Source organism: Lactuca virosa, chromosome 5, assembly GCF_052849685.1.
Source record: "Lactuca virosa cultivar CGN04683 chromosome 5, Lactuca_virosa_CGN04683_v6, whole genome shotgun sequence".
In the NCBI taxonomy this organism is placed as follows: Eukaryota; Viridiplantae; Streptophyta; class Magnoliopsida; order Asterales; family Asteraceae; genus Lactuca; species Lactuca virosa.
In genome coordinates, this window is record NC_136430.1 from 226,739,908 (window position 1) to 226,811,996 (window position 72,089).

General features: G+C 36.4%; 1 protein-coding gene across 2 annotated transcripts; it reads left to right on the top strand.

The window, feature by feature from the left end:
* The first annotated feature begins 11,243 nt into the window (after positions 1–11,243).
* WOX1 (WUSCHEL related homeobox 1) lies at positions 11,244–16,773 on the top strand. Of its 2 annotated transcripts, none has more exons than XM_079053213.1 (4): positions 11,244–11,522; positions 11,587–11,934; positions 12,312–12,376; positions 16,174–16,773. In XM_079053213.1, exons 1-4 carry the CDS (start codon positions 11,336–11,338, stop codon positions 16,636–16,638), a joined length of 1,065 nt encoding a protein of 354 aa, XP_078909339.1. In that variant the 5' UTR covers positions 11,244–11,335; the 3' UTR covers positions 16,639–16,773. The 2 variants fall into 2 exon arrangements, with proteins under 2 accessions (XP_078909339.1, XP_078909340.1); XM_079053214.1 differs by having other exon boundaries at positions 11,245–11,522; positions 16,177–16,773.
* Positions 16,774–72,089: the final 55,316 nt, after the last annotated feature.

A 72,089-nucleotide genomic window follows, 5' to 3' on the forward strand; every position in this document is an offset into this window, starting at 1 on the left:
GGTCCCAACTAATCTGTCCATAACTGGATTACCAAACTCCCACCGGTCACTACACCCAACACAATCTCCTAGCCGCTCCCAGGGACTTCCGAAGAAACTTCGGCTATCTATTACTACTCTATCTACTCTGCCACTCTGGCACTACAGGTCCTGGGATCCTCGATCCCCTGCCCTGACCCTACGGTCCCTACCAGGTCCCACCTGTGCTGCTAAAATCCCACGGGCCTCGCCCACGAGTCTCACCCGACTATACTACTGAGCAAACCTGCTCCTAGGTTTCACCCATGCTGCTACTATCATACGGGCCTCGCCTACGGGTCTCACCCAACTATACTACTGAGCAACCCTGCTCCTAGGTTTCACCCAACTATATCCTGGAGCAGCCTCTCCCAAGGTCTCACCTCTTTAGGGCTACGCAGGTCCACTCCATACTAATCTCAACAAACTACCCTTTCCTGATCCCCACCTTGATCACTAAGAGATAAGGGCCTCGCCCAAACTCCGCTAACTAGGAGATACGGGCCTCCGCCCATTCTCCGCTAACTAAGCTTCTAGGGAAGGCTACGGCTTACCCGCAGTCTTACATCACTTCCGCCACTAACTCGCTGCTGGGAAAAATGTTGCGGCTCTCCCGCCGCTCTACCATGCTCTACAAGCTGTCTCTGCCACTGACTACTAACACGAAAGCATCCCATGCTAACTGTTCTCACAATCTTAGTTCCGACTCACTCGAGTCCTACAGGCGATCCTCCAACCTGAATTCCCAACCAGTTACTAACCATCCCAATTACATGAACTAACTGTTGGGAATTTTCTCAAACTCCCAACCCTGAACTCCTCAATCCATCAATCGCTGTGCTACTTTCTTTCCTTCTTAGAGGTCACGTACTCATTCTGGATCTGTGTGCTCTTACCCTTGTACACTCGGAGGGTTCTCCCCCACTTTGATCCTGCTTATACCTCACTGCTCAATGCTTGAGAAGAATTCCCAATCTTTTCTACCATTTCGCAATCAATCTGCTGAAAAACCCAAGCTTGCCACAGCTAGGGATCTAACCAATCCATCACTCAATAACACCTTCCTGAAGTTAGCGGGACACTACTTAGTTCCACATAAGCATGCTATAGTTACTGCATCCTTAGTAACCTGCTCCAATAGGGCACAACCCCTAACTACCATTTTAATATCCAAGGCATGCAGATGGCATATAACTAAATCACAAGCAAGCCACAAAATTCGGAAATACTTATACCAATAGCGATGCAGAACCATAACAATATAACTATGAATAAAAGTTAACAGAGAAACGAAAGACACACACCTGCAACGTCCGGCGCTGCTCGCGCCTCCATGGTAGTCATCTGAAAAGCCCTGCCTCCTACCGCAGGCGCCTTTGCTCGGCCCTGACGGCCGTCCGTGATCCTCAAAGTTGCAGGGGCAGGTGCTATCACCCGTCCTGCCAAAAACAAACTGGGACACTGGGCGTTCTGGTGGCCCCGCTGACTGCAGTTAAAACATATCAAGTCTGATCCCTGCGTGGCGGTAGCAGTACAATCTCTCCTAAAATGACCAGTCCGGGCGCACTTGAAGCAGCCCGAATCTCCACCACTACCACTCCCACACGCACCCTTGTGCGTCCTGCCACACCTCCCGCATCGGCTGCGACTCTTGTAATCCCTCGATCTCGAATCTGACCCCTTGGGCCTTTTGCCCGAACCTGTGGCTACCTGAACCTCATCCGACTTCCTCTTCCGAATCTGTTCCAAATCAATCTCCCTCTCTCTAGCTCGTGTGATCATATCCTCCAACGTTTTGCAGCTGGACCTGCTCACAAACTGCCTGATGTCATCCCTCAACATCTCGTGATATCGGGCCTTCTTCGTCTCCTCATTCGCGACATATTGCGGAACAAGAAGGGCCCTCTCCCTGAACTTGGCGGTGATCTCCGCCACAGTGTCAGTAGTCTGTGTCAAATCCTAGAACTCTCGTGCCAACTGCTGCACCTCAAAAGTTGGTGAGAACTCAGCCCTGAACCTGGGCGAGAAATCACCCCATGTCATCGCGTCCAACGCGGCATCATCCCCCAAGGCATGACCAATCTCCTCCCACCAATCCCTCACTCTGTCCTTCAGAAGGCAGGAGGTGAGTCTGACCTTGTCCCCCTCGGGACACCGGCTCGTACGGAATGCATTGGCGACATCGGCCAACCACCTGCTGCTAGCAATGGGGTCCCTAGCCCCATGATAATCTGGTGCTCCGCAAGCTCTAAACTCTCGGAATGTCAAGGTACGCGCTCCCATCAAGGCCATCATCTCGGTACGGAAGGCTCCCATCCTCTCATCCAAGATCTCCAGTATACCCTCCTTGACCGTGCCAAAGATCACAGGAGTCTGATCTAGTATGTTGCGCGTAACCTCCGCTTATACAAACTCTCTCATACGCTCCTCGAGCTGCTCGGTCCCTGAACCTGAGTCTGATCCCTCTCCGGCGCCTGACCCGCCCACTGGTCTCTCACGCAACGTCACCATGCAGAAAACATATCACAGAACTATCAGAATACTCATCACTGCCGAGGGATCATACACACACTACAAGTTCCCTGGTTTTGTCTTGGCCCCTCTTGAATCGAGTACGGATCCTCTGCTTCCAGTAGTACGGGCCCATACTACCTTCCACATCTATCCGTACTTTCTTCAAGAGTTACATCGACTCCTCCAAGTCCCTTTCACTACTACTACTGCTCCCAGCACTAACTCATCCTAGGCTTGCCCTAGGAAATCTCTGACTCAACCAAAAGCAGTCCTCAGCTGCTGAAAGTCTCCTCGTAATGCCAATTAGCCATCACCTGAATACCATCACATGTAACGAGGCTCAGATAATCCTTCGAGTAAAAGACTCGTCCCTACAACGGTTAGACTCAAACAAGAGTTGCGCAATAGGGCCAAATCCAGCACTCTGAGATTATTCAACTCTGATCACACATGACGTGACGTATTCACCTAATGGCTAACTCCCATCACTCAGAGTCCCACAAAGCACAAAGCAAGCAGCATTCAGACACAGGAAACTACTCAAGCAAATCTATTCTCATGACGAGAACTATACTAGCATACAATGCTAAGCTCATACTACCAGGCATAACCTATACATGTTATCCTACTACTGTCTAACCAGCACTATCATGAAGCTCAAAAGCACATATAACAGGCACATAAGGCATCCTCCCTAGATCCTTAGTCCTAATCTAGCATGCTGATCACATAGTTATAACATATCATAAACTTGTATGGGTAATTTGGGAGAACTTACTTGAGCTCGGTTGATTGCATGCACCACACCCTTTTTCTCTTTTCAAAGATCCTTTTGCTTTTTCTAAAAACCCTTTTCTTTTGAAACTTTTATACCACTTCCTCAGTTTGAGTTCAGACACATCCGAGAGTGTGCCCGAATCCCTCAAACCAAGGCTCTGATACCAACTTGTAACGTCCTAAAAATCGGGTCCAAAAATTTCTTTTAAAAACATTACTAATTCATAGCGTTAAGTCATTCAAACGTACTAAAAGGGTTTATATGACAAATCATAGTTTCATTTCCAAAACACTTGTTTAATTATCAGAGTAAACATCCCAGGCTAACTTGTCATCGTATGTGCACTGCAATCCTCCCGAGCTCCTCTTCTAAAAACTGAATACCTGAGACCAAAACTAAAAACCGTAAGCACGAAGCTTAGTGAGTTCCCCAACCTACCGCATACCATACAAATATACTGATCCATACATGCCATACATAATACTGAGCACATAACCACATACTGGGCTCCCGGCCGCTGCATTGGGCCTCGCCCGCTATCGGACCCCGTCCGTCACCAGGCCCCGCCTGGCTTCGAGCCCCGCTCGGCGTACAGATCTGTTTTCCTTCGGCCCCGCCTGACTCCGGGCCCCGCCCGCTAACATATACTAGCATACAATCATATCACAACACATAACTAACATACTCTACTGGATTACTGTGCTAAGGCCTTGCCTATCTTGGGCCTCGCCCCTGTCCTGCTACTGATGAATCATGGAACCCCGTCCACGCTCCTACTGATAGTGAGATACGGGCCCAGCCCACACTCACGCTTATCCTAACTTGGGCCTCGCCCCTGCTCTGCTGCTAATGAGGTATGGAGCACCGTCCACACTCTGCTATTGGTGAGATACGGGACCTCGCCCACACTCACCTCCCTACCAGGCACATACATGTATCACACAGACAACAAGTATAACTATCATACAAACCATTCATTGGGCACCCGCCCGCTAACATGGGACCTTAGTCCCGATAGTCATACTAGCATATTGTGCCTAGGGCTAACCCCCGGGTCTTCCTACTCATAACTACATGGGCCGACATTGTGGCCATAGACCCATTCACACAAAAGGAAACTCACCTCCTACTGCTGAATCTGAACCATGAAAGCACAACCCCGAATTACTGCTCCAAACTCCAACACCTAAAGCCATCAATGAACCATTGACATAAATATCCAAATTACCATAATACCCTTGAAGTCAATCGGTCAAAGTCAAAGTCCTGGCCAAAGTCAACCTTCCTGATTGACTCTACTCACCGAGTCAACCCATAGACTCGCCGAGTTCTTAAACTCAGAAACTCTCATAATACGACTCAACTCGCCGAGTCACCCCAAGACTCGTCGAGTTCAACGATCTCTGAGTCCCATCCTGTCCAACTCACTGAGTCACCACTCAACTCACTAATCTGTGCCTTAACCAGAAGAGGTTGGGGGTCTGCGACCTGACTCGTCGAGTCCAAGAACAGACTCGCCGAGTCCACGACAATCTTCAATAGACTCGTCGAGTTGTTCTTCCAACTCGTCGAGTCCCTGCCCATCATCATACAACTCGCCGAGTCCACCCATGTGACTCACCGAGTCTCTTCAGTCCTTAATCCATACAGTGGCTTTTCGAGCCATGTAGGGGCTCCAACACATAGATCCACTCTTCTAAAGTCTAACCCCCACGTAAAGTTGCAAACTTTACGTGAAACCAAGGAGCTAAAGGCCCAAAACACTCTAGGGCTAGGGTTTAAGACAAAGGGGCTTCACCAACAATTCATTGACTGCTGCTTTAAGACACTCTGGACCATCCCAACCCTAGATCTGAAGTAACAACCTCGGATCTAAGCCCCAAACCCGAAATAGATCTCAATCTCACCAAAATAGCCCCAAAATCTCATTCAAGAATAGATCTAGATGCAAAAAGGGTGAAGGTAACAGCTTATTACCTCCAAGATGACCTCCCACTGAAGAATAATCCAAATCTCTGTAAATCTCCTTGGCCCAAGCTTCTTGATCTTCAAGATCTCTTCACAAAAACCACTTATCTAAGCTCCAAATTGCTCTCAAGGACTCTCACTCACGATTTAGGGTTTCTGGATCTCAAAAGGGTGGTAAAGAGGCTGAGGGAGGGATATGATGTTCTTTATATAGGGTGCAAACCCTAAGATTAGGGTTTTTCTCCCCCAGACCAGACTCGCCGAGTCCACTTGCCGACTCGCCGAGTCGGTCACTTACTCTATGACCCGGATCCCGCTCCGACTCGTCGAGTTCTTCCCTGGACTCGACGAGCCGACTCCTTGACTTAAAGTTTTTCCTTTCTTTTCTTGGTCTTTCTGATTTTGGGTGTTACATACCTACATCTATATTTATACTATTGAACCTATATTAGTCCTCAAAAACTCATGACTATAACTCCTTAGTTTTTCATAATGTGAATTAAGGTCCCTTTACTCCCATTTTCTTAAGGTTTCTTTTTTATTTTTACAATGGGTATTGAAACAAAAACGGTTAAGTTTGTAAATTATTAATGGTTTTTACCTTAAATCCAAATTTATGTTCATTAATGGTTGAATTTTACAAACTTCTTTTTTCATTTTTACCTTTTTGAAGATAAATCTGGACACCATTACATGTGGCATGCAATTTTGGCGTTGACTGAGTATTTTTAGTTGACCTAACAACTAATGTGGTATGCCACATTGGCGTTGACAGAGTATTTTAGTTGAACTAGAACAATGTTTTTTTTGAACTCTAATATATAATGTATACTATCTGAAGACATAAAATAACTTTTATTATTATTATTATTATTATTATTATTATTATTATTATTATTATTATCATTATTATTGTATATTTTTATGAATATAAACATATATTTGAAATATTTCTAAATCTATAAATAAATTTTTAGTAGTACTTATATATTTAAAAACATGTTTCTACATTTAAAAGTATTATTATCATCGTCGTCATCATGGTCGTCATTATTATTACTATTATACATTTTCATTGAATATAAACATATATTTTAAAATATAGTGGTAACTTTATAAATATATATTTTAGGAGTATTTATATATTTAAAAACATGTTTATATATTTATAAGTATATGTATATATTTAAAATGTTATTTATATATATATATATATATATATATATATATATATATATATATATATATATATAAACATGTTTCTACATTTAAGAGTATTATTATCATCGTCGTCATCATGATCGTCATTATTATTATTATTATACATTTTCATTGAATATAAACATATATTTTAAAATATAGTGGTAAATTTATAAATATATATTTTAGGAGTATTTATATATTTAAAAGACAAAACTGCACAAATGGTCCCTGTGGTTAGCTGAAAATTGTCACTTTGGTCCAAAAAAGTTTGGAGTAGCACCAGAGGTCCAAACTTTTCATTTTGTTGCGAGTTTGGTCCGATTTTGTTTGAACTTTTTTAAAAAGACGATTTTACCCTTTATTATTTTAATTTCCTTTTATTACAACAATTAAAAATAAAAGAAAAAATATTCTCTCTCTCTCTCTCTCTCTGACCACCATTGAACCAATCCAACCCCTTTCCTCCCAAAAATTGATGAACCTGAACCTTTAATTAAACCTAAATAACTCTCATCCTGAAAATCAAACCCTAAACATGCAAATCAAGCCTTACTAAACCATACACCTGCACATCGAAACCCACAGGCTGCAGGAGAAAAAGAGGATTTAGATCGACACCTATGGTGGTCATCCGAAAAAGAAAACATAACCTGTTCGTGATTCATTCCCTAGAAATCTCAAATCGGTCCTATTTCTAACCTTTCACACATGAAATCATGCCCCCTTTTTGTTGCTCCTGGAATGCATAGTTGGGACCCAATTAGAACAACAATATGATTACCATCAAACAATTCGATCGAAACTCTCCCGATCTCCTCTACTCAGCGAATTCTCTACTCGTCGGAATACAACACACAATTTAAGGGCTCATTGCAAAGATCAGAGAGATGGAGAGGAGAGTATTAACATAGATTAAAGAGGGGAGGATAAAGAGTCTTCGATGGTGAAAGATTGGGGGATCACCGAAAAAGAGATTGTGCGCGTTCCTCTTTAGATACTAAGAACCATCTTCTTCCTCAAAAAATAAGACATGAAAACCTTGAAATCGGAACTTGAAAACCAAGGAAATACATGTTTAAAAGGTATGAGTGTTCATCATCTGTATATTTATCATCTAGGTTTACAAGTTTCTCTGAAATCAGAACTTGAAACATTGAAATCGGACCTTGAAAACAAGCTATATCACCACCACCATCGTTCATCAATTGAAATGGAACTGTTGGTGTCACCATCGTTCATCAGTTAAACTCACCTGCGTGTATACATCCCCTACTACTTAAATAGATTTCTGTAATTCACTCTGTATGAGGGAAAATGCTTTGAGGTTCGAAAAGGGTTGTTCATAATAGGGGATTACGACATCATAGAGGGGAGTAGGGCAGGAGAGGGTCGTTTACCTCGATTTGGACCTGCAAGACGAGAGAGATACAAGAGGAACTGATAGAAGGAGAAGGAAGAGTTGGAGCGTCGATTTGGACTTTCATCAATTTTTGGGAGGAAAGGGGTGGGATTGGTTCCATGGTGGTCGGAGAGAGAGAGAGAGAGAGAGAGAGAGAGAGAGAGAGAGAGAGAGAGAGTATTTTTTTTCTTTTATTTTTAATTGTTTTTAATTGTTGTAATAAAAGAAAATTAAAATATTAAATAATAAATGGCAAAATCGACTTTTTAAAAAAGTTCAAACAAAATCGGACCAAACTCGCAACAAAACGAAAAGTTTGGACCTCTGGCGCTAGTCCAAACTTTTTTGGACCAAAGTGACAATTTTCAGCTAACCACGGGAACCATTCGTGCAGTTTTGTATATTTAAAAACATGTTTATATATTTAAAAGTATATGTATATGTTTAAAACGTTATTTTATACATCAATATATATATATATATATATATATATATATATATATATATATATATATATATATAATAGGTATAAATAAGTTTTTAAATATATGTATATATGTTTTTATGATTTTTAGAAATATAAAGGTGTACTTTTTTTTTATGTTTTCTATACTTTAAAAGATATAAATGCTTATTCTTATGTATATAAACGTCTTTATTCCTTTAAATACATATTTATATCTTGCAAAATGAATTTATATCATTAACAATATATTTATAAAGCCTTATTTATATCTTTAAAATCATACTCAAATCTATAAAAAGGTGTCTTTATATGCGAAAAATATGTATTTATACTTTTTTATTAATGCAAGAAATTTAACATTAAGTAATCATACTTCGAAAAATCTAAAAATTGTATTCCTCTATTTATAAACATATTTATACTTATTACATACAAATACATATATTTTTTAATGGACATGTATGTTTTTAAATGTAAAAAAATGGTTTTAAAGATATATATACACTATTAAATTCATAAATACGTTTATATATATATATATATATATATATATATATATATATATATATATATATATATATATGGAAAAGTTCAATAGAGAACCATAATTATTGGTTTTCCAAGCAACCAAATTTTTTTTTAAGTTATAGAGCTTATTCTTTATCGAAAAAAAAACTAAAAATATCTAAATTCATAACTTAACATTGTGAATGTTAAATATATTTTTCGGATTCACCGTGTGAATTTAGATTCACATTGTGAATCTTTAAAGATTCACATTATGAATCTTCAAAGATTCACATTGTGAATTTGACGAAAAAAAATTAAATTTCTTTTATTGAATTTGATATCATTGGAAAAATGATAAAAAGTTATGAATTTCTGTATTTTTAGTTTTTTTTTTTATAAAAAATAAGTTCTAAAAATTGAAAAAAAAATTGGTTAATTGGTTAATTATGGTTCTATATATATATATATATATATATATATATATATATATATATATATATATATATATATATATATATATATATATATATATATATATATATATATATATATATATATATATATATATATATAAGTAACTTAAAATAGTTACTTGTGCCTTTAAATTTATATTTGTACCTTTAAAACACATATTTTACCTTTCAAGATATATTTATACTTTTAAAAAAATATTTCAAAATGTATGTATACATTTATAAAATAATAATAATAATAATAATAATAATAATAATAATAATAATTTTATTTAATGTCTTCCGAAATTATACATTATATATTATAGTTCAACTAAAAAGACAAAAAATTGTTTGTAACTTAGTAGCAAGATGTGTGTTTTATGTATGGGAGGCGGGGTTCAATTGGTTAACCTATTTCTTCCCCTAATGATGTATTTTTAAATAGAAACTAGCATGCAATGTCATCAAAAAATACACTTTCAACTCCAACGTGGCGCACCACATGTACTGGTGACCGATTTCCTACAAAAAGGTAAAAATGAAAAAATGTTTGTAAAGTATAGACAGTGATTTCACACCATATATTATATTCATATGAAACAACGTAATTAATTAACACTGGATTATTGTGTTTTGGATAAAAAAAAAATTATACCAATGATAGGTACAATGGTATATCATTTTCTTATTTAGATATGTTAAGATTACACCATTTGGGGTTTAATTATGCTATTATCTCGTACAACTAGTTACTCTTCCAAAAAGGATCAACATACTTCCTCAATACAAAAATCTCATATTCCTCATCATGATCAACTCATAAGTCATCGGAAAAGATTGAGCCTAGATCATCATCAGAATAATCACTTTCATTACCTCCATCTTTTACTCTTTCTTACTCAATAAAGTCACATAGTGGTTCAGTAAAGTGATCAATGTATACATCAATCTTTCCCTTATTAGCAGAACCACTCTCAAGAAACCTAACACAATCACCATCATCTATCAATACTTTTGACCCATCTACTATTGATCATTGCCCAAGGCCGTAACACATATCAACACACCTCTCATGAGTCAGTTTTTAAGAAATAAATTGAACTCGTTAAAACATGTTTTTTTTTTTTTTTTGAAATCAACATCTTTCATAGAAGAATTAAGAGGGTTGAAGTAAATTAGCAGTGTTTGATCCTTGGTAGTGTATATCGCTTCTGAAATCTACAATATTGAAGTTGTTGAAACTCATTCATCTCAAATCTGCATTGGACGTACTACTTATTGTCGTCTTCCTTATAAGATGATTGACTATGAGTTAGATGGTTTGACATTGAATTAGAGAAATGAGCCCTAATCCTCATGTAACCAATTATAATGTTTCTCTAAGTGTTAATAAATGGGTGAGGATTACAATTCTATAGCCACATAAGATGACCTAGTATCAATGTGATTTTTTTTTTTTTTTTCAAAATTACCTACTGTAACTTTTATTGCGGATTACAATAGTGTATTTTGAAAACTGAAAACTTCAGTGGTATACTACGCAAAGTGAAAACTTTAATGATGTGTTTTTAACAATATTAAAATTTTATTACCTTCGGAAATCATTTTGTAATTTTTAACTAGTAAACTGATCAAATGAGATATCACAATGTTACGTTAGCATGGGTCAAAGTTTAACCTATGCTAAAAAATGTTTGTACTTATTATGACATAAAATTTTATCTTTGAGTGTATAAAAGTATTTGAATTTATGATTTTGAAGGTAAGGCAATTCATCATTATGTTAATAATTTTATTCGCTTTTGACCAGTTTATAATTTTTCTAAAAAAATATATGCAATTAGAGCATTTGTTTGAGTGAATGCTATGCCAAATTGGACACTTTTTACATAAGTGAGTGAGAGCCACACTCTATATCTATCACTCTCATTAGGATCCCTTTTGCCCCCCAAATAATTACCATCCCAAATACCCCTTTCCTCATCTTCCTTACATTTTTGGATATTTGACCACAGAAAGATAGGATGTGGATGATGGGTTACAATGAAGCCGAAGACTTAAATATCAACATGATTGAATCCTACACCAACAATGGTAGTCGGAAGTTAAGACCACTGGTTCCAAGACCCAGTTGCGCCGCCGCCTCCTCCTCCCACCGCTTCCACTCCACTCATCATGATCATCATCTCCTTCCTATAAATCATCATCTAGGTATGTTCTACACTAAAAGTTGTCTTTTTTCTTGTAATGGATTTACCAACTGTGGTTTTTACAGTGGCAGCTGAACAACACAAGAGAGAGTTTAATTCACAACAGATGGTGGTTATAAGCTCACGGTGGAACCCTACGCCGGAGCAGCTGCAAACCCTGGAGGAGTTATATCGTCGAGGGACAAGAACACCGTCTGCCGACGAGATCCAACACATCACCGCCCAGCTCCGCCGGTATGGAAAGATCGAAGGAAAGAATGTTTTCTACTGGTTTCAGAATCACAAGGCCCGAGAACGCCAGAAACGACGCCGTCAGCTTGATAACCCTACAACTGATCTTCATCAACCTCCATATTATACCACTGATATTAACAACATCAATATTGATCGATCTATAGAACGCAAAGATCCAGGTATAACTTTAACCACCGACTTGTATACATTATCTTTTTAAAAATTTCGCAGAAGCTTAGGGTTATATCTACTTCTTCATATTGTTATCATTCTAAATAAAAAAGTCAAAGAAACCATGAACTCGAAGCACATGAAATATAAAAACTAAGAAAGCACCTCATTTTAGCTGCTTCTTCCTTTTAGTATAAAGAAAATAAAGAACTGAAAAACATATATAACATGACATCATTTTCTCCATTAAATCAAGAATTGAGAAGTTGGGTCATATATTTATGGATCTTGGTGCAGAAAGAATGAAGAAATAGGAATTGTGTGTTTCTTTTTGTTTTTGTATTGGATGATCGGGACTGATCTTGGTACCTGTGTTTGGTTGCAGAGCTTAATAGGACAAGCTATGAAGTTGAAGAGACCAGAAACTGGGCAATACCTACATTTTCAGAGGTCTGCTGCTTATTTCCTTTCTCTTTATTCAATTTATTAATCTATTACTATATATATATATATATATATATATATATATATATATATATATATATATATATATATATATATATATATATATATATATATATATATATATATATATATGATATATTTAATCTACATTTCTATACAAACAAGATTGATTTTATTTTTTTCATTAGAAAGGGTTATAAGTGATTTAATGTTTATACTTGTTTAGCACCAAACGTGCACGAAATCTAACTTACAACACTTCTTTCTACTATCATCACAAAAGATATATATCAAAAAGGATAATCTAATACGTTCTTTTCTTGTATTTTTAAAATAAAAACACTAGATTTTAGTAGATAATTATAGTTTACATATACGATTAGTAGTCCCTAAATATTATGGAGTTAAATATGAAGATATGTGTGTATGAATGGAAAAATAATACACTTCGATTACCATTGTTGTATCATATTTATCAACCCAACCATAAATCATTACCTTTTGAATAAACATTGTACATAAAATATCTTTTTCAAAAAAAAAAACATTGTACATAAAATATAACTTTTTTTTTGGTCATAAAATTTCATTTTAGCCAGTACACATGTTATAATCTTCATGATGAGTACATGTTTTTTTGGGAATTGCTCAACAACTCTATCTTGTTAGACAATAATTTTCAAATATATAATTTTATAAATTGCTTTATCCTTAATTTTATATTACAATTGACAAAAGCTCGATCATCCTAACGTTTTCTAGGCACAACTCCTCTTATTTAGTTGGTGAGCTTTATTGGGCAACCGAAGTACCATCAGGTTCAAGGCCTATATATATCGTAAAAATAATTAATTTACTTCATAAGAAAATTAGGGTTTATACTAACAATACTAATGTGAATATGATGGATGACAAGGTTTTTTTTGGTAACCTTAGAACCCAACCTTTAGGTATATAACTAAATATATCGCAAGCTCATAATTTTACTTTCTTGTTCACTATAAAGATTAATTGCATATATGTGCATGGGAGAAGATCAAATGAGAACACCTAAAAGGTTGAGAACGCGAGAACAATTCTGAACCAATCAATATATAAGGGTATACTAGTAATTGTATATTTTAATTAAATTAAAATAAAATAAAATTCAATCAAATTCCCTTAAATTTAGGATCAGTAAAGAAATAAATATTCAATTTTTTATTTTTCTTATTAATGGAATATAAAAAACATTTTTATCAAAATTTATTTTAAAACTGAAAAAAAATTCTTAAAAAAATCAATTTTTTTCTCCTATTTCACGTTTTTTTTGTGTTCAAAAAAATGAATAGAAATCGAACACCAAATTAGTACATTTGTATTCATAAATGATTTTTTTTTTCAAAAAACTGATACTACTCCAATCACAAATAAATACACATCAATTTACAAGTAATCCAATTTCTTTTTTTAATCAATTGAAAATAAAAAGAGTGTAAAAATTATCATTTCTCCATAAAAAGAATACCTCTAATCATAAATAAATATACTCATTAACACATGCTTACACTGTTATTCACAAATGAATACACTGCTATTAACAAATAAGTACCTTGTTATTCAGAATTGAATAAATGAATACCTCTAATCATAAATAAATACATTCATTCACTGTTATTCACAAATTAATACACTGCTATTCACACATGAATGCACTGCTATTCATTCACTGTTATTCACACATGAATGCACTGCTATTCACAAATAAATACAATTTTTCATTCTTCCATTTCCTCTCACACTCCCTTCTTTTTCTCCTGTCTTCGAGGTGCAACAACAACACCCCCACTAGAGGTGTTTGCTGGTGGTTTCCGGCGAGCCAAGGGAAACAGCCCCTTCCGTTTTCTCCCACTGTTTTATGACACACCAAGCAACCCAAACACCCCCTGCCACTCCACTACTGCGATGAACCACCAAATCGGTGGAGGTGCTCCATATTCTTCTTTCTTCGCTCCTGAAACAATTTCATACTTCATCATTTCATGTTCTTGATAGAAAACCCCAAAATCATTTCATGTTCTTGATAGAAAACTCCAAAATCAGAATTAAATACAATTAACAATCAATTAAATGAAGCAAATTTAGTAAATGAAGAGACTGAACAAAATATAAAATACATATGAATTTCTATAATTGTAATTATATTCATAAATGAATACACTTTTGATGATGTAAATCAATAGAACGAAAATTAGATGAGAAGGTTGAAGGGAGTGTAAGGTTACCTTTGAGCTTAATGGAAATGGATTTTTTCCCAAAAAAAAAACAAGAAAAATCAAAGCTTCCAAAAAATAGCCAATTGATCTACTCAATCCACAATCATGCTCCAGATATCCCCCACCCATCACTATCCCAGGTTTGTATTTCAATTTCGTCCCTATCAATTCAACGAGTAAATCGATTTCAAACTATCGTTCACTTTGAATGAACATAGAGTTAACTTCAACTACAATACAAATTAGCCCTATATTCTCTTCAATTTCTATTTTCCTAGTACGTAAACAAGAACATTCAAAAAATTGGAACATGAAATTAGAAAAAGAAAGAGAAAACCTAGGATTACCAGTTTCGTTGATTTCGACATGACAGTCATCGGAGATTGTCTCGAGAAGGCGGAGAAACGAGACCTCATGAGGAAGGAGTCCAAGCCAGGTGGCGTCGGCACGGATATCATCGATTAAAATCGGTGTTGAAGTGAGAGGTGATAGAAGTAGTCGTTGCCTTAGGTTTTGACTACCTTTAAGCTTCATATACGATACCTTCCTCATCTTTTCTTTTCATCAACAACACCTTTACCCTAACCCTAGCGCCGATCTTCGCTGGACTTTCTTCTTCTGAAGCGGAAGCCGATGTCGGATCGTCGATGATTGTCGTGGAACTGGAATCCAATGTCACTGATTTGATACGTGGATTCAAACCTGAAGTTGGGGTAAGACGGCAGTGGAGCGATCGACGGGAAGAGAGGAAAGAAAAGGGACCCGAATTCATTGAGAGAGGCGTTTATTTTGAAACCCTAGAGAGAGATCGAGGGAGATAAAGATACGAGATTATGAAAGGAAAGAGGAGAGAGGGTGAGAAATTGTAGGAAAAAGGTAAATTTGCAATTCCTATTATGCCCTTCTGGCAATTTAAAAGTTACACTTTAATGCCTGTAGTTTTAGAATTTATCATAAATCGCCCGTTTAATAATAACCTTAGGTCTAAATATTTAAATGGTCCAGATCTGTTCTCGCGTTCTCAACCTTTTAGGTGTTCTCATTTGATCCTACTCCATATGCGCATAACCACTTGATTAATGAAACACTAAATAACTTGATAATTATTGTTAATGAAAGTGGAGTTAGGGTTTATAAATAGTAATAATGTGAATATGATTGATGAAGTGAAGTAAAATAGAAAACAAGTGAAAAAAGGTCTTCATGTTTCTTTTTCCTTGGGAAATGAAAACCTGCATTCCTTCCTTCCTTTCTGTCGGGTCCCCTCCCCTTGCTTCCCCTCTTTCTCTTTGTTTTTTCTTCAAAATCTTATTGACCTCACAAACAGTATAACCTTATATATATATATATATATATATATATATATATATATATATATATATATATATATATCCTAACAATTTTTTTCAATGAATGCATTATAATCACATGTGTAATTTGAAAAACCCATAATTTATTTTTAGTAAAAAAAAGTTAATTTATTTATTTATATTTATATACATATATGTATATTTTTTGCTGAATCAGCAGAAAGTGTTAAGAGAAAGAACGTCAAAACCAGAATCTAGGGTGACGAGCATAGCAGATCAGGGACTGATACCTGTTGAACAACAAGATGAAGAAGGAAATGATCAGCTGCTGTTGCTACACCGTAGGAGGAAGAGCTTTCCTGAAAAGAATGCCACGTGGAAGCACATGATGCAGTGTTTGTCATCATCTACTCCTCCCACCAACCATAACTCCACCACCATCGCCACCACCTGCATACCTGCTACACCTGTTTCTAAAACGTCGTCGTACCTTGTCGTTTCGCCACATAGTCACAGACATCACCACCTCCAGCATGACGTTGAATCTTTCCAGACCTTAGAGCTGTTTCCGGTTAACAGCAACGGCCATGGCAGGGAACAACCGGATAAATGTTTGCTTCCGACGAATGACGTCAACCTCAGTCCTCGCCAGTTCATCGAGTTCCTTCCGTTGAAAAATTAGTCAAATACTTCTAATGCTAACTATGTCTTATTATTTTACTATTTGGCCCTTGTAGTTTTTAAGTTTTTTGCTTTCGTTGTCAGTAAACTTGTATTATTTCTAATTGGGTCTTAATACTTGTGACTTTTCTTTCTAGCAAGATCCGCTCACTTCAAAAGAAGCACATTGAAATATGATTTGATTAGGATAGTAATGCCGTAATGCGTCTTTCGGTCCTAGCACATGCATCATCAAGTTTTGCTCACTGAATGCGGTGATACTCGTTGCATGTTTAAAAATATATATCGGTTATATGAACGGGTTAAATTTTTTATTAAACTAGAAAGATATCATTATAACAAACAAATATTTTTGTCAAATAAAATAGCAATAAAATAGTTGTACACCTAACCAATCCGGTTAATTTTTAACTTGGTACTTATATTGAGCAACCAAAAGAAAGATTATGAGACTATCTTAACAAATAAAACAGCTTTCTAGCTCGGTTTACCCCAGTTGGAAGGAAAATCGGAAATTTTCAAAAGTTCCAAAGGAGACAAAAAGCTATGACTATTGATCGCATCCAAGCACTTTCTTTTAACCGTATTTAGAGTCACAGGCTTTGAAACCGTAACAAAAAAAAGGAATAACGATATTCCACCATGAGCAATTTGACAGCAAAGGAAGAAGTCATGGGCAATATTGTCTCATTGTAAGAGTTGCAAATTGGACATAAAGAATGAATCAACATCAATTCAAATTTAAACTAAGGGAAAATGACTTAAAAATGTAGGGTATTTTTTTTTGTTTTGTACATATTTAATCACTAATTTATTTATTTATTTATTATTACTATTATTATTTTCGTCTACATTTGCTCATTAATTTTGTTATTTTGTGCACAAAATATCATTACAACCTACTATTGAAGGTTTCCTACAACTTTATCATCTCCAACGACTCTTAGGTCATCTTTTTCGGCTGGGCTTTGTAGAGCTCCATTCATTTCAACATATTCCTCTGTACATCGATTCTTCACACAAACAACACCCATTCACCATAACATTATAAAACCATTATTCAAATATAATATGTCTTAATTTGTATTTTTCTTCACTTCATCGGATTTTATTATTTCATTCATTGTTCATCAGATTCAACAACAATCAACCACATATATCATCGAGACTCAGTTCATCTTCACCATCCTTCAAATCGACCCAATTAGCTGTCAATCATCACTTGAAATCACAAACCATACCATCGATCGAAACAACTTTATCATTTAATCCATCTCCATCTTCTTTCGAATCCAACAAAAACAACAAAACTCAATTGAATCGAAAATCCACTCCAATCAAAATCTCGTTTTAATTATACATCATAGCAAAACGAGAGAAGAACCAACATCCTCCCATTCCAACAGTGAGTGTGTATGAAGAACACGAATATTGAGAAAGCCCTAAAATCGTTGATATAAATGTGATTCAACCAAAAGATATTTCACACGACCAGCACAACAATCTGGAACTAATCAGTAAACTCAATCGTCGATCCAAGTTAGATATTATACAGATTCAAAGGTGAGGAACATATTCAGTGATATGTGTGTGAAATAGAGTCTGATGAACAACCAAATAACTTGAAGCGGATGAATATTAAATTGGGAAAAGATAATATTCAAATAAATCAATAAATGAGAATGAATTTTGAAAAAATATGAGTTCCAAAGGGGGATGGTTTACGATTCTGAAGAGGTGGCCGGAGAACTCGCTGGAAAAATCATATTGGTCGGAGACTCGCCAGAGAAGATGACCAGTGTTCTATCAGAGCTGCAAAAAACGTCGAAAACTAGCTAAACGCAACTTACACCAACCGGTCATAAGGGTAAGATATGGATAAAAAAACAAGTTTAATGGCCAAATATAGAAAAAAAATCAATGACTAAATATGCACAAAACGAAAAATATCTTACCTTATTAAGTCATTTTCTCTTAAATTAACTATTGTAAGCATTTAGTTTAGATACAATCACCTGGTCAAAATCTTGATCTTGATGAGAACTATGCATTAGTCCATCTAGTTGGAGTAACTCCCTCCATAAGTGCAATTATTGATTAATCTCCTAGTCAAAGACATCGTAAAACCTTATACAACATCACGATATTGTTGGAAGTATATTCATGGTCATAATTTGGTGATTTTCCATAATTAGCAAAGTGCTTTTGGGTTATATGGAAGATATGATTTCGGCATAATATGACAAAAGAGAATTTAAAGGGTTTAGTTTATTAACTTGTCGTCATAAGGTGAGTTAGAAACTTAAAGAATCAGGGGTTTAAAGTGTGAATATCTTTTATTTAAGAAAAAGGATAATTACTAGAGAATTATCCCACCATTTGAGGGATAAGAGTTATCTAGTCAACACTTAGATAACCCTAACCAACCCTAGCATAGTTCGGTTATTCTTTCCCTCTAAAACTTCTCTAGTTTTTGGCTCTCTTAAGAAACCTACGACCCCCCTCCATCTCCTAGGGTTGGTTTGTTTTTTGCAGAAGAAAAGAAGAGAGCTTGTCACTTTGTTGCTTGGATCATACTCTTAGGTGCGCAGGGGCGGAGCCAAGATATAAAAATAAGGGGGGCTGACAACCTCGCATCATAATAGCATATTAAAATACAATGTTATATCAAAATAAAGTAATAGAGTCTAAAATTTAAAAAGAAAAATTGGTAGAAAAATCCGTCTAGATGTAGTAGTCGATCGTTACAAGAATCAACCTTATAAATTATCAACATATCATAAGCATTGACTCATATTCATCTATTAAGATGAATTTTAAAAAGTTTTCAATTGGCATTGACTAATATTTATCGATTAACCTTCATATTGATTTCAAAATTGAAATTGTATAGATGTGGCAATGTAGCCGAAAATAATATTTTAATTGAAATTAAGCTCATCACCAAATAAAAGTAGCTACGGAGTTTATCTTAGTGAATCGTCGATTAACAAAAGTTATTTATTACTAAAAATGGGGTATAATCATTAGATAACGACGAATTGAAATAAATAGGGTATTAAGTTGATTAAACTAAAAAATTGGGGATGAAGGAAAAAATGAGGATAGAGATCCTGTGATTTATGTTAAATCATAGCCTTAATTTTGGTGGTAACTTTTTCTATATATAATAATTTTTTTTGGAAGTGTTGAGCATTCTTATTTATACTAAATGATTCCATAAGTAATTTTTCAGCATTCTTACTTATATTATATATGCGAGGTTTAAAACAGATTGAGGGGGGCAGAGCATCCAACAGCCCCCTATTAACTCCGCCATTGTAGGTGCGATAAGAGTAAATTTGGTTTAGGTTCCAGATCGTCCAAACTAGACCAACATGAAGATTTAATCAAAATCTACAAACATATGTATTTCGTATCTTCTTTGTTGCATTTTGTTATTAAAAGTCACTAGAACGAGATTATATGGTGGGTCATGATGATCTAATTTTGTATGTTATTGTTTCTGTTGCTTTGTGCTCTAATGATCATCATAACCCAACATTGGTATCTGAGCCAATTTTCTAGAGTTGTAGGACATGATAAGTTATTGGTCATTAAAGAGTTATTATGGGGTATGTATTCATACAAATAAAACTCTACATTATGTCTCTATTTTCGAAAAATCATAACTAATTCTATAAAATCGTTTAAAGGCAAGGTCAGCGTAATTAAAAATATACGAGAGTCTACTTTCTTAGACTTTTGAACCTTATAAATCGAATCGAATTTTAAAAGGGACTAACCATGTAATTTGTCCAGTGCAGTCAAACTAAACAACTTGTTGTTGTTTCTTGTAAAATCATAAGATAATCGAAAATATATGAGGTAAGTGGCATTTGAATTATATAAGAAAATAATATATTCCATCTTTGAAAATCGAAGGTTAATCTGAAATTAAATTGGTTGAAAACAGCTACAAATAGAAAACAATTTTTTTTTTTGTAAAACTAAGAATGCTTATAACAAATCAGTTATAAATAAAATAGTTTTGATTTGAGTTTTATGTAGTTTGTGTACATATAAATTATTTATATGGTGTATATATGATATGTTGTAACGCCCCGTTCCTGGCACGTATTTAATTTATTAAAATATTCATTTTGTAAGAGCTACTCGACGATTTGGTAGCCCTAACTTGTCGAGTATGTGCCAGCTTGGCCGCAGGATTTAAATGGTCTACTCGACGAGTCCGAGCCTGGACTCAGCGAGTAGGTCCATCAGGAGGAAACCCTAATTTTTAGGGTTTGCACCCTATTTAAGCATCATATCTGGCCTCCACCCCAGCCTCCATCACCTCCAAACCCTATTATCAAAACCCTAATCCGCCATAAGTGATCTTGAGCTAGTTCTTGCCATTTTTGAGTGTTTTTGTGCATTGTGAAGCTTGTGGGAGAAAAAGAAGATAGAAGGATCAAAGGGGAAGAAGTAGATCCAGGAGCTACACTTCATTTACTGTATTTTCTATAATCAAGCTTCCAACTTGATCATTCTTCTCTTAGATCTAGTTATCTCCATATTATGAAAGTTTTAGGTCAAGAACCTTGGTCCATGGGGTTGGGACGTCCCAAGTGACTTATATCTCAGATCTAGAATCTAGAAAGGGTTCCATGGCATAAAGGTGCAAACTTTATGACCATGGAAGCCCCATGCAAGCATATGAGCAAATTTATGGTCTTTTTAGCCCTAAAAGACCATGCATGGAAGGAAAGTTTGGAGCTTTATGTGTCCAACAGATGCTAAAACCTTAGATCTGGGTTTGTATGCATGGATTTGAGATTATATGGCCTTTTGGACAAGATTCATGTTTTATAGGAATTAGGGTTTTGTCTAAACCCTTTTAGAAGAGCTATGAATGGGTAAAATTGGAAACTTTACCCTTAGGAGGGCCTTTCCAGTGGACAAACGAGCTAAGAACCTTGGATCTAGGAGTTAGGGGCTTAATCTGTTAAGATGGCTAAACAAACAGAAGGACTCATCGAGTCCGTAAGGGAACTCAACGAGTCGTATCGTGTTGTCTTGATTTTTATGACAACAAGAACTCGACGAGTCTGTTAGGGGTCTCGATGAGTTGACTCAGTTGACCACGGGTTTGAACATTCATGGACTCGCCGAGTTGGGAGATAACTCGACGAGTTGGGTTGACTGGGAGTTGACCTTGACTTTGACTTTGACTTTGACCGGGGGTAAAATGGTCATTCTACCCTAAGAGAGGATTAGCATATTCTAATTAAGTGTTATTATGGAATTGATAGCCGGAGAGTCGTCGGAGCAGTAGACAGGGATTCCTCGCTCTAGTTTTCAGCAGTCAGTCTTGCGAGGTGAGTTTCCTTCAGTAGGAATGGGTCTACGGCACCAAGGCCGACCCGTATAAGTGATATGTAGTAGCTTAGAGTGGGCGGGGCCTGATGCTTTTATGTTAATAGCAGAGTGTGGGCGGGGCCCAAATCTCATAGTAGTTAGAGTGGCTGGGGCCCGATGCTTATAATATTAATTGAGTATAGATATGTGATTGATTGGTAGATGTACTCGTTGTATGTGTGATACTTGTATGCATGTTAGTAGCGGAGTGTAGGCGGGGCCCGAATCTCCTAGACAGCGGAGTGTGGGCGGTGCCCGAATCTCCTAGATAGCGGAGTGTGGGCGGGTCCCAAATCTCCTAGACAGCGGAGTGTGGGCGGTGCCCGAATCTCCTAGATAGCGGAGTGTGGGCGGGTCCCAAATCTCCTAGACAGCGGAGTGTGGGCAGGGCCCAAATCTCCTAGACAGCGGAGTGTGGGCGGGGCCCGAATCTCTATGAGAGTGGGCGGGGCCTGCATCTCCTAGTTGCTTGATATGTGTATGGTATGTGATAGTTTGGGGAACTCACTAAGCTTCGTGCTTGCTGTTTTCAGTTTTGGTTTCAGGTACTTCCACTAGCAAGGGGAAGGTCTCGGGATGATCGCATGGCACACACCATAGTTTCAACATGGGATGTTTAGACTCTGATATTTTCATATGATTTGATACAGTATTTTGACACGATGCTTTGAGATACATGATTATGGTTTTCTCTATGATGATGGATGACGTATGGTTTTATTATAAAAGATTTTAAAACGAAATTTTTGGCCTATATTTTTGGGATGTTTCAAGTTGGTATCAGAGCCTTGGTTTGAGGGATTCAGGCACGCTCTGGGGTGTGTCTGAACTCAAACTAAGGAATTGGTATGAAAATTTTCAAAGGAAAATCATTTTTATAAAAAGAACTTGAGAAAAAAGAAAAGAATTTTTGAAAAGAGAAAAGAACTTTGAAAAAGATAAAAGGGTGTGGTGAATGCAATCAGCCGAGCTAAAGTATGTACTCCCAAATTATCCATACAAGTTTTTGTTATGTTATGATTATTAGCTTTATGAGAATTGCATGCTAAGGATCTAGGAAAGATGCCTTATGTGCCTGTTATATGTATCTCAGCTTTATGAACTGCATGCTAGTAGAGATTAGTTAGGGATAGCCTGAGAGAGATATGCTTGATTTTGTTTACTTGATGCTCGAATGCTGCTTGCTTTGTGCTATTAGGAGTTCTAGTTATCTTTTACTAACTAGTAAACAAATATGTTAAGTTACATATTGCAAGGACTAAATAATTTCAGAACGTTAGGTTTAGCCTTATTTCGCAGCTCTCGTTTGAATCTAACCGTTGTAGGGTAGAACCTCTCATTCGAAGAATTATATAGTCTTAGTGATATGTAATAGTATTTACGAGCTAGTTAGGGGGAGATAGTAGGGACTTCTTATGCAGCTGATGGCGGAGAGTGGGTTGGTGATTGCCCTAGGGCAAGCCTAGGAAGAGTTTAGTACGAGATCAGCAGTAGTAGTAGAAGGGACTTGGTGGAGTCAAGGCAGTTCTTGAGGAAAGTACGAATATATGTGGAAGGTAGTATGGGCCTGTACTATTGAAAGCAGAGGATCCGTACTCGAATCAAGGAAGGCCAAGATGAATCCAGGAAACTTGTAGTATGTTAGATCCCTCGAGATTTGTTGAGTATACTGATGTTTGTTATGGTGTATTTTCAGTATGGTGGTTCTACATCCTAGGCCGGCGGGCACTTCAGGGGAGGGATCAGGCTCGGGCTCTGTGTCCGAGCAGATGGATGAGCAGACGAGAGAGTTTATTTCGTCTAAGGTTACACACAATATTCTAGAGCAGACTCCTGTGATCTTTGGATCGGTCAAGGAGGGTATTTTAGAGCTTCTGGATGAGAAGTTGAGCGCTTTTCGCACTGAGATAACGGCCATGATGGGATCGCGCACACTGACTTTCAGGGAGTTCAGAGCATGTGGAGCTCTCGACTATCATGGGGCTCGGGACCCCATTGCTAGCAGCAGGTGGTTGGCTGATGTCGCCAACGCGTTCTGCACCAGCAGATGTCCCGAGGGAGACAAGGTTAGGCTTGCATCCTGCCTTCTTAAGGACAGGGCACGTGACTGGTGGGAGGAGGTAGGGAGAGCTATTGGTGGTGACATAGTGTTGGACGTGATGACCTGGGGTGATTTCACGACCAGGTTTAGGGCCGAGTTCGCACATGTTATTGAGGTGCAGGAGCTTGCTAGGGAGTTCCAGGATCTTCGACAGACGACCGAGACAGTGGCGGAGATTACCGTCAAGTTCAGAGTGAGGGCCCTTCTCGTTCCGCAGTACGTGGCAGACGAGGAGATGAAAAAGGCGTGATACCATGAGATGCTGAGGAGTGATATCAGACAGTTTGTGAGATGGTCCAGCTGCAGGACGCTGTAGGATATGATAGCGAGGGCTCATGAGAGGGAGATTGATTTGGAGATCGAGAGGAAGAGGAATCCAGAGGCAGTGTCTGGCACGGAGGGTTCGGGCTAAAGGCCCAAGGTAGATTCTCGAGGGAAGGGTCAGCAGGGCAGAGGCCGTTGTGGCAAGTGCGGCAGGGGGAATGAGGGGCCGTGTAGGGCGGGTAGTTCAGGCTGCTTCAAGTGCGGCCGAATTGGACATGTCAGGAGGGATTGTACTGCTACTACCACCACTACAGCATTTGATCTGATTTTTTTTCATTGCAATTAGAGGGGACACAAGAGGTCCCAGTGTCCGAGTCTAGCATCAGCAGGGCAGGTGGTAGCACCCGCTCCTACTACTTTGAGGATTACAGACGGCCGTAAGGGCCGGGCAGAGGCGCCAGCGACGAAGAGTAGAGCCTTCCAGTTGACAGCAGAGGAGGCACGTGCAACCCCTGATGTGGTTACGGGTATGTATCTTCTCCATTATCTCTTTATTATTTATGATTATTACTCATGTTTGTGTGTTTGTGTATAGGATCGTACTTAGTGAACGGCATATCAACTATGGTATTGTTTGACTCGGGGGCTACCCAATCTTTTGTGTCGCTCGCACTTATCATGCGATTTAGTAGAGATCCGGGGGAGCTGGATTGCCCACTTGATGTAGAGATAGCCGAAGATAGGACTGTCAGTGTTGCGGGGGTTCATAGAGGATGTACGCTACGGTTATTCGATCAGCCTTTTTCAGTGGATCTGGTTCCTATTCCCCTGCGTGGGAATAAGGTCATAGTGTGTATGGATTGGTTGAGCTCCAATGGGGCAGTGATTGATTGTGAGCAGAAGCTAGTGAGGGTTCGTACTCCTAGTGGGGGAGAGCTAGTGATTCAGGGCGAGAGGCCACAGTGCGGACCGATCTTATGTTCAGCAACGAGGGCGAGGTGCCACATCCAGCATGGTTGCGCAGGATACATCGCCTATGTCATGGATACCCGGAATAAGGGTAAGGAGACCTTTGATGATGTACCGATAGTGCGAGAGTACCCGGACGTATTCCCGGAGGATTTACTTGGGGTACCTCTGGAGAGATAGGTTGAGTTTAGGATTGAATTGGTCCCTGGTGAGGCTCCGATAGCCAAGGCACCATATCGGTTGGCTCCTCCCGAGATGCAGGAGTTGTCTACGCAGCTGCAGGAGCTGCTAGACAAGGGTTTCATCAGGCCGAGCAGTTCACCATAGGGAGCCCCGATCCTGTTTGTGAAGAAGAAGAACGGGTCACATCGCATGTGTATCGATTACTGGAAGCTGAACAAAGTAACAGTGAAGAACCGTTACCCACTTCCGAGGATAGATGATTTGTTTGATCAACTTCAGGGAGCATCTTGGTTCTCCAAGATTGATCTACGGTCAGGATATCACCAGATGTGAGCCGGGGATGATGATGTGCAGAAGACAGCTTTTAGGACTCGTTATGGTTATTATGAGTTTGTGGTGATGCCGTTTGGGTTCACCAATGCTCCAGCCGCGTTCATGGACCTCATGAACCGCGTATGCAGACCGATGTTGGATCGGTCTGTAATAGTTTTCATTGATGACAGCTTGGTTTACTCCAAGACCCGGGAGCAGCATGAGGAGCACCTGAGGGAGGTGCTAGAGACACTGAGGAGGGAGAGACTATATGCGAAGTTCTCCAAGTGTGAGTTCTGGTTGTGCGAGGTGCAGTTCCTTGGGCATCTTGTCAACCAGAAGGGTATTCTGGTCGATCTGGCCAAGATAGAGGCCGTGATGCAGTAGGGGATTCTGAGGTCTCCAACCGAGAATCAGAGTTTCCTGGGTCTGGTAGGGTATTATAGGAGATTTATTCTAGACTTCTCCAAGATTGTATTTCCGTTGACCCGACTGACCAAGAAGTCGGTAGTTTTCGCTGGGGACATGAGCAGCAGATAGCCTTTGAGACGCTCAGGCAATGATTGTGCGAGGCTCCGATTCTCACTCTGCCAGAGGGTGTAGATGATTTCGTAGTTTACTGTGATGCTTCGATCATAGGCATGGGGGCAGTGGTAATGCAGCGAGGTTATGTGATAGCTTATCCCTCGAGACAGTTGAAGCCTCACGAGGCTAATTATCCGACGCACGATTTAGAGCTGGGGGCAGTGGTTTTCGCACTCAAGATTTGGCGGCATTACCTCTATGGGGTACGGTGTACCATTTACATGGATCACAAGAAGTTTGAGGTATCTCATGGATCAGCCGAATTGGAACATGAGGCAGCGTCGGTGGTTAGATGTGGTGAAGGACTATGATTGTGAGATCCTTTACCACCCAGGAAAGGCCAACGTAGTGGCCGATGCTCCGAGCCGCAAGGCGGTAGTGACCCCGATTCGAGACATCTGTCTGAGGATGACAGTGATTACTCCATTACTGGAGCAGATCCGAGAGGCGCAGGTCGAGGGCCTGAAGGAAGAGCGTCAGAAGTGTGAGCGGATTGTAGGCCGGGTGGCCTCGTTTGATTATGACAGCCGAGGATTGTTGAACCTGCATGGGAGGGTTTAGGTTCCGTACTGGGGTGGAGTACGGCAGGTTCTGATGGATGGGGCCCATAAGTCGAGGTTCTCCATCCATTCTGGGGCGACGAAGATGTACAGAGATCTTCGACCCGATTACTGGTGGCCATGCATGAAGCGGGACGTAGCTTGGTACGTTGAGATATGCCTGGCCTGCAGGAAGGTCAAGGCAGAGCACCAGAGACCTCATGGAAAGATGAAACCTTTAGACATCCTTATGTGGAAGTGGCAGGACATTACTATGGATTTCATCACTAAGCTTCCCAGGACCGCACGTGGGGTTGATGCGATCTGGGTCATCGTGGATCGGTTGACCAAGAGCGCCCATTCATACCGATCTAGGAGAGCATCTCGGCTGAGAAGTTAGCCGAGATTTATGTTCGAGAGGTAGTGCCACGTCATGGAGTGCCTGTCTCGGTGGTGTCAGACCAAGATGTCCGTTTTACTTCCAGATTTTGGAAGCGGTTTCACGAGGAGATGGGTACTCGTCTCCACTTTAGCACCGCTTTCCATCCCTAGACGGACGGGCAGAGTGAGAGAACGATTCAGACTATCGAGGACATGCTACGCGCATGCGTGTTAGATTTTGGTGGCAGTTGGGATACGTATCTTCCGTTAGCGGAATTTTCGTATAACAACAGTTACCATGCCAACATAGACCGACCTCTCTTTGAGATGCTATATGGGAGGAAGTGTAGGACCCCAATCTCTTGGGGTGAGGTCGGTCAGAGAGTTATGGGGAGCACGGAGGTAGTACTCAAGACCACCGAGTAGATCCAGCAGGTCCGGAGCAGGCTCCAGACTGCTTAGAGTCGGCAAAAGAGCTACGCCGACAAGCGGCGTTCAGACTTGGAGTTTCTGGTGGGCAATATGGTCCTCCTGAAGGTGTCACCCTGGAAGGGTCTTATCAGGTTCCGGAAGCGGGGCAAGCTGGGCCCCATGTTTATAGGTCCGTTTAGGGTGTTGGCCCTGGTGGGTCGGGTTGCTTACTAGTTAGATCTTCCAGCATAGCTCAGCCAGATCCACAACACTTTCCATGTTTCTTGCGGAAGTGCTAAGTGGATGATTCAACAGTGGTACCCCTTGAGGATATTCAAGTTGATGACAGCCTGAACTACATCGAGAGACCAGTGGCGATTTTAGATCGCAAGACGAAGGAGCTAAGGAACAAGAGGGTGGAGTTAGTTAAGGTGCAGTGGCGGTACCGCAAGGGTTCAGAGTAGACATGGGAGCCCGAGGAGGAGATGAGGGAGCACTACCCAGAGTTGTTTTCAGACGCAACAGACTTCGAGGACGAAGTCTAAGACAAGTGGGGGAGAATTGTAACGCCCCGGTCCTGGTACGCATTTAATTTATTAAAATATTCATTTTATAAGAGCTACTCGACGAGTTGGTAGCCCTAACTTGTCGAGTAGGTGCCAGCTTGGCCACAAAATTTAAATGGTCTACTCGACAAGTCCGAGCCTAGACTCGGCGAGTAGGTCCATCAGGAGGAAACCCTAATTTTCAGGGTTTGCACCCTATTTAAGCATCATATCTGGCCTCCACCCCAGCCTCCATCACCTCCAAACCCTATTATCGAAACCCTAATCTGCCATAAGTGATCTTTAGCTAGCTCTTTCCATTTTTGAGTGTTTTTGTGCATTGTAAAGCTCGTGGGAGAAGAAGAAGATAGAAGGCTCAAAGGGGAAGAAGTAGATCCAGGAGCTACACTTCATTTACTGCATTTTCTGTTAATCAAGCTTCCAACTTGATCATTCTTCTCTTAGATCTAGTTATCTCCATATTATAAAAGTTTTGGGTCAAGAACCTTGGTCCTTGGGGTTAGGACGTCCCAAGTGACTTATATCTTAGATCTAGAATCTAGAAAGGGTTCCATGGCATAAGGGTGCAAACTTTATGACCATGGAAGCCCCATGCAAGCATATGAGCAAGTTTATGGTCTTTTTAGCCCTAAAAGACCATGCATGGAAGGAAAGTTCGAAGCTTTATGTGTTCAACAGATGCTAAGACCTTAGATCTGGGTTTGTATGCATGGATTTGAGATTATATGGCCTTTTGGACAAGATTCATGTTTTATAGGAATTAGGGTTTTGTCTAAACCCTTTTAGAAGAGCTATGAATGGGTAAAGTTGGAAACTTTACCCATAGGAGGGCCTTTCCAGTGGAAAAACGAGCTAAGAACCTTGGATCTAGGAGTTAGGGGCTTAATCTGTTAAGATGGCTAAACAGACAGAAGGACTCGTCGAGTCCATAAGGTAACTCGACGAGTCGTATCGTGTTGTCCCGATTTTTATGACAACAAGAACTCGACGAGTCTGTGAGGGGACTCGACGAGTTGACTCAGTTGACCACGGGTTTGAACATTCAGGGACTCGCCGAGTTGGGAGATAACTCGATGATTTGGGTTGACTGGGAGTTGACCTTGACTTTGACTTTGACTTTGACCAGGGGTAAAATGGTCATTCTACCCTAAGAGAGGATTAGCCGATTCTGATTAAGTGTTATTATGGAATTGATAGTCGGAGAGTCGCCGGAGCAGTAGACAGGGATTCCTCGCTCGAGTTTTCAGCAGTCAGTCTTCCGAGGTGAGTTTCCTTCAGTAGGAACGGGTCTACGTCACCAAGGTCGACCCGTATAAGTGATATGTAGTAGCTTAGTGTGGGCGGGGCCGGATGGTTTTATGTTAGTAGCAAAGTGTGGGTGGGGCCCGAATCTGATAGTAGTTAGACTGGGCGGGGCCCGATGCTTATAGTATTAATTGAGTATAGATATGTGATTGATTGGTAGATGTACTCGTTGTCTGTGTGATACTTGTATGCATGTTAGTAGCGGAGTGTGGGCGGGGCCCGAATCTCATAGACAGCGGAGTGTGGGCGGGGCCCAAATCTCCTAGATAGCGGAGTGTGGGCAGGGCCCGAATCTCCTAGGCAGCGGAGTGTGGGTAGGGCCCGAATCTCCTAGGCAGCTGAGTGTGGGCAGGGCCCGAATCTCCTAGACAACGGAGTGTGGGCGGGGCCTGAATCTCCTAGATAGAGGAGTGTGGGCGAGGCCCGAATCTCCATGAGAGTGGGCGGGGCCCATATCTCCTAGTTGCTTGATATGTGTATGGTATGTGGTAGTTTGGGGTACTCACTAAGCTTCGTGCTTACAGTTTTCAGTTTTGGTTTAAGGTACTTCCACTAGCAAGGGGAAAGGCTCTGGATGATCGCATGGCACACACCATAGTTTCAGTCTGGGATGTTTAGACTCTGATATTTTCATATGATTTGATACAGTATTTTTACATGATGCTTTGAGATACATGATTATGGTTTTCTCTATGATGATGGATGACGTATGGTTTTATTATAAATGATTTTAAAACAAAATTTTTGGCCTATATTTTTGGGATGTTTCATATGTTTACATGTTTATGTTGTTAAATTAAATTTTAATAACAGTGTAACGTGTAAACATAGTAAGTGTATATTTTGTTGTTTGACATGAAGATATTTTGCCCTAGTAGATCTATATGTGTGATGTTTGGTTCATTATTTTGGTTTTAAATTTGTAATTTTTTGTGACCTTCATGTCGTTTTATTTATTGTTTTGTAAGCAATTTAATTCTAGTATAAATCTTCTGAAGGGATAAGTTGACTGGGATGAACGATCTCAATTGGATTTAAGACTTAAGAATAGTTCTCATGTATGAAAAGAAAGAACGTTTCCTTGATGAAGCTCTTCCCGAGGTTCCTCCGGTTAATGCATCTAAATTTGCAGGAAGGAGAGAATGTCAGTGTACATCCTACATTGACATATTGGAGCGATTATGATTTCCATTTGGTCAGGAATTGGCTATGGATATTATCATCAACTAGATGACAAGTTCATATAATTAGTTCACCTTGATTTTGATATCAACAGCTTGTAAAAGACCATCATGGAGTTGCATGCCATGTTAAAAACCACTTGAAATAACATGGTCAAGCTTAGAAACTCCATCTTCATTCCTTTATGTTTACTATCAGGAAACAGTTTTATCAGGAAGAAGAACGTTATCCAACACTGATGGAAATAGAAAGGCTGACTTTAAGACAACTCAAACAATCATGTTGAGGCAATATGGTTCCACTGCCAGGAATGGGACTAAGAAAGCATAGATTCCTAATATACATGAAAGATCTAAAGAAGCTACAAACCAAAGAGTACAACATAGTCGTATATACAATACAATGGAAATATTACTTCTAACTCCTTAGTATTGGACTGAAGATGTAGTATTGATGTTTGTAAGAATAAGCAGTGGCTAAAGGGAAGTAAGAAGCTGAAACATAGAGAACTGAATCTAATCATGGATATCGAGCCCCTTACTATTATTCATATGATCAAGAATCAACAAACACACTCTATCTCTAGTATTTTATTTGTGGTCTAATGATTGAAATTGTTAACATATATAATGTTTCATAAGATGGTCCTAACTTGTTTTATGTAACACCTACTTTCATGACAAGTATTATTACATGAAGTGCTACCAAATGCATTGCCAAATAGAGTGGGTTGATAAGTTATTAAAAAAACTCTAAGCATGACAGAGCAACATGCTTTGAGATTGTGGAAAAAAAAGTAAATAGGAATGCGACGTAAAGGACAGTACATTGTTATAACTTAAAGTATTAAAGGAATGTGGCTTCGCGACACGTTTAAGTGTTGTGACTGCAGGGAACATGTGGCCAGAACGAAACGTGGAAAAAATCATGGCACATCTAGTAGAAGGTGTGAATCTTAGTTTTCGAAATGTGTTGACACGAAGAGGTTTTGGATCTTGACATGTGGTTGCGACGCCACCATAAAGGTCCGCAACGTGGTTTCGATTCAGTTCCAAATATATATATGTTGTACATGTTTCATTCAGGGAATTATTTAGAGAAGTAGAATAAAAAACAAACTTGAATAAATATGGAGCAAAAGATGGTGATCATAGACGATGGTATAAGAGTAGAAATAACTGATTGAACAAAGGTATTATATTGTTTTGTTATTGCGTAAGTATGTTTACGTGGTATTTTATGGAGGGTTATTAGACATCGAGTATGTTATAAGAGTCATAATATGGTGCTATTACGAACTCAGTGATAAGTTTAATTGGTGAATCTAACGGTGAAATACTTAATCTGGTTGGTAAGTGTTATGAACCCTAATGTAATGGGAATGTTGAATGGGCTAACGGATTACGAGATTAAGTTGTCTAGCAGTTATATTTGAGAGCTTGGTTATTTGGTAACAGATGGTTACCGAGTTTAGTTAATTCTCAGGTAATTGATAATTGTGTTAATACATGGTAAGACTAGACAAGTTATAATGAACTTGATGTATTATCCAAATAGGTCTGGACAAGTAATGAATTGGAAAGCAGCATAGAGTTCGAGGCCAGATTAATAGTTATTATTCACTACCTAACCATGTGGGTAATCATACTTCTCTTCTGGATAATTGTTATCTAGATGTATGTTTATTACTGAATTATGTTAATAACGTGATAAATACATTATTATGATTATTGAGAAATGTTATATTATGGGTTTAGAACCTATAGGGTTGCATGTGGTGGAAAGCTATGGTGAACTGATATGATTGGACGTTATAGCAAGTTATTGTTATGTGAAATAATGAGTTGGTTGAGCTGCTAATAGGTGCATTTTATGCACCTATTTTACATGTTTATTTCCGTACTTTCATAGCATTCTACTTCATAATTCTTGCATTTAGTTAATTATTTGGGCAATTGCATATTTTATTAAGAATGTCTGGTACTTCACTATTTTTGATTTATTTTGTAGGCATCATGGAGCATGGAGCATGGAGCATGGAGCTTGGAACATGGAACATGGAGTATGGAGCATTGGAGTTTAAAGAGAAGATGGACCAGTCATGTCATACAATAAAACATGAAGACATAACCTGAGTCGTTGCATATCATCATAGAAAGGACTATGTTTGAAACACATTTCGTGACACACCAACATGGGTCGAGTTTGTCCTTTTTCATCTTATTTTTTAGCAACATGACTCGGGTGAAGTTAGACTGGAGAAGGAACCAACTTGGAAGACTTATTGGGTTTTTAGCAAAAAGCGCGGGCCATGCCAAAAACACATGATCATTCTAAAAACACATGGGAAAAGGCATTTCCATGCTAAAAACACATGGCCTTGAGTTAGGCACATGAGAAAATCATGAGCAGTTAATAAGATACGAAAGTCGCCATTTTTACCCGGGGGGGGGGGGGGGTTGGAACAACTTCTGGCGATTTTGGGAGATATTTGGGAATTCTTGAAGGCTACTAATCATTGCAAGCACTTTTTATTTCCTTTTGTGAGAATTAAACATTTCAATTCCATCTTTATTCTTGTTTGATTTGTTCTTAGCCATGTGTGGCTATGAAACCCTAATTTCTAGTTCTTGTTCAAAACATGTTGATTGCTTGACTTGAAGCATATGATTTGATGTTTGACTTATGATTCTATTCTAGTGATTATTTTTTTGTTCAAACTAGAACCCTTGAATTCGATTTGTGTTTGATTGGCCACTTTCATGAATTGAATTTTTGTATGGTTAATTAACTTTTAGGGCACCTAATCATTCTATTAAGTTAATAATTGGTAACAAACAATAGGTTTTCTTATTGTAAAACATATATCACATGTTTCCACACTTCCGAGCATAAGAGAAGAAATAAACATTGTTGGGAAGCTTGTACAAAACTTAATGCAGTTTTTCAATACAATCTAAGAGCGTGTTTAGGTTGAATTAGTAAATCTAGGTCTAGTCAAAGAGCATGTTTTGGTTAGATAATTTGGCAAAAGAGAGGTATTAGAGCGTATTAATATCTTTCAGTACCAACTTATAATAGAAATCATGAATTACATCAAGTCATAATCAAGTTAAACAACAACATTGAGAACTAGAACTAGAACCATTCCAACAACTTGTTTACAAATCTATTTCCTTTTTCCGCATGTTCTTATAGTAGATTGTTATTTTCATTATTTGACTTTTGCAAACAAAACCCCCCTTTGTGACCAAATTACCTTGCACAAAGAGGTATATACTTTTAACACGTTTCTATGTGGTTCGACCCTCCTTACCTTGTACTACTTTTTAGTGCATTAGAGCAGTGTATTTGGAGTCTACTATACCCTTATTATTTGTTGGGTTTGACACTCCTAATAGGTGAATTATAGATAAACTATCCTATATAGGTTAAATGATTAATATACTTGTATTGGTTGCACGTAGTGGAATTTGGGCGAAGTCGATTATGGTTACGAGAAATGGAGAATTTATATGGTGGAGTATTGTTGTGGAATGTATATAGATGGTTTGGTTGATGACTATTAAACTGTATGAGAGGAGTATTCCACTATCATATATATGACATTATATATCTATTGTACAGTGGGATGTTGGTGTACTGTTAGTGTACGAATATTTGTTAGACTATAGTAGTTATGTTTTGTTAGTTATAAGGCAGTATGATGAGGTTGTATGCCTCGAATGGGAAGATGCAAGAATGCTATTGTATCGTGAGTCTATAGGTATGATACATGTGGTAGTATGGATGACTGTAATACCATCATTTTAGGAATACAAGTCAATGGCAGGCTAGGTGTCTGTCACGCTATACTTGTAGATCGATGTTGGAGAATTGCAAGTCAATGGCAGACTAGGTGTCTGTAACGCTATATTTGTAGATTGATAGTGGAAAGAGTGTACTCTGGGTGATTGTAATACCGTCTTTTGGAAATACAAGTTAATGGAAGACTTGGTGTTTGTAATTCCATACTTATAAATGAATATGTTGTAAGGGAAGCATATATAGTTGTAATACCACTTAAGAAATATAGTTAAATAAGTGGTAGCTTATATAGTTGTAATATCACTGTGAAATGATTATCATAATGTGATAACAGCTAGGTTGGTTGTAAGACTACTACGGATACTTAAAGGTTGGAATAAAAAAATTAAGAGGTATTAGAGCATGTTAATATCTTTCAGTACCAACTTAAAATAGAAATCATTAATTACATCAAGTCATAATAAATTTAAACAACAACATTGCAAACTAGAACTAGAACCATTCCAAGAACTTGTTTAGAAATGTATTTCCTTTTTTTGCATGTTCTTATAGTAGATTGTTAATTTCATTATTTAACTTTTGCAAACAAAACCACCCTTTGTGACCAAATTACCTTGCACAAAGAGGTACATACTTTTATCCCGTGTCTCTGTGGTTCGACCCTGCTTGCCTTGTACTACTTTTTAGTGCATTAAAGTAGTGTATTTGGAGTCTATTGTACCCCTATTATTTGTTGGGTTTGACACTTATAACAGTTGCATTGTAGATAAGTTATCCTATATAGATTAAATGATTAATATATGTATATTGGTTGTGCATAGTGGAATGTGGGGGAAGTCAATTATGGTTACGAGAAATGGATAATTTATATGGTGGAGTATTGTTGTGGAATGTATATAGATGGTTTGGTTGATGACTATTAAACTATATGAGAAGAGTTTTCCACTATAATATATATGAAATTATATATCTATTGTACAGTGGGATGCTGGTGTACTGTTAGTGTACGAAAATGTGTTAGACTATTGTAGTTATGTTATGTTAGTTGTAAGGCAATATGATGAGGTCGTATGCCTCGAATGGGAAGATGGAAAGAACGGTATTGTACCGTGAGTCCATAGGTATGATAGAGATGGTAGTATGGGTGACTATAATACCATCATTTTAGGATTACAAGTCAATGGCATGCTAGGTGTCTATCACTCTATAAATGTAGATCGATGTTGGATCGTCGACCGTCTTCTCTAGCCCATGAATGCAGCTGGGTTGCCCATTGTATGGGCGCATCCTGGAAGGAGGGAGGTGAAAAGGGCTCATGCCTGCTTCTGAAAGGCTAAGGTTCATTAACGATATCCCCAACGCCTGCCTCCTCATCTGATCCCTCCTCAGAATCCTCCTCCTCGTAATCCATCTCTTGGTACTCTTCACGATCCTCTTCTGGATCCTCCTCATGAACCTCTTTTGGCTCCTCCTTGATCCATCCGTTGGCTGCCATGGCAGGGTAATAGGGGTCTTCGTGGCGAAATCCGACCATGTGCAAGAATTGAGGTATAAGGGACGCATAAAGAATCTAGGTGTATGGTTCTATAGTATCATAAAATACTCCTATAGTATTTTAAACTTTATGTTTGATTCTAGAGTTTCTTTTTATGGGGTGTTGGTAAGTTTTAGACTTGTTGTTCACCACGACTATTCCCAAGCACATGTTAATCACATCTCAGATAAATATAGTTGATCATGCTATATTTATTCAAGATCTAATTACATACCACCTAGGCCTACTCGTAGTGTTCAACTTATCTTATTACTTTTGTATTTTTCTTGTTATGACACAGCTCTAATATGTATGGATGTACTTATACTTACTAAAATATCATTATTTTTAAAAGTATACTTTTTAATCAGAGTGTTTTAGCCCCCATTGTATTTATAGTTGTATATCTTACATGGTTTGATATACTTAGTTCACTATAAACAATGCTTTGATACCAATCTGTCACACCCCCAAACCAGAATGGCGGAAACGTCTGGGGGTGGACAACTTTCATGAACAGTATCATAACATAATGAATAATAGTGATCAAAGCAACACAACCATCATAATTATAATTGGGAAAATTACAATGTATCCGAATGTTGTTAGTTTCAATTCCAATTACATTACGACTAAGATGAATAGTGTGACGCTGTAAAATCCATCCTCACAACTTTATAATTACCTTTCTTAACGATTCCCTGAGAATACAAGTAGTTTGAAAAGTGTCAACAATTAAGTTGGTGAGTTCCTAAAAGTTTTGTACGTGAAAAATATGTAACTTTTCCTTGTAGAATAATAGTGTATGTTCCAGAAAATCCAATATTTTCTTAAAATAAGTTGTAGTCTTAAAAATCCTAAGACCAAAAATGTATAAGTACTTCTGTACTTGAAGATAGTATTATGTAGTTTTATTATATAAAACCATTTGAGTGAATGTTGCCCCGTAAACCAAATGTATTCCATGTGAGTTATTATAACCGTGCTACGACGTTCTCCACACGTCGGAATGTTATGACAATTGTCACCCCAGACCTGCCGGTCTAGCTGTAGCTAACAGCTTAGGTGCGGGATTGTCAGTCCCGCATAGATCTATCTACAAGTATCACGCTCTCTTACAGGAGATTCTGGTTAATTGTATATTATCCCAAAACCGAAAAATAGTGGCAATGACCAATAAACTATAATTATTATAGTTTATTATAAATGTTTTGTTGTGTCCATATATATACTCACACACGCACACACACACACACACACACACATATATATATATATATATATATATATATATATATATATATATATATATATATATATATATATAAGTTGTTTACGTATAGTATAATGAAAACCCTTTGGTAACTGGGAATATTGCCTTTCCATAATAAATACATAGTGTAAAATAGTTATACCTTTAAATAATTATTTGTATTGTATCCCAAAACGGTAAAATAATGTCAATGACCCAACCATACCTATTATAGTTTATTATAAATGTTTTGTTGTGTCCATATATACTCTCACACACACACACACACACACATATATATATATATATATATATATATATATATATATATATATATATATATATATATATAAGTTGTTTGCGTATAGTGTAATGAAAACCCTTTTGTAAGTGGAAATATTACCTTTCCATAGTAAATACACAGTGTAAAATAATTATACCTTTAAATAATTATTTGTATTGTATCCCAAAATGGTAAAATAGTGTCAATTACCCATAAACTATACCTATTATAGTTTATTATAAATGTTTTATTGTGTCCATGTATTTAGAAAATTTATAGAAAAATCATCGTAAGTCGAAATTTGAATCCGTAAACTCTCAGAGCTTAGAAAATGAGTCTACTTTGTCTTTAATTTTTACCCTGACCTTAAGTGGTTCCTAACCAGAGTGAAAATGTTCATTTTCAATCGTCCGAAAATGTTCTGAAATGATAGGTAGTTTTTTAAAAATCACCCTAAATTATAGAAAAATCGTATGAACGCGTGCGAGTAGTCCTTAAAAAGATATAGACCTGAAATATTGCATATTGTATAGTTGTGGAATCCATTAAGTTTAATAAGGGTAAAACAGCCCGTGAACAGACCACAACTTTTCTGTAAAAAGCTGATATTTACGCTTAGATATGTTTTAGTGACATTACTTGTATTTTTAGTTTGCAAATCCTTTAAATCATCCAAATAGGATTGCTTAGTGTGTATTCTCCCCCAAAACTTTTAAAACATAAAAAGGGGTCGTAGAAAACTCGCCTTTACATAAAACGATAGGTTTTTAAGTTTTCTTTTTGTAAGACTAAATCTTTGGTATTTTGGCTAGTTTCAAGACATATGTTCCAAATAACATATTTTGGTTTATATCTCACAAAAAAAGTGTATTAACTTGGTTATAACCATTTTTTCTAGAAAAGTCATATTATGTTCATAAAAAACCTAGTTTTTATAGTTTTGTTTTTGTGACCATTTTCTCAAGACCATATAATTTGTTTATACTTATTTTTCATAGTTTTTCATTTCTAAACAAACATACCACATGTAAATGTTCAAATAACTAAGTAATAACATCTTTTCATGAATACAATAGTTTTACACAATTTAAAGAAGAAGCATTTATAACAACTTGTGTTATTATACAAGTTTACTTGTATTCCCCCCTAAAACTTGGAAAATTAAACTTGAAAATTAAGGGGTATGAACTCACCTTATGTGTGTTTTCTTGATGAATGGAAGGTTGTAGATGGAAATTTTGAAGCCAAGAAAACTTGAAGAACACTTTGAAGATTTGAAGATCCTATGAATAGTAACACATGATAATGTGTGTAAATGCATTGAAACTAGTATAGATGTGTGTAGAATCACTAGATTAAGGAGGAAGTACTTACCAAAAACTCAAGAATCACTTGGAGGAACTTACCTATGGAAGATGAGAGCTCAAACTTGGAGAAGAAGTTGAAAAATGAAGAGAAGAGTGAAGAATGAAGGCCTCTCAGCCGAGTTTAAGAGAGATAGGGGGAAGGAGGGTAGGGTGAGTTATAAGGGGTGTGCATGGGGGGGCATGGATTAGACAAATGGTAAGCTACTCTAGGATTAAGTAGTTGGCCATTTAAGATAAAGGTACATCCTAATTAACTAGTGACTTTTTATAAAAAAAAGTCAAACCTTTATAAGTTCTTGCTATTTTATAAAAATGGTGGTGTTTTATAAAATTAATATGGTATAAAGGATGTATAAAATATTCAATTTGAATTATAAAAATTCAAATTATTATAACAAACATTATTATCAAAATAATAATGCGTTACATGTATGTTAGGTTGAATTTCCAATTTTTTGCCGCTAAAAATTTGGGTGTTTCGTCGTGTATAAACTTTGTCGTATTTGGTGACGAATTCACCAAAAATTTGTGTTTGTAGCCTTTGGTATGAATTTTCCATGTAGTATAAGATTTATGAACTCCGCTACATTGAGTTATGAATATTATTTATACTCAAATAATATGTGATTAAATTATCGAATTTTCGCTTTACCAGCCCAAATTGGGGTTTATTCAATAATTTCCAATAAGAGAGGTACTTTGTATTATAATTTGTCAATGGCACATTAGAAACATTTGAGAATATCACATTCCTCCTAAAATTCTAATACGATTCGAATTGACCTAGTTGACTTTTATTGACTTTGTTTGACCAAAATTGACGGTTGTCACATCATCCCCCCGTTAGAAGGAATTTCATCCCCAAATTGGCATTCCGAGTGGGTGCTCAAGGGTTGGGGAAAAGATGTGGGTATTTTTGTTTCATCTGGTCCTTATGTTCCTAAGTAAATTCAGGTCATCGCTTGGCGTTCCAATGGACCTTTACTATTGGTATGCAACTTTGCTTTGTTCTCTTGAATTCCTTGTCCATGATTTCCATTGGTTCCTCAACAGAGTGGAGGCTCTCGGTTACTTCGATCTCTTCAAGTAGAATGACGAGGGTCTCATCAGGTAAGCACTTCTTTAAGTTGAACTCATGAAAAGTGGGATGCACGTTGTTGAGTTCCTGTGGTAGTCATAGTTTGTAAGCTATCAGGTCGATCCTGGAAAGGATCTCAAATGGCTCTATGTACCTTGGTTTTAGTTTCCCACGTTTTTCTGAAACATATCATTCCCTTCCATGGTGAGACCAATGACAACACGCGATCACCAACCTGGAATTCCAAGGGTTTGCGTCGTTTATTCGCATGGCTCTTTTGTCGATCCCGAGATGACTTTAGTCGCTCACGGATCTGAACGATCTTCTCTGTTATTTCCTGTATGATCTCAGGGCCAATGAGGGTGCTTTTGGTCGTTTGACCCCTTAGTCAGTTGGGAGTCCCCAACTTCAGCCCATCATAATGGTGATCTGCACTTACGTCCGTATAGTGCCTCAAACGGAGTGGCTTTGATGTCGGCGTGGTAGTTACTCTTATAAGAGAACTCAATCAGTGGTAGGTGAGCTTCCATGCTTTGCCAAAGTCCATCACACAGGCACGAATCATATCTTCCAATGTTTGAATATTTCACTCACTCTGACCATCTGTTTAGGGATGGTAAGCTGTACTCATGTTGAGTTGGGTTCCCAAAGACTTTTGTAACGACTGTCAAAAATGTGAGGAGAATCACCTATCCCTATTCGAGATAATGGATAGTGGCACACGGTGCAGTCTCATAATATCCTTGAGATACGTTATTGTCAGCTTTTCCATCTTATCTGTTACTTTGTTTGGTAGGAAGTGTGCGGATTTGGTTAGTTTGTCTACGATCACCCAAATGGTAATGTGTCCACCGGTAGTCTTGGGCAACTTTGTCATGAAGTCCGTGGTAATCCACTTCCACTTCCATTTAAGTGTTTCTAGTTGTTCTAACAGCCCAGAGGGCTTTTTGTGTTCTAACATGACCTTAGCACAGGTTAGACACTTACCTATGTAAGTGACAATCTCTTCTTTCATGTTTGGCCACCAATACACTCCTTTCAGGTCTTGGTACATCTTGTCTGCCCCAGGGTGAATGGAGTATTTTGTCTTGTGTGCCTTGTTCATGATCAAATCTCTAAGATCGCCGAACTTTGGCATCCAGATTTGATTCATGAAATACTGTATTCCGTCATCTCTGAGTTCAAAATTCTTATCCATTCCCCGCAGTACTTCCTTATTTGCTGACTACATGTCCTACGAAGTCTACCTTTCGTAACCAGAACTCGTGCTTCAAGAACTTTGCGTAAAGTTTCACTTTTCGTAGTAATTATAGTTTTGATCGCAAGTGTTGCCTATGCTCCTCCTCACTTTGTGAGTACATCTATATATTATCAATGAATACGATCACGAATTTGTCTAGGTACGGTCTGCATATGCGAATCATGAGGCTTATGAATACTATTGGAGCATTGGTCAATCCGAATGGCATAACTTACAATCTTGTAGTGGCCATATCGGGTTCTGAAATCCGTTATATGGACATCTTCTTCCTGAACTCTAAGTTGATGGTACCCTGATCGCAAATCGATCTTTGAGAAGAAATCAGATCCTTGTAATTTATCGAACAGATCATTGAGGCAGTTGATGTAAGCCGTATATCTTGGAATTTTTCCTGGTGAGGTTCCAGAGTTCTTGTTCTAAGTCTTGCATCTCACTCCTTGGTTGTCACTGTGAGAGTTGTGGTGATTGTGTCCTGATCCTTCATGCCTATCAGTATTAACGTTTTCTACGACAGTCACTACCCTTGGTGCGATCATTTCTTCGATTGCAGTCGCGTCCATTGATGTTGGTATTCGAGTTCGTGTTAGGGGTGGTGTTGGTATTGGGGTTGGTCCTGAACGGAGTCCTGCGCTTCGCCTGGGTGGCATGACTCTGTTCCAAGTATTAGGGTTTGAAACAATTTGCAAGCAACTAAAATTGTTATTAGTCTTATGCCATGAGTATGTCGTGTTATTATTGTGGTATGATTCCCAATGTCTTGACCAACATTTTCAGAGATTTACTTAGGTTAGTAAGCGGTGGTAGTAGTAACTATCTTATACACAATGCACATTCTTCACATATTCAATACGATAGGAATATTCCATTGACTTGAGTTCCAATCTTCTTGGAAGGCATACATAGCTTTTGTTTCACTACTACTAGATGTAAGGAAGTTACAATATGCCTAACACAAGATGTGAGTAGTGTAATCACTAAATCACTAGGCTATACTAGTCTATCATATACTAAAATGACGCACAAGGTGTTCCGCCATCTCACACATCTCGCGAGTGGCCTCCTCCGCTCTCTGTTCCGATGTGACTGCCCTAGCTTCGGATGCAAGGATTTGTTGTCTCATGGCGGCCATCTCCTCCCCTAAGGAGTGTAGGTGGTCCGTTATGTTCTCCTGATCTTCTTGTAGGTTCAGCATGACATCCATATGGTGTTCTTGTTCCTCATGGATGCGTCGAATTTGCACCGCCGCGTTCCGGGCTCCACCACCGATCTCCATTACCTGGTGATGGAGAGCCTGAACCCGAGTGTCCAAGCGGGCCACTCGTGGTACAATCAGAGATAGTGATCGAGTTGGGGCCCGGAGCATGGTATAGTGGGTGCATGCCAAATGTGTTGGGTTTTAAGTAATATAACACTCCTATGTGCACATACAACCCTAATGCCTTGGATATAAGTTTTCTCTAATTATACATGCAATTTCATAATATCCAAAGCATATACCCTAGCTAGCATGCAATTGGAGATATACAACATAAAAACTAGTAAGATGAATACCTCTTTTATGTAGCTTGTAGAACTTGACCTTTCAAGAGCTTAGAACCTCAAATGTGATGCCTCTAATAAGTCACAAACACCATAAGCAAATGGAGAGTAATGAGAGAGAGGCTAAGAGGCACACAAAAATGGCTAGGGTTCTTATTGGAACTCTTAGGGGCCTTTTTGGTGATGCTAGGGGTTACATTTATAGTGTGGAATTCCTAGGGTTTCACTTGTAAACCCTAATTCACTTCCTTGGGCCTTTAGTGCAATAATCCATATGATAATCCCTTTGTACTAACTCTTCATGGACTCCCACATAAAATTAGTCAATCCTAATCAACATGGATCATTAGCCCAAACTATATGTATTACTGATTTACCTAATCAGTCCCCGCAAATTTAATTAGTCTCTTTTGATCACTAAATTAATTCCAAATTAATTCTTGATCAATTCCAACTAAATAATATGATTTCTCAATTAATATATTATTCTTATAATATATTAATAAATCACAAATAACCACTTTCTCTAATATCCATCCTATCAAATTGCTCTGGTGAAGGCAACCCCAAAGGACCATGCTACTATCGGGTCAAGTACATACCAATTATAGTTATGAGCTTAGACACCTAATCCAACAGTCTCCCACTTGGATAAGTCTAATAACTATAACTGCAAGTACGACTTCAAAAACCGACTAACAATCGTAGCTCTTAAAATCTGCTGTCAACTCTGATCAATAACACGTCCTTTAGATAAGGGATCATATATTCCTCCATTCTACAAGATATCTTATGAACTGAGACATGGATTATAGTCATTCTCTCTGTTCATGTGTTTGTTGGGTTTTATGTACTCTAACATTCCTATGGTGCATATACAACCCTAATGCTTTGGATCTAAGTTTTCTCTAATTATACATGCAATATTGATATCCAAAGCATGAAGCCTAAACTAGCATACAAAATTTAACATATAAATCATAAAATTAGTTAGAAGGTTACCTCTTGATGTAGCTAGTAAGACTCTAGCCTTGTGAGAACTTAGCACCCCAAGTGTTGTGCCTCAAACAAGTCACAAACACCAATAAACAACTAAATGGATATGAGAGAGGCTAAGGAGACGCAAAATCGAATTCTCTTCTTGGAATACAAGTAGTAGCCGGTTTTAGGGCTTAGGATAACATATTTATGTGTAGAAATCCAAGAGTCATGTGTAACCCTAATCCACACATATAAGCTTATGATCCATGCATTTGATTTGGACTATCACTTCATGGACTATCCATAAGCTTAACCCATCACAAATCAATTATGGATCATTATCCCACTCCATATGTATCAATTTAATTAGTCTCTTTTGATCACTAAATTAATTCTAAATTAATTCTTGATCAATACTAATTAAATAATATGATTCCTCAATTATTATATTATACGTATAATATATTAATAAATCATAAATAACCTCTTACTCAAATATCCATCTATCAAATTGTTCTGGTGAAGGCAACCCGAAATGGACCATGCTACTATCGGGTCAGGTACATACCAATCATAGTTATGGGCTTAGACACCTAATCCAACAGTCTCCCACTTGGATAAGTCTAATAACTATAATTGCCAATGCAACTTAAAATCCGATTAGAAATCGTAACGCGTAAAAAGCCGTTGTCATACTCTGACGCGTCCGTTAGATAAGTGATCATATAATCCTCTGTTCTTCAAGATATCGTTTGGACAAAGACATGGAATAAAGTCATACTCTTTGTCCAACAGTTTGTTTCCCGACTTCCGATTTGTTTGACATAGAACTTAATTGAACACATCAATTTAGTCCTGACCGGGCCCGGCACATAAGTAAAAAAAAATCATCGAGGGGCCCAAGATATCGCTTTTAATCCTCTTAGGATAAAAGGAACAGATAAACCTCGACTTATATGCTTGTACTAATTACTCGTTAAATCATACACAATAGCACGTTTTATAACATCGAGTTACCGATGCGTTTTCGCACTATCAATGTACAAACAACTCATAATCAACAACTCATATATCTTAGTTTGAAGACTATATGATATTATCATCTCACAATCACGCATGATAAATTCCATGAAGTGATTCATGTGAGTGTGGGTTTAATCCAATACTCAAATCTTATTTCAAGAGCACTCATGAATGTTTGTAGCAAACTTTGATATGTCTAACACCTTAGACAGTCTTACAAACCCCATTCATGACAGTCTACTTTCATAACCTACTTCCAAAGTATGATCGACTGTGGATAGTTTGAATAATTATATTATTCTGGAAATCAAAACATGCAAAATGAAACAATAGTAAATAATTGACACAAGATAGTAACTTTACTTATAAATAAAACTCCTTTTATTCAATCATCAAATGTCAATTATATTTTAGCTATTACAAGTTTCTAAAAACTATCTAATCATTAAAACTAATATCGTCCTTCAGCCCGATTCTCCTAGCGTGCTGCAAGTGCTTAACCCTACTCAGTCCCTTCGTAAGGGGATATGTTGGGTTCTCTTTTGACGATACTCCCTTCATTACGAGGAGTCCTTCTTCTATTCGATGTATTATGAAGTGATATTTTCTGTCGATGTGCCTAGATCTGCCATGATCCCTTGGTTCCTTGGCTAAGGCTACCACACTCTCGTTGTCACATAAAATCTCCATAGGCTCCTTTACAGCTGGTACAACTCCAAGGTCTCCAATGAAGTTCTTCAGCCATATTGCCTCCTTTGCTGCTTTGCTTTCTGCTATGTACTCTGATTCGCACGTTGAATCAGCCACAGTTTCCTATTTGGAACTTTTCCATGTTATTGCTCCTCCATTAAGGGTAAATATCCAGCCCGACTGAGAGCGGAAATTATCTATGTCGGTCTGAAAGCTGGCGTCACTATACCCTGTCACTCTCAAGTCATCACTCCCACCGAGGGTATGGACCCAGTCCTTAGTCCTCCGCAGGTACTTAAGAATGTTCTTTACCGCAGTCAATTGAGCTTTACCAGGACTCCCTTGATATTTGCTGACCATGCTCAAGGCAAAGGCCACATCAGGCCGAATACAAGTCATAGCATACATGATCGAGCCAACAGCAGAAGCATATGGTATTCGACTCATTTTTGCTATCTCAGCCTCTGTACTTGGACTCTGAGTCTTACTAAATTTGATATTGCTCAGGATAGGTAATTCTCCTTTCTTGGATTCCTCCATGTTGAAACGCTTCAACACTTTGTCCAAGTAGATACTTTGACTAAGTCCTATTAGTATTTTACTCCTGTTTCTCAATATCCTTATCCCTAGAATATAAGTAGCTTCTCCGAGGTCCTTCATAGAGAAACACTTTCCAAGCCAGGACTTAACCTCCTGCAAGGTTAGAATGTAATTTCCTATGAGCAGTATGTCATCTACATACAATACCAGAAAGCTAACTATACTCCCACTAGCTTTGACATATACACAGGACTCATCCTCGCTTCTCGAAAAAACAAACTCTTTGACTTTCTCATCAAAACAAAGATTCCATTTGCGAGATGCTTGTTTCAACCCATAAATGGATTTCTCAAGCTTACACACTCTATTGGGGTACTTTGCATTGACAAAACCCTCTGGCTGATGCATGTAAACATCTTCAGCCAACTTCCCATTAAGGAAAGCAGTTTTGACATCCATTTGCCATATTTCATAATCATGAAATGCAGCTATGGCTAGCATAACCCTTATAGATTTAATCTTAGCCACTGGTGAGAAGGTATCATCATAGTCAACTCCAGGAGTTTGAGTAAAGCCCTTCGCAACCAATCGCACCTTATAAGTGTGTACTTTCCCATCCATGTCGGTCTTCTTCTTGAAGATCCATTTGCACCCGACTGTCTTACGGCCTGGTACATTGTCAACCAAGTTCCAAACTTGATTGTCATACATGGAATGAATCTCGCTGTCTATTGCCTCCTTCTATTTAGCAGACTCGGGGCCTGCCATCGCTTCCTTGTAGTTTTTAGGTTCATCCAAATTTACCAGTGTAGTATCACTGATAAATGTATCACCTTCAGAAGTAATATGGAAACCATAAAACTCAGGTGCCTGTCTAACTCTACTGGAATGCCTCAGAGGTAAGTACTCGTCAATCGGTTCAACAGGAGTTTCCTCCTCGGGTTGAGAGCTAGTGTTTGAGGTTCCTTCATCGCTTAAGTCTTGAAGCTCTTCAAGGTCAATTTGCCTCCCACTGTCCCCTTGGCATATGAGTTCTCTATCGCGAAAGACTCCTCTCCTTGCAATGAAGACAACATTGTCACTCGGTCTATAGAAGAGATATCCAAAAGATTTATGTGGATAACCGATGAAAATACAACGCTCACTTCGAGGTTCGAGCTTGTCGTGAGTTTCTTTTCTCACAAAAGCCTCGCAACCCCAAACCTTGATGTGTGCTAACGAGGGAACCTTCCCTGTCCATATCTCGTGAGGTGTTTTGCAAACCTTTTTAGTTGGGACTAGATTAAGGATATGGGCGGCAGTCTCTAAGGCATACCCCCAGAATGAGATAGGTAAGGAAGCTCGACTCATCATAGAACGAACCATGTATAGCTAGGTTCGATTGCACCTCTCAGCCACACCATTAAGCTATGGTGTCCAAGGTGGCGTCAATTGTGAAACAATTCCACATTCCTTAAGATAGTCGTGGAACTCAATAATAAGATACTCTCCTCCTCGATCGGATCGGAGCATCTTTATCTTCCTGCCCAGCTGATTCTCCACTCCTTGTTTAAACTCTTTGAACTTTTCAAAGGTTTCTGACTTATGCTTGATTAAGTAGACATACCCATATCTACTATAATCATTAGTGAAAGTCACATAGAAGCGGTTATCATCCCTTGTGGCGGTTCTGAAGGGTCCACACACATCTGTGTGTATGAGATCCAGCAAACCCTCATCCCTTTCACATGAACCATTGAAGGGTGACTTGGTCATCTTTCCAAGCAAAAAAGATTCACAAGTGTCATCCGACTTTAAGTCAAATGAGTCCAAACTCCATCCTTTTGGAGTTGGGCTATGCGCTTCTTGTTAACATCTCCAAGACGACAGTGCCATAAGCATGCTTTATCCAAACTATTGGACAAATCGATATGCAACACATTATTTCCTAAGTTATCTACAACCATCAGAGTTTCATATATACCATTACAAGTTAATGCTTCAAAATAAAATGTACCATCATAATAAGCATTAATACTACCAATTTCATTATTAAAAGAAAAGGTAAAACCTTGTTTATACAAACTATGAAAGGAAATAATATTTCTCGCCATATCTGACGAGTAGCAACAATTATTCAAATCTAAATTTAACCCACTACTAAGCAATAAATTATAAACTCCAATCTTGTTGACAAGCGACTTTTTCCTATTCCCCATGATCAAGTTCATCTTCCCGTGCTCCACATCCCTACTTCTTTTTAGTCCCTGCAAATCAGAACAAATGTGAAAACCACATCCTATGTCAAGGACCCAAGAATTAGCATGTGATGAGTTATTAGACAGAATAGTGTAAATACCTGCGAAGGAGGGTTTGATCTTCCCATCCTTTAGGTCATGCAAGTATTTGGGACAGCTTCGCTTCCAGTGCCATTTTTCATGACAATAGAAACACTCTGCTTCCTTTGGGTTTGAGGAGGGTCTAGCAGGACCACCCTTGGCCCACTAGAAGAGGATCCAACATGGGACTTTCCCTTGTGGCTCTTTGAGGAAGCTTTCCTCTTATTTCCTTTCCCATGTCCAATTGCCAAGACAGGGTAGTAGCAGTAGGAGTAGAAACAACAGATTTTCCTTTAAGACTACATTCAACATTCCTTAAAAGGTCTTTAAGCTTGCTTAGAGTGACCTCCTCCTTGTTCATATGATAGGTCATACGGAATTGATCATAACAAGGGGGTAAAGAGTGTAGAATGATATCTATGGCCAATTCTTCATCGAAGTTGACATTCAACTTCACTAGGCGGTCCACAAATCTTTGTATCTTCTGTAAGTGGGTCGTGATAGACTCTCCATCCTTCACTTTGGTAGTAGTCATGGAGGCTATGATTTCATACCTTTCCTGCCTAGCACTTTAATGGTACCTTTCCATCAAGTTTTGGTACATTTCATATGGCCTAAAGTCCTCATAGGACTTTTGAAGCTCAAAAGGCATGGTAGCAATCATTATACACGCCACTTTGGTCACGTCCCTCTCATGGGCCTTGTATTCAACAATCTGTTCAGGAGTAGCGGTAGATTCATCAATCTCCTTCAGCTCTTTATCAAGGGCATATTCTTTGTCCTTGTAGCGAATGGCCATTCAAATGTTTCAAATCCAACCATTGAAGTTCGAACCATCAAAAATGACCCTCCCACATAGGTTCATGAGGGAAAAAGAGCCTGAAGGGTTTGGGTTTGAAGCAGTGTTAGAAGACATCTGAAAGGAAAGACAAAGTTTCGATTGGATAATGATCCTTAATATAGCACCCAAATGAAATATTTAGGCTAGGACCCAACACAATATTTTACAATTCGGAAGAGGGATTCCGTAATCCAATTGCAAAATGTTTGAAGGTAGGTAAATGACGATTTACCAATTTCCACCATGAAAAACGAAATAGATTATTAAGTTTTAAATCAATTGAAATTCCTAGATTCTTTTGAGATTCATTGAACTTTTCAATGGCATGTTTAAATCTCGATTGTGCCCTTCAAGTTTGTGACTGGGATACCAAGGATCACAAACAAGGTGTGAATAACCATGCAAATGTGCTTGGTACACTTAATCTTACAAATCACCTAATCAATGTGCCGGTTAACCACACACGCTCCATTGATCCATGATTATCATCAAGCTACCCTTTGCAACACATTGTTAGTCCCAAATTAGTGTGCCGGTTAACCACACACACTCCACTAACGACTTAACAAGGTGCAAAGAGCAATTTCATGGAATAGCACCATTTTCACATTTTTCCTAAAGTAACTAAGATTGAGAATTTATAAAATTTTAGTTGCTTTAATAATTATCATTATACTTATTAATGAGAATTAATGTCCTATCCCACCCGTTCGGCTAACGACCCTCCACCAGTCAAGGAAGTGGTGGGTGAGAGTGGACACCCATTAAACCACTATTTTATAGACAGTAACCTTATACCCCCCTTATAGACCGGGTTCGTGAATGGGGCATACTAACGGTAAGACTGACTTGTCTTATACATATATATATAACTATTAAACTTTAATATTATAATAGTTAGGGTTGAATTTTAAACTTTTAAAATTCTAGGGTTTGGAATTAAGGTCTCATAAATGAGACTCTTCAAGTTTCAAAACTTGAGGGCAAGTTTTGTAACTTGTCAAGACTTTTTGATTTCCATAACTTATGGATTTTAAAGTTCCATGAATGAGACCTTTCAAATTCCAAACTTGATGACTAGGAAACCTTTCAAGACCCCTTGAATTCTATAACTTACATGAGTTAATAGTTTCATAAATAAATACTTTTCATATTCCATAACTTGAGGACAAGTTATGGAACCTTTCAATAAACACATAAAGATCAAATTAACTAGTCCAATTATCATATAATTAATCATTTACCAATTTGACCTAATTTGATTCATACCACATGATAACTTCAAATTTTACAAATAACTAGTTTTTTTCAAAATCAAGTAATCATCTTAAAATTTGACAAGCATCATGTTATTGGATGGGGATAAACATTACCATATCATTAAAATCGAATTTTATGAACCAAAACAATTTGTGGTAATGATCCTAATCCATAACAGGCCAAAAACTCGAGATCTCTGTCATCTAAAGATCCAATTCGTTGAGTAACATAATGGACTCGACGAGTTCATGGCAAAAATCATCCAAATCGTCGAGTTCAATGATGGACTCAACGAGTTGGCCTGGCAGAATCCTGAAATGCAGGTTTTTCAGCTTTGAAAATCGCACAATTACATCAATACAATAGAAAGCACCCATGTCTCTGATACCACTGTTGGGTTTTATGTACTCTAACATTCCTATGGTGCACATACAACCCTAATGCTTTTGATCTAAGTTTTCTCTAATTATACATGCAATATTGATATCCAAAGCATAAAGCCTCATCTAGCATACAAAACTTAACATATGAATCATAAAATTAATTAGAAGGTTACCTCTTGATGTAGCTAGCAAGACTCTGGCCTTGTGAGAACTTAGCACCCCAAGTGTTGTGCCTCAAACAATTCACAAACACCAATAAACAACTAAATGGATATGAAAAAGGCTAAGGAGACTCAAAATCGAATTCTCTTCTTGGAATACAAGTAGTAGCTGATTTTTAGGGCTTAGGATAACATATTTATATGTGTAGAAATCCAAGAGTCATGTGTAACCCTAATCCACACATATAAGCTTATGATCCATGCATTTGATTTGGACTATCATTTCATGGACTATCCATAAGCTTAACTCATTACAAATCAATTATGGATCATTAGCCCAATCCATATGTATCAATTTAATTAGTCTCTTTTGATCACTAAATTAATTCTTGATCAATACTAATTAAATATTATGATTCCTTAATCAATATATTATACTTATAATATATTAATAAATCATAAATAACCTCTTACTCAGATATACATCTATCAAATTGTTTTGGTGAAGACAACCCGAAATGGACCATGCTACTATCGGGTCAAGTACATACCAATTATAGTTATGGGCTTTGACACCTAATCCAACAGTTTTGTTTCCCGATATCCGATTTATGATGACTGACTAATTGAACAAATCAAACCAGTCCAGGCTTGGCCAAGCGCTTAGGTTGTCATAACTAAATCATCGAGGGGCCCACATATATCGCTTTTATCCATCTTAGGGTAAATGGAATGGATAAACTTCGACTCATATGCTTGTTCAAGTTACTCATCAAATCACACACAACAATACGTTTCATAACACCAAGTTACTGGTGCGTTTACGTATCATCAATGTGCAACCGATTTGTAAACTACAACTCATATGTCTCCGTTTCAAGAATATAATATATTATCGTCTCACAATCACACGTGATAAAATCCATGAAGTGATTCACGTGAGCATGGGTTTAATCCAATACTCAAATCTTATTACAGGAGTACTCATGAACACTGCATCAAACTTGTGCTATGTGTAAGCACTTAGACAATCTACATTCAGATTCATGACAGTCTTACCTCATTACTTACTTCCAAAGTATGATTGACTGTTGATGTTTGTATAACCTAGTTATTCGGGAAGTAAAACATGTGAAGTGAAACACAAGAATAATCGAATCCAATATGGTCTCAAAACTTTTGAATATAAATAAAACACTTATGATTTAGAGTAAATTACACGAATGGTCCCTATGGTTTGGGGTAATTTGCGCGTTTGGTCCCTAACTTATTTTCTTAAATCGGAAGGTCCCTAATGTTTGTTTTTGTTACGCAGTTGGTCCATACGGTTTGTTTTTGTTACGCATTTGGTCTCTATCTTACCTAAAAAGACTGTTATTTAAATAGGGAAAAATGGTGGGATAGATAAGGTAAGGTGAGGAGGGTGGGGTTGGGGGTATGTTTATTTAAATAAATTAAAAAATGAAGGGAAAAATAGTCTTTTTAGGTAAGATAGGGACCAAGCGCATAACAAAAACAAACAGTAGGGAGCTTCCGAGTTAAAAAAATAAGTTAGTGACCAAACGCGCAAATTACCCTAAACCATAGGGACCATTCGTGTAATTTACTCATTATTTAATCGCCATATTGATTACACATTATTCAATGTATAATGTTTCGTATAATCAACTTAATACTTGAATTAAAACAATAGTTATCACATGCTCCAAGCATGCACACTATGTTTACCTATGGTCCTTACCTTGTAAAATAGATCAATTGTAAACATTTCCAATGACACTCATTTCACAATTCCAAATCCTTATCGCAAGTATAAGAATACGAAATTCTCGCCACTATTAGAATGTGTTAGATTCTAAACTATCATGCAATGATCCTTTTGTAATGTCAATGCACCAAAGTCATAAAGACTTGGACAATGATATTACAAATTACTCCACTGGAGATTGTTACAGGACAATTCCACAGATACGAAGTCTCATATTCAAAGTACATTCCTTTGAGCATCCTTCTTGCATGAAAGTTTCTAGCTTACACATAGATTCTTAATATCCAACTCCCATTATGGAAACATTTCCATATTTGTCATATGACAATCCATTCTTAATAGAGTCCTATATATTCATAATCAAGTCAATATGGTCCATCCATTACCATACTTCCAACTGTCCATAAGCAACCAATCTTTGGTGAACCTTGGATTGTTCTTAGAAATTGTTTAACAGCTTTAGTCATATCTGGTTCTGTTCCCATTTCGATCTTAATGCCCTAGGCATTTGGAAAATTCAGAACACATAAATATAATAGCATATGCAATCGATCTTATACCCGAAGGATACGATACATAATGTCTTACATAAAGACATGATATTTTACGAGTCTCTCGCTATAACGTTTCCATATATAGAATTTCCTTATGTTGAATCATTTCATCATAACATTCATATATGTTCATGACTAAATTCTATTAAAATCTCAATCTAAGCTTTTATATTTGAAATGAAGTATGAGTTCCTCTCCCTTAATTATAGCAAAACAATTTTTTCAAACTGTGCAACTTTTCAAACTTTTGTTTTCTATAATTAGCATTGCTAACTCGCAATACTTAACGTAATAATTGTGCTCCCACTAGCATAATAATTACATTCTTACAAACTAACACTTATGCTCCCACTAGCTTTGACATGTTCCCAGAAATCAGCTGGACTTCTAGAAATCAATACTTATTGTCTTTTTTTCCAATGTTTAGATTTATGATACTTGGTGCTTCGAAAAGTCTTTTATTTAGACTTCACAAGATTATACACCTTTCATTAGAAAGGTAACATTTGTGTCTAAAAAATTTTAGAACTTACAACAGTAAGTCCCGAATGTTCAAACTTTTTACCATTTCTCACAATTCGAACTATGAAGAGGGATGCCGTAATCATATTCGAATTTGAGAATGTAATTAACACAACTGCTAACTCTTTAAATCTACTTAGTGAAAGCGTTACCTCACAATCATTTTCATGAAGCGGAGAGAAACCTTTGCCACTTAGATTTTATGGTGTATGTGTTCCTATCCATGTGAATTTGTCATTTCCAACCATTATCATAAGACAAGGTTTATGACAAATTCAAACTCATATGGACTGAACTTTTTTAATCTTGATTTCTTGTCATCTGGTAGCACGAGGGTCCTACCATTGCTTCCAAGTCATTGAGCAGCTCACCCCTACATATCAATGCACTTTCCATTGATCAAGGTGTTTTGCCTTATGCATTCAAATTAAAACTAATAGAACTCACATGTATAGTCAAACTAACTGGAATAGGCACAGAAACAAGAATATGTCAACACGATAGGTTATAAACCTCAAGTCGTGTGCTAGTGATAAACAATAGGTTTATTTTTTATTAGTTCTTGAAACTATTCAGGACTATTAAGACTCCCACTTTCCTCTTGACATATAAGATTCTCTTGTCAAGAAACATTCATTGACAAACAAATATTCAAGAGTTAGTGTGAGATCCTATCAAGACAACACTTCATGTAATTGGTCTTAGTTGATCTTTGTTTTATCTAAAACATCACAACTACCAATTTCAAATATGCAAGAGTAAGACACCTTTCACATTTCATGATGTGTTATAAACCTACTTAATATTATGTCACTCAAGGCACAATCTTGGAGTATGACTCTAAGACTCGATTTTGGAACGAAGTATGACTCACCTTTTTGCTTTAACTATTTCAACAATTTTTGATTCCTCTTCTTAGTCATGAAAGTGCACTAAGGTGTCCTTAGAGGATCAATTGGAGAAACGTTTATCTTTCTGCCTAATTGATTCTTCTTATTTGTTCTGCTATACATTGAAAGTTTTCAAGGTATTAGAATTACACTTAAACTTGTAAGCATAACCATATTTACTGAACTTTCAGTAAATCATGGAGAATATATTTTATCGTCCTTTGTGGTGGACCTGACCACTACTCATCAATTTGTACGAGATCCTTTCATCTTTCACCCGACTTACATACATATGTAAACAATGAATTAGTCTTAATTTCCCAAGTACCAAGATTTTCATACATCATATGATTCCAGGTTTCTATCCAATTGAAACTTGGGCGATGAGAATCTTTCCTTACTTAGAAAATTACGACACTACCACAATTGATATAACTAAGAATCAAACCATTTTCAATATTTCTATTAATAGAAACATATAAACAACAATTTTCACAAATTCCATTACAAGGAAACATAAAATTAGATAAAAACAAAATTTTTCTTTATTTATAAAAGGTGCGGAAAAACTTGTCCTTACAATGCAATTACAAATGATAACTATGTTGCTATCTATTCCTAAGCAATCTATCATAACTCTTAAGTAGCAGATCAAAAATCTGATCATCGAACCATTAGATCGAAGTCCATCTCTTCGCGACCAAACTCAGCTTACTCTTCCTTTAAGCTTCCTTTCTTTTCTTTGATCCTGAAGTAGAGTCATACATCTTTACTATCCTTGCAATCTTTCAGGTAGACATGCCAACTTCGCATCCAATGCCCCTTCTCTTGGAAATGAAAACAAACATACTCTTTCGGAATGGTACACGGGACAATCACAGACTTAGCATTTCTCTTTACCATTTGGTCAAACGGTTTGACCTTGGCCAATCCCTTTCCATTGGGAAGAGAAAGTTTTTGTGGACTTCCAATGTCGCCATTGTCAATGTCCATGGAAGTTTGGGAAGTAGATCTTCCAATCAAGTTTTCTTTACCAATACGCCAAATCATTGCCGATTCAGCAGCAATAAGCAAATAAGTAAGATCAATAAGGGTCACGTCGTGGTCGGTCACATAGTAGTCTTTAACAAACTCACTATATGACCTAGGAAGTGAATGAAGAACCAAGTCAACAACCAGCTTCTTTGGGAACACGACACCCAACATTTCCAGCCTGTCAATATGCAGCTTTATGTCCAAGACGTGAGCACATACAGACTTTCCATCTTCATATTTGCTTGCCAATAGGGCTTGAGTGATCTTGACCTTTTCAAGTCGACGAACATGTGGGTCAGGGAGAATAATTGGAGGAGGTGGAGGAAGTAAAGAATGATTTCCATTTTTATGATCGAAGCGCGGAACATCATCTTCATGAGGGAAGCTATTTTCAAAAGATTCGGGAAGACCATAGTTGTCAGAATCAGACATCTACAAGGGAGAAATTCAAATTAATTGATTTAAGTCCTTAATATAACACCCAAATGAAATATCAAGGCTAGGACCCAACACAATATTTTACAAATCGAAAGAGGGATGTCGTAATCCAATTGCAAAATATTGAAGGTAGGTAAATGACGATTTACCAATTTCCACCATGAAAAACGAAAGCGAACATTAGGTTTTAAATGAATTGAAATTTCTAGATTCTTTGAGATTCATTGAACTTTTCAATGGCATGTTTAATATCGAATATGCCCTTCAAGTTTGTGACTGGGATACCGATGATCACAAACAAGGTGTGAATAACCATGCAAATTTGCTTGGTACTCTCGAAGACATCTATCACCTAATCAATGTGCCGGTTAACCGCACAAGCTCCATTGATCTATGATAATCTCCGAGCTACCCATTGCCATCCTACATTAGTCCCAGATTAGTGTGCCGGTTAACCACACATGTTCCACTAACGAACAATATGGTGCAATGTGCAATTTCATGTATTAGCACCAAATTCACATTTTTCCTAAGTAACTAAGATTTGGGATTTATAAAACATTTAGCTACTTGTATTTCATTATACTTATTAATGAAAGTTTATGTCCTATCTTACACGTTCGGCTAACAACCCTCCACTAGTCAAGGGTGCGGTGGGTAAGAGTAGATACCCAATGGCGGTCATTTTACAGGCCGCTTCCTTAAACACCCTTTATAGACTAGCTTCGTGAATGAGGCCTACTAACGGTAAGACTAACTTTTAACTTATACATATATAATATATTAGACGTTTAATTTTATACAGTATAAAGGTGTATTTTTTAAACATTTAAAATACTAGGAGGTTTAATATTTTAAATAAATTAGACTTTTAATTCAACTAAACATTAAACCTTTCTATTATGGATTTATTAATACTCTTTTAATTAATTATCAACAAAGCCATAATTTAAAACCTTTTAATTCTAAATTTAAGTTATGAAACCAAATGGTTTTAGTACTTTAAGTTATGAAACCAAAGAGTTTTAGTATTTAATATTTCACAATTAAAACTTTTAATCAAATTTTAAATTCCAAAACTTGAGAGCATGTTTTGAAACTTTTCAAAACCTCTTGAATTCCATAACTTAAGGAGTTAATGTTTTATGAATGAGACTTTTCATATTCCATAACTTGCAGACAAGTTATGAACCTCTTCAAGAAACATTTAGATCAAATTTAACTAATAAAATTATCATATAATTTATTATTTACCAAATTGACCTAATTTAACTCATAAAGCAAGACAATTCAAATCAAATAATGCAAATAATCAACTTATCATATAATCAAATAATTATCTCAAAATTTTGAAAATTGTCTTTATAATTTGGATGAGGAAAATCATTACCTAATAAAAAAACGAATTTTATGATACAAAACAGTTTATGGCAATGTTCCTAATCCAATTTTGGCCATCTGATGATCCAACTCGTCGAGCCACGCTATGGACTCGTCGAGTTCATCATCATATGATCTAACTCGTCGAGTTCCCTTATGGGACTCAACGAGTCTAGCAGTCAGTGGCCAAAGATCACATTTTTTCAACTTTGAAAAATAAACAGTTGCATCAATATAACAGAAAACACTCATGGCTCTGATACCACTGGTGGGCTTTAAGTACTATAACACTCCTATGGTACACATACAACCCTAATGCCTTGGATCTAACTTTTCTCTAATTATACATGCAATTTCATATTATCAAAGCATATACCCTAGCTAGCATGCAATTGGAGATATACAACATAAAAACTAGTTAGATGAATACCTCTTTTATGTAGCTTGTAGAACTTGACCATTCAAGAGCTTAGCACCTCAAATGTGATGCCTCTAATAAGTCACAAACACCATAAGCAAATGGAGGATAATGAGAGAGAGGCTAGGAGGCACACAAAAACGGCTAGGGTTCATCTTGGAACTCTTAGGGGCCTTTTTGGTGATGCTAGGGTTACATTTATAATGTGGAATTCCTAGGGTTTCACTTGTAAACCCTAATTCACTTCCTTGGGCCTTTAGTGCAATAATCCATATGATAAGCCCTTTGGACTAACTCTTCATGGACTCCCACATAAAATTAGTCCATCCTAATCAACATGGATCATTAGCCCAAACTATATGTATTACTGATTTATCTAATCAGTTCCCGTTAATTTAATTAGTCTCTTTTGATCACTAAATTAAATCTTGATCAATACCAATTAAATAATATGATTTCTCAATTAATATATTATTCATATAATATATTAATAAATCAAAAATAACCTCTTTCTCTAATATCCATCCTATCAAATTGCTCTGGTGAAGGCAACCCAAAAGGACCATGCTACTATCGGGTCAAGTACATACCAATTATAGTTATGGGCTTAGACACCTAATCCAAAAAAATGTGGATCGTCGGACGTCTTATCTAGCCCATGAATGCAGCTGGGTTGCCCATTGTAAGTGCGCATCCTGGAAGTAGGGAGGTGAAAAGGGATCATGCCTACTCCTGATAGGCTAAGGTTCATTAACGATCTCCCCAGCGCCCACCTCCTCCTCGTAATCCATCTCTTGGTACTCTTTAGGATCCTATTCTGGATCGTCCTCATGAACCTCTTTTGGATCCTACTTGATCCATCTGTTGGCTGCCACAGCAGGGTAATAGGGGTCTTCGTGGCGAAATTCGGCCTTGTGCAAGAATTGAGGTGTAAGGGACGCATAAAGAATCTAGGTGTATGGTTCTATAGTATCATAAAATACTCCTATAGTATTTTAAACTTTATGTTTGATTCTAGAGTATCTTTTTATGGGGTATTAGTAAGTTTTAGACTTGTTGTTCACCACGACTATTCCCAAGCACATGTTAATCACATCTCAGATAAATATAGTTGATCAGGATATATTTATTCAAGATCTAATTACATACCACCTAGGCCTACTCGTAGTGTTCAACTTATCTTATTACTTTTGTATTGTTCTTGTTATGACACATCTCTAATATGTATGGATGTACTTATAATTTACTAAAATATCTATATATTTTAAAAGTATACTTTTTAATCAGAGTGTTTTAGCCCCATTGTATTTATAGTTGTATATCTTACATGGTTTGATATACTTAGTTCACTATAAACAATGCTTTGATACCAATCTGTCACACCCACAAACCATAATGGCGGAAACGTCTGGGGGTGGATGACTTTCATGAACAGTATCATAACACAATGAATAATAGTGATCAAAGCAACACATCCATCATAATTATAATTGGGAAAATTACATTGTATCCGAATATTGTTTGTTTCAACTCCAATTACATTACGACTAAGATGAATAGTGTGACGCTGTAACGTCCATCCTCACAACTTTGTAATTACCTTGCTTAACTATTCCCTGAGAAAACAAGTAGTTTGAAAAGTGCCAACAACTAATTTGGTGAGTTCATAAGAGTTTTGTATGTGAAAAACCTGTAACTTTTCCTTGTAGAATAATAGTGTATGTTCCAGAAAATCCAATATTGTCTTAAAATGAGTTGTAGTCTTAAGAACCCTAAGACCAAAAATGTATAAGTACTTCTGTACTTGAAGAGAGTATTATGTAGTTTTATTGTATAAAACCATTTGAGTAAATGTTGCCCCGTAAACCAAATGTATTGTTAATACCCCACGTGAGTTATTATCATCGTGCTACGACGTTCTCCACACGTCAGAATGTTATGACAATTGTCACCCCAGACCTGCCGGTCTAGCTGTAGCTAACAGCTTAGGTGCGGGATTTTTAGTCCCGTATAGATCTATAGATAAGTATCACGCTCTCTTACGGGAGATTCTGGTTATAATACAAGACTTTTGTAGGTACTCTGGTAGGTACGGTGAAGACTATGTGTCACAAAATTGTATTAACTGGTTTATGTATAGTGTAATGAAAACCCTTTTTGTAAGTGGAAATATTGTCTTTCCATAGTAAATACATAGTGTAAGATAATTATATCTTTAAATAATTATTTGTATTGTAACCCAAAACGGAATAAATAGTGTCAATGACCCATAAACTATACATATTATAGTTTATTATAAATGTTTTGTTGTGTCCATATATATACTCACATATATATAAGCTGTTTACGTATAGTGTAATGAAAATCCTTTTGTAAGTGGAAATATTGCCTTTTCATAGTAAATACATAGTGTAAAATAATTATACCTTTAAATAATTATATGTATTGTATCCCAAATGGTAAAATAGGGTCAATGACTCATAAACAATACCTAATATAATTTATTATAAATATTTTTTTGTGTCCATATATATATATATATATATATATATATATATATATATATATATATATATATATATATATATATATATAAGTTGTTTGCATATAGTGTAATGAAAAACCTTTTGTAACTGGAAATATTACATTTCCATAGTAAATACATAGTATAAAATAATTATACCTTTAAATAATTATTTATATTGTATCTCAAAACGGTAAAATAGCGTCAATGACCCATAAACTATACCTATTATAGTTTATTATAAATGTTTTGTTGTGTCCATGTATTTAGAAAAATTATAGAAAAATCATCATAAGTCGAAATTTGGATCCGTAAACTCTCATAGCTTATAAAATGAGTCTACTTTGTCCATAATTTTTACCCTGACCTTAAGTGGTTCCTAACCAGAGTGAAAATGTTAATTTTCACAGACTGGTCTGAAAATGTTCTGAAATGATAATCAGTTTTGTAAAAATCACCATAAATTGTAGAAACATCGTATGAACCCGTGTGAGTAGTCCTTAAAAAGGTATAGACCTGAAGTATATTCATATTGTACAGTTTCAAAATCCATTAAGTTTAAGAAGGGTAGAACAGTCCGTGGACAGACCACAACTTTTCTGTAAAAAGTTGATATTTATGCTTAGATATGCTTTAGTGACATAACTTGTATTTTTAGTTTGCAAAGCCTTTAAATCATCCAAATAGGATTTCTTTAGTGTGCATTCTCTCCTAAAACTTGTAAAACATAAAAAGGGGTCGTAGAAAACTCACCTTTACATAGATCGATAGATTTTTGAGTTTTCTTTTTGTAAGACTAAATCTTTGGTATTTTGGCTAGTTTCAAGACATATGTTCCAAATAACATATTTTGGTTTATATCCCACAAAAATGGTGTATTGACTTGTTTATAACCATTTTTGCTAGAAAAGTCATATTATGTTCATAAAAACCCTAGTTTTTATAGTTTTATTTTTGTGACCTTTTTCTCAAGACCATATAATTTGTTTATACTTATTTTTCATAGTTTTGCATTTCTAAACAAACATACCATATGTAAGTGTTCAAATAACTAAGTAATAACATCTTTTCATGAATACACAATTTTTACACAATTTAAAGAAGAAGCATGTATAACAACTTGTGTTATTATACAAGTTTACTTGTATTCCCCCCCACCCCCCTAAAACTTGGAAAAACTCGAAAATGAAGAGGTATGAACTCACTTCATGTGTGTTTTCTTGATGAATGGAAGGTTGTAGATGGAAAGTTTCAAGTCAAGAACACTTTGAAGATTTGAAGATCCTATGAATAGTAACACATGATAATATGTGTAAATGGATTGAAACTAGTATAGATGTGTGTAGATAACTAGATTATGGAGGAAGTACTTACCAAAATCTCAAGAATCACTTGGAGGAACTTAGCTATGGAAGATGAGAGCTCAAACTTGGAGAAGAAGTTGAAAAATGAAGAGAATGGTGAAGAATGAAGGGCTCTTGGCCGAGTTTAAATGAGAGAGGGAGAAGGAGGGTAGGACGTGAGTAGGGTGAGTTATGAGGGGTGTGCATGGGGGGGACATGGATTAGACAAATGGTAAGGTACTCTAGGGTTAAGTAGTTGGTCATTTAAGATAAAGGTACATCCTAATTAACTAGTGACTTTTTATAAATTAAAAAAAAAAGTCAAACCTTTATAAATTCTTGGTATTTTATAAATATGGTGGTGTTTTATAAAATATATGTGGTACAAAGGATGTATAAAATATTCAATTTGAATTATAAAAATTCAAATTATTATAACAAACATTATTATCAAAATAATAATATGTTAAATGTAAGTTAGATTGAATTTCCAAGTTCTTGCCGCTAAAAATTTGGGTGTTTAGCCGGGTATAAACTTTGTCGTATTTGGTGACGAATTCACCAAAAATTTGTTTTTGTAGCCTTTGTTATGAATTTTCCATGTAGTATAAGATTTATGAACTCCGCTACATTGAGTTATGAATATTGTTTATACTCAAATAATATGTGATTAAATTATCGAATTTTTGCTTTGCCAACCCAAATTGGGGTTTATTCAATAATTTCTAATAAGAGATGTACTTTGTATTATAATTTGTCAATAGCACATTAGAAACATTTAGAGAATATCACATTCCTCCTAAAATTCTAATACGATTCGAGTTGACATGGTTGACTTTTATTGATTTTGTTTGACCAAAATTGACGGTTGTCAAAAACACGCCTTCTAGTGCTACGCCATGCGTACACCATGCATCTATGCACCGCGTAGAGGTTTTAACAGAAATCATGAAGAATCAAGGCTATGTTGGGTGTAGCCTAATTTACACACCGCATAGGATGTTGATAAGTCCTTATTCCATTTTAGCTCTTAATACATAAAGACACCCTATATAAATCTCAGATCTAGTCCTGATGAACATCTAGAGTGATAAAGTTCCTGAATTTATGCCTTTGCATGGCTTAATGGAGCACAAGACCAAACCATAGTTCCATATCATCCTCTAATGACCTCAAACCCTTGCATGGGTGAAAGATAGCAACCAATATACCATTTTTTTGACATGTAAACCTCAGAAACAATAAGAAATGACAACCCTAAGCTTTGTAGTAGCTCTTACTCACAAGAACGAAAATCATGGGACTAAAAGCATGTAAAACAACAAGTTAACCTAGATATAACCCAATGAATCATAAAGGTGAGAACTTTATACCTCATGAACTTGGCAAATGAGATGAAAGCTCTGGATCATCAAGCTTGAACCAGACCAATCCACCATGATAAACTTCTCCTTCTTCAAAATACACCAAAAACACTCAAGAGGCTCAAAACAAGCTCACAAGGGATTAGGGTTTTAAAATGACTGCTTGGGAGGGTGGAGGCTAAGCATGGGGAGGCTCTCAAGAGATTAGAGCCTTTAAATAGGGCTCAGACCCCTCAATTAGGGTTTGAACTCTACGTACTTATGCCATGTGTAACCAAGGTTACGCCCAGCATAGGGTAAGAATCCCCCGCATGTACTTAATGACTTAAGCGCTACGTAATTTGCCTTCTACGCCCCACATAGTCCCATAATTATCAATATTTTAAAGTTCAAATAACATAAGGAAATGTACGTGAGGAATGGGTGTTACAGAGCCACCAGGAGAGTTGGTCAATGAGCTCCTTCTTAGCGTCTTCCGAGGCTTGTGAATTAGCTGATCTTGAAATGAATTTCTAGAGCACATTAGTGTGAACCAAGTGCTTTTGCTTGACTCGGAAGAACAATTTCTTACTTGAGTTCTTCTTCTTGAACACATGTTGATAGGACCTTCATCATGAATATCTACTTCTTACAATTCAGTGTTGGTCAGAGCAAGGAGCTTATCTATTCCGAAAAGTGAAGCAAACACGATATCAGATCTACATAATTTAACAACATTGTCTTTTAGAAAATTAAGAGTAGAGGCATATGATTAAATTGCAACACCTGAATCTTGTCTAGATTTAAGATGATTTGCAATCACAAGAACGTTATTCGGATTGATGGATGGATAATCAGCATCTGAGATCTTGATGATTTTCTGAGAGTTACGACTTGCATTGACATAATGGAGCATACAGTTGAGTTCAAAATTATTTTGAACAATCATTCCATAGCCACAGATGTTATTGGTTCTATTCTTTGACCATAATTCTTTGATCGTTCTAGCATTAGTGGTGTAGAATGTTCTAAGTCTTTCCCTTTCAGATTGGATTTGAATTTATCTATCATCAGAAGAATGAAGAGCAGGAAATTTGACATAGTTCGTGTAGTCTTCCATCAGGATAGAGAGGTGAGGTGCATTTGGATTATCCTTTTCAGCTTGTAGGCGGATACTTTCTTCAAGTTCCCTGTTGAGTTCATATTGAGACCAACCCTCAAACTTTTTCGAAGACTTCATTGGGTTAATTCTTCCAAATTGAATAGCTTTCCCTTTTTCTTTGATATGAGCATTCGGAGTGACAGTGTTGATGAGTTGTTGAGCAGTAGGAATGATGAATACCTTGGAAATGGGCATGTTATGTAACGACCCGTTATTTCAAACTTATTCGAATAAAAGTCTAAACTACAATCGTATACAAGTAAATCCATATCATAGCATTAATACAATAAGAACTTAAATGCCTTAAGGGCATGTTTATATAAGTTATTTTATTTGCATACTTTGATAATCATACTTATATAAGTTATAAATACTTATATATTGAAAACCATGCAAATATATGTTATATAAGATGTTATGAATCAACAAAAGTCAAAGATCAAAAAAACTTACATAAGTAAAACTTTATTAAACATTTATTTAATTGTAAACTTTTCTTAGTTTTGACGTATTCTTAAGTGTGAAGTTTTCGATTTGTGGGGCATAAATCCATGTGAGAGGACCGAAAACCCAAAAACAATTCTCTTTGGAACCGAAAACCTTCGCAGATCCCCACTCTCCTCGTACCGAAATCGGGTTTTCGGTTAAGACCACAAACGTGCAAGGCCACCTATTCTTCGGACCGCAAACTAATTTCGGTCAGCACCGAAATCTGTCTGCGAGGGGTCCCATATATGCACCGAAATCATATCCTTTTTGGCCTAAAACTCCTTTAAAGATCTAGATATTTAGCTTCAAACCGCCTACCTTTTTCCTTCATACTTAAGCAACAAAATGGATCATTTAAACACTTCTAGTAGACATTTTCACCTCATTTCTCTCTAAATTTCGAACCTCTTTTCTTTCCAAGATTAAAGACTAACATTTCCAACCACTTCTCCTTAAGAAAGCATTGTAAGTATTTATAAACTAGTATTATTACATTCATATTTATGTTAGATCATAATACTTACACATTATTATGTGTTGAAAACAATTAGGAAACATTTAATTATACGTATTCTATCTTGGGAATCATCACGGAAAATTTATACCCAACCAAAAACACGCACTCGATGTGAGCTCATACCCCTACGTTTTAATGATTTTTCACTGTTTTAGGAGGGGAATACAAGTGTAACTCAAGAAATTTGTGTGAAAATCTAATTTGATTTTATATTATCAATCGTTGCCGTTATTAAAAACATATATTTATGTATATATAAATTATATAATTAAGGTCCAACAGGCTTAGAATTGATAATTTTGCTCCATTTTCTGTTCCTTGTTTGGTTGTGGGCTTGGGGTATAATTATTTATTCGACTGTCTATTTACTCATAATTATATAAATATTATATTTATATTAGTATAAAACCATTTAATACTTGTTAAACAAAAATATATTTTTGCAATCTATTTTAGTACTATTTGGACATAAATGTTGAATTTCACGGAACAACCGTATCACGGATTTTATGATTTAAACTTGCCAAATTATTAACAATACAAAGGTTTTCGTTTCAGTAGAACACATACATATAAACTATAATAGGTATAGTTTATGGAACTTACATATTACTTTTCAAAGTTCAGAATACAATACGGAAAACGAACATATAAACTATAATAAGTATAGTTTATGGATCATATGCACTGCTTTACATATTTAGATTACATTATGGAAAGCAAACATATAAACTATAATAAATATAGTTTATGAGATATACTTACAGTTTATCCATTACAAAGTAACTTTTCATTATTCTACACGTAACCGTCAATATAGCATTTGTGAGACACACTTCATGTACTTATCTAAGTACCAACCATGTCCTGAAATTATAACCAGAGTCTCCTGGAGGGAGAGCGTGACACTTGTGTATAGATCTATACAGGACTGACAATCCTGCACCTTAACTGTTCGCTACAGTTAGGCCAACATGCATGGGGTGACAAATGCCGTACCGATTGCGACGCCTGAAGAACGTCGTGTTCAGGCCATCTTAGGTCATCAAGCATGGTTATATTAACTCACAATTTGGTATTCAACAATACGATTAGTGTATGAATAAGTAAACAACTTCACATAGTTTTATTAAATAATAAAACTATAATACAATATTTTACAGTACAGCTGGTGAATCCAAGCACTTACAATTACACAGTTTTTATACAAGTACAAATGCAGAATACTATTCCAGTACAGAGAAAACATACTTTTCTTGGTTTTATGTGAATTAAAACTACATTATACTATTTCAGAGTACAATGGCATTTACACGTTTTGGTCTTAGGGTATTAAGACTACAACACATTACAACATAAAATATAGGATTTTATGGAAAACATACTTACATTTTCAAGGAACAATTAACAGATTTCAATTACAAACATGCTTATGAACTCACCAACTTAATTGTTGACACTCTTTTCAAAATTACTTGTATTCTCAGGAAGTTATTAAACACGTATCCACGGGTTTTGAGAAGACAGAGCTTCATAGACTCATGTCATTTAGTTTTTGCTATACATTTTGGTGTCAAGTATACATTGATTTGAACACGCATGTAAAACTATACTTTATCAATGTAATGATTTTTGTACTTTGATTACTATTATGCAATTGTTGTGATACTGTACATGACGTCATCCGCCCCCGAACGTTTCCGTCGTTCCGGTTTGGGGGTGTGACAGATTGGTATCAGAGCATTGTTTATAGTGAACTAAGTATATCAAACCACAAAAGATATACAAGTATAAATACAATGGGGCTAAAACGTTCGACTAAAAGTATACTTTTAAAATCTAATTATTTTATAAGAAGTATACTAACATGCAAGAAACAGTATCACAGTGAGAACTACATTAAAGTATTTAGATGTTAGACATTACAGATAAACCTAGACAATTATGTAATCATATCTGGGATAAATATAGCCTGATCAACTATATTTATTTAAGATACGACCAACATGTGTTTGGGAGTGATAGTGGTGTTGCAACAAGTCTATAACTTACCAGATCTATATACAAGAAAACTCTAGAACCAAACATAAAATTAAAATACTATAGGAGTATTTTATGGTACTATAACACTGGAACAACAATATTAAAGAAGGTCTTTCTTACTAGAATCAATCATGTGAAAACAAAGGACTTTTACTGGTAGATCTATAATTTCTAAGTCTATACATAAGAGTTATATATAATTAAGAATTTATAGACTTAGAATTGGTTATTTAGCTTTACTTCTTGTTCCTTGTTTGGTTGTGGACTTAGAGTAGAATCACTTATTCGAAGGAATATTTGGTCTTGGTTATATATAATTCGTATGCACTATGAGATTATAGGGGGACCCAGTATGAGTCATACTATACAAACTCCTTAGAAGTGTTGCTATAAATTTCATAAATTGAAATTGCGATTGTTTACTTATATTAGTAAACTTCCATTGTAAATCGTAGAACACTATAAAAGTCAGGATATGATTCGTTTAGAAGCTTGCTTTGTCATACTATACAAACTCCCACTCGCTTTGTCATTAGAAGCTTGCTTTCTACTGACTTAGCTTTCACAAGAATAAGATGACTTATTCTTGGCGGGTTTACATATGATAATCTAAGCCACATTTGGAGTATTATACAAATATGTACTTAGTAGATTTTGGGTTTAGAAGCTTTAGTCCAACATCAGCTTCAAATCCATAAAACATTAAGTAAGATGAGGATGGAGCCTCTCCATACTTAATCTAATAAAGTATTTAATCTACTTATTAGTTGGTATTTGTATTCAAGATATAGTTAATAGTGATTGAAGTATTATCCCAAAAGATTAAAGGAGGATATTTCTACCGATTAGAAAGTAAATCATACCAAGTAAGATTTAATTCATCCTTTATTATCATTAAGGCCTTAGATACTTCTTACCGGTTTGTATCTCAACTTCTGTAACCTTCAACAAAGATTTCACAGATTCGTTTTACTACGTAAAATATAATTGAAACTACTATAGTTGTTAACAAATTTGATTCGGTATCGTGTGCTTAATCTCAGACATTCATTAGAAAGCAAATCATACACCAAAGTGTATAGGTCCTTAATTATTTTCTCTACACCTTAGTGAAAATATCATTAGGAATCCTTTACGTATAAATAAGGTCCACATATGTCAAATAAACTATATTATTTGCCTTCAAAGATCCCTTTCTTGAAGTTGGAATATGTGAATGCCATTTACATAATAAAGATAACAATGTCAAAGATGAGTTTGACTTAAAACAAGTTTAAGTCAAAAGTGTTTGCATATAGAACTTAATTTTATTTATCAAATGTTGATATTTACTTCACAATTCTATTAAGAGATCTAGTCTCATAAATAGAAGTTAATCATTTTAGAACATGAATGTTATCGTTATGAAAAACGATTAAGTAAATGATCAAACATTTGAATAAAATAACTAAGACATAAATTTAGACATGCTAAATTAAAACATTCATTGTTTTACATTACAAGTAATTTATGTTCTAAGCATAAATAATAAACTAAACTCCGAGAGTGTAGTTCCAACTTGATTGTGCTCAGCTTGGTTACTCTTCAATAAATATTTGCAAGCCATTTACAAATATTAGATTAACATTTAAGTACCAAGTACCTAAGTGTTATATGAAAAGTATGAGTTCTATCTAGTAGATACTAGAAGTACTAGTCTCTTTCAGACTTTCTTTCCAAATAAGAGGATTAAATCCTCTTCTAGTGTCCAGTTTCTTCACAAAAGAAACAAGATCCATCTATGTGGGCTTTAGTAGATTTCTTGGGCCTAAAGGTGTTCAGTCCATCAAACATGAGCCTCTTAGATCACACAAGGAGATTTGTTTAGCCTTGCATTATTCCAATGTTTAAACTAAGATTAAATAAAACATCACTGTATTTATTAGAGTATTGCTTGACCTGTTATATCATCAGATATACATGTTTAAATTATCCAAGACTTCCTAGAAGTCATGAATAACTATTCCTAGCTTGATGTTAGGAACAACTTAAGCATCATGGTGATGCCTTTACTAGGTATCATGTTTAGGTTTAATTGCTCAAAGCAAATAGTTTAGGACTAGGACCTTTAAGTGTATACAATTTTATATCTCTTACGAGATTGTCTCATAAGACATGAACTCATTCATTGAAGTTGTATCTATTATATGTTATTGTCTCATTAAGTCATTAAAGAAAATGAGAATACATGATAATAAGAATGGATTACATAACTACAAAAATTTTAACAAAATTCATTTAGTATTTTCAATATTTAATCTTTAATAATTAATACCCTTTTAGTTTCCAAAAACATTAATTATTAAAGTCTAGGATCCAAGTTGCAAAACAAATAAATGGTTAGGTATTCTTTATCTCATCCATTTGAATTCAACTCGGTAGATATCTATTATCAATTATATCTTGCTATATAATTCCTAGATTTATGGGATCTCTAATAACAAATTTAATTAGACATGTTTGATCCCATCTATGTCTCAGAACTCTCTTGCTTAGGTATCCTTTATCACAAAAGATTTCCGATCAAATCGTCAAATTTGAAAAACTTGTGTAATCGGCCTATAACTTGGTTATAGAAATTGCAAATACACCTCGACCATCAAAAGATAACACTAAGCGGTTAGGTATCCTTTATCCCACTAGTGTATACAAGAGATGTGCGGGTGTTTTTCAAAAAGATTGCATAGATTTGAGGTTTGTAAAAAGGGTCTTTATATGTTTTAGAATTCTAGTTTAAAAACATATGATATCATGGTTATTACATGCATATAATAAACCATGGTATCAATTTTCAAAAGAAAATTACTTTTAAAGGTTCTATATAAAAAGCTAGTTTTTTATATAATTTGACACAATTCAATTTTAATAACCAGTATTAAGTATGAATGCATTTGAACCTTTTATATCTTTAATAAAACTTCATTTTATTACTTATATATATGGAGTTTGTATAAGTTAACAAAATCTCCATTTTAAAACTTATAATGGAGTATTTCAAAATTTGCTGTTATTAACGATTTTATAAAACCAAGTTTTATTTTTAAAATAATAACTTGTTACATCTTATGTCCAATTTTGAAAACCCAAACTCCATGTGACGTTTATTTTGTCCAAAATTAGTTTAGCATGTGAAAAACTAATTTTATCAACCACACAAAATAATGCATAAAATAAACAACACAAATATGCATAAAAAGATATGTGCATAAACATACCAACTAATGACATTTTTCTGAGCCAACACAAAAATGTCAAGTCCATTCCTAAAGGGACATTTAAGGGGACCAAAAAACTTCTTTTAATGTTGTAGAAGCTCCCACTTGAGCAAACACCCATTTCTTGCAAAAGATTTGAAGAACTTCTTTAATGAAAAATTCTGCTGCATTCATGACATTTTTCAGAAAGTGTCATCTTTCTGTTCAGCACCTTTTCAGCACATGTGTAACATTCATAACACTTTTCAGAAAGTGTCATGTTCTGCCCAGCACATGTTCAACTCGAAAATTTTCCTTTTGTCTTCAAAAAATGGTTCTAACCTCATTTCTTGTTACATCTTTGTACAAATAAATTATTTCTAAAAACTAATATATTACTTTACAAAAATAAACAAGAAAAGCTAATCTATTTAATTATTATATACCATATGAATAAATAAATTATTACAACCATTTTATAACAAAAATAACCAACACAACAACATAACAACACATTGGTCATTGGCTAGTTTATGCACATCATATACATCAATATACACATCAAACAACCTTTGTTTTTCTAAGACAACTTTAAATGACAAAAGATGCATGAAACTTTTGTCACATAAAATAACAAAAAGTTGTCAAATAAAATATTCAACTTATTTTTATACAAAAACAAGTTATCCATATTCTCCAAAAACTAAGATTTCCAAAAATAAAAAAATCTAACCAAACTTGCAACCTGGCTCTGATACCAATTGTTGGGTTTTAGTTCAAAAATAGTTTCAAAAAACTTTAAAATATGGCAACGGAAGACTTTAATTTTTGAAATTACATAAACATTTTATACCCACCAAGGATCTTCTTGCAAGTTATAGAAAGATTAAAACGCCAACCATAAAAGGATGTAGAAATAACAACCTTTGTAGTTCTTTGGATCCTCATGGGAGGCTTGGAAATTGATGAAGAATGTGGAACCTTTTAGACACCAACAATGACTCAACTTGATGTAGATGCTAGTCCAATACTCTTAAACCCTTAAACTTTAAGTTCATAACCAATATGAACTTAAAGAAGGCCTGAAGATGCAAGTGTTCTTCAAGTTTTCTAACCAAAACTAGAGAGAAAGGGAGAGGGAAGAGAGGATTCGGATTTTGCATCAAGGAATGAATGAACAAATAATCCAAGTACAAGCTCTCTTATTTATATGCATAAAGTGAAGTTATTAACCATTAGTCCTTAGCACTTTAATCAAACTTGTCCCCGTTGTCATA

What these genes read in the sequence shown, in the direction of transcription:
- WOX1 (XM_079053213.1), top strand. Translation starts at nt 11,336, where the DNA reads ATGTGGATGATGGGTTACAATGAAGCCGAAGACTTAAATATCAACATG. An exon ending in TATAGAACGCAAAGATCCAG is followed by an intron (nt 11,935 to 12,311) that starts GTATAACTTTAA and finishes GTTTGGTTGCAG; the next exon opens with AGCTTAATAGGACAAGCTAT. An exon ending in CAATACCTACATTTTCAGAG is followed by an intron (nt 12,377 to 16,173) that starts GTCTGCTGCTTA and finishes TTGCTGAATCAG; the next exon opens with CAGAAAGTGTTAAGAGAAAG.